Source organism: Urtica dioica, chromosome 1 (assembly GCF_054948205.1).
Source record: "Urtica dioica subsp. dioica isolate 48M chromosome 1, U.dioica_male_clone48M_v1_H2, whole genome shotgun sequence".
Classification (NCBI taxonomy): Eukaryota; Viridiplantae; Streptophyta; class Magnoliopsida; order Rosales; family Urticaceae; genus Urtica; species Urtica dioica.
In genome coordinates, this window is record NC_142756.1 from 33,671,124 (window position 1) to 33,743,212 (window position 72,089).

Consider the following 72,089-nt stretch of genomic DNA (forward strand, 5'->3'; position numbering starts at 1 on the left):
TGAAGAGTCCACGCGAGGAGTATCGGTCGACTCGCGGACTCGGAGCTCGACTCGAGGAATGAATTCATCTCGAGGAGACATGTGAAGAGTCGGCACGAGGAGTATCAGTCGACTCGTGGACTCGAACTCGACTCGAGGACTCACGTAGAGCCTGCACGAGGAATTTCGTGAAGAGTCGGCACATGGAGTATCAGTCGACTCGTGGACTCGAACTCGACTCGAGGACTCACGTAGAGCTTGCACGAGGAATTTCGTGAAGAGTCGGCGCAAGGAGTATCGATCGACTCGCGGACTCGGAGCTCGACTCGAGGAATGAATTCATCTCGAGGAGACATGTGAAGAGTCGTTACGAGGAGTATCAGTCGACTCGTGGAATCGAACTCGACTCGAGGACTCACTGTTGGAATCGATCTAGGGTTTAAGAAAAAGTTTAACGCTTCGTTAAGCGGCGGAATTTTAAAAATTTTCTTTTTAAGTAAAACTAGTTTTTACTAACCTAGACAAGAGCATATGCATGTAAATAAAAACTAATATGAGCTATAAAAGTTACTAACCTTTTTGATGCTTGAACGTTGATGAGCCTTTGGAAGGTTGGCAACGTTCGTCTCCCCTCGCAGCACGTCTCTCTTTTCTTTCCTCGGGAACTCGAGCAACCACGATAGTTTCTATCACTAAATCACTCGAAAAGAAGGAATTAGTGAGTGGGCACTTTTAAACACTACGACTTGAGAACGAGTCTCGAAGTCGCAGAGCTAAAGACTAGGTCGAGTGAGGACCTAGGTGCCAAGACAAGAGAAAACCGAAAATAAACTAGAGAGAGAGAGAAGAGGACTTCGGCCAAGTTCTAGAGAGAGAGTCTCTCAAATCTCTTAAACTTGGATGAATGAATTGTGAGAAGAATGAGGCTCCTATTTATAGGAGAGGTCTCACCTTCAATAAGGTAGTTTCCTCTTCTATAGAATATCACATATTCATGAGCAAAATAACCCTTATTTCCCATTCCTCTTAGGCGCCCTAGGCAGCCTTCTAGAAGGCTAGGATTTGTTTCCTTTTTTGTTCCTTGGCTTGCCTATTGCTCTCTTGGCCGAAATTCCCATGCTTGTGTGGGAAATTTGTTTCCTCTTTTTCTTTTGGCAAGTATCTAAATACATTTATGCACAAAATAAACTCTCTTTCCTTAGGTATGTTGGGCGCCCAACATGTCTCTAGAAGGAGCTTCTAGAAGCTTCTTCATTTATTCATGAGAACATGAAAAAGGCCCATTAAGAATTTTCAATGAAATTCTTATGAAATGAAATTAATTCACAAGGCCCAATGATCAAGTCATGGCCGAGTGAAACATGTCATAAAATGACCTTGTCAAAAAATTTATTGACATTCATTTCATCCTTTGTCTCAAAAGACAAAAATACCCTTTTAACTATTTTCGTTCTTGTTTTGGCTTAGCTTCCAGTTTAACTATTCCTATCGATGTGATTCGTGACAGTGACCTCATGGACCCAAATGAACAAAGCTTTAGCTAAACACTTGGACTCAAAAGTTCACAAACCTTTTCCAAGTTTAGCTTAATGCCAACTGACTCCACTAAAGAGCTGACACTGAAAATCTCTCGGTTCAAATGAATTTATTTTCTACTCAAGAATTCGACCTAATTATGATGAGCGGATCCACTGAATATTATCTATGTTTACCCTTCATGAATGTCATCAGCTAGTCGGGATTTACTAAATTACCATTTTACCCTTCTAGCTGTTATTTCCTCAACTCCTTTGTCGCTTGTGAATAAGTTAGAAACAATGTATTGACGAGGAGCTAACAAGTCACATTGTTTCATCCAAAAGAGTCAAGACTCAATTTGGACACTGGCCAGTTCATTTATTCACACTCCAAGGAACAAAGCATGAGGTGACATACATTGCATTTCAGCAATCTTGTACATGAATTCCATATCTATGAGAACTTCACAAAGTTACTCATGACAGACTCACAACTTAGTACTTCACCAATAGGCCTTGTTCGGAATCACATAGTGAGTCCGAACTTTGACTTTCTCAAATGAGAATACTAAGGTGTGAAATGGCATGTCTCATTTCAGGATTAAGGTAAGCATGATGCAATTCATACATAGTGACTTCGAGACATAAGAGGTTAAATGGTTTGTTCTTATCTTGTCTCTAGAAGTGCACTGGTCAATTCAGTACCTTCGGAAGATACCTAGAAGAACTATAGAGTTCCTAACTCTCAATGCCTCATAACCAGACATCATAGATTCTTCTAACAATCATACTGAGGTCAATAGTCCTTTGACCCTAAGATTGCGAATATATCGTTTTAAGCAAACTACGAAGAGTTTGTTCATGCAAATCTACATTTGTCTCTTCGTAAGTTGTTAAGTTTGTTTACGGACTAAAAGACTAAGGTTTTATCATAAAGCTTCAAACAAAGAAAGAATGAATGAACGTTTCAACTTTATTAATGAATAAGCAATTACAAGCAAGAGTCTTCGTAAGACTATATGACATCAAATGTACATAAATACACACTACTACTCTTCTTGTGGGCACCATTGACAACAAACTCCCACTTGACTCAAAGAAGATGTGAGTAGTCCTACATGCCTAATCCCTCTCGAAGTTGGTCGAAGACCATGTTCGCTAGGGCCTTGGTGAATGGATCTGCCAGAGATCTACTTCACCTCCACGTCTCCGCGTTGCGCGATCTCTCGAATCAAATGGTATTTCCTCTCAATATGTTTAGAGCGCTTATGGCCTCTAGGTTCCTTTGAGTTAGCGACAGCCCCACTATTATCACAATAAAGGGTCATGGGCTCGTCGACGTTTGGAACAACTTCCAAATACTTAAGGAATTTCTTAAGCCATACAGCCTCTTTGGATGCTTCACATGCAGCCACATATTCTGCATCCATTGTGGAGTCAGCAATGCAAGATTGCTTAATACTCCTCCACACGACAGCTCCACCATTAAGGATGAACACAGATCCCGAAGTGGATTTCCTGGAATCCTTATCCGCTTGAAAATCGGAGTCGGTATATCCCGTCATAGTCAGGTCAGTACCTGAGTATGTAAGCATCAAGTTCCTAGTTCTTCGAAGATACTTAAGAACATGCTTAACAGCAATCCATTGCTCGGGTCCAGGGTTGGATTGGAAACGACTAACTACGCCAACGGCGAAACATATATCAGGTCGGGTGCAAAGCATAGCATACATGAGGCTTCCTACGGCAGAGGCGTAAGGAATTTTCCTCATGTCTTCAATCTCTTGTGCAGTCTTGGGAGACTGGTCCTTAGAGAGTGAAACTCCATGCCTAAAGGGTGTTTGACCCCTCTTGCAGTCTTGCATCGAGAAGCGATCCATCACCTTATCAATATAAGATGCTTGAGAGAGCGACAGGGTCCGGTTTTTCCTATCTCGAAAGATTTGGATTCCCAGAATGTACGCGGCTTCTCCTAGATCCTTCATATCGAATTGCTTTGCTAGCCAGACCTTAACCTCAGATAACTTACCCACGTCATTACCAATGAGTAGTATATCATCGACATATAGTACCAGAAACACAACTTTGCCTTCGTGTATTAACTTGTAAACACAAGGCTCATCTATTGACTGTTCAAAGCCGAAGCTCTTTACAGTTTCATCGAATCTAATATTCCATGACCTAGATGCTTGCTTTAGTCCATAAATGGATTTAAGCAACTCACAAACCTTGGTCTCTTGACCTTTATCCACGAAACCGTCTGGTTGAGCCATGTAAATGCGCTCGTCAAGATTGCCATTCAGAAAGGCTGTCTTGACATCCATTTGCCAGATCTCATAGTCGAGAGCTGCAGCTATGGATAGGAGTATGCGGATGGATTTAAGCATCACGACTGGCGAGAAGGTTTCTTCATAGTCAATCCCTTCTTGTTGGGTATAACCCTTCGCCACAAGTCGTGCTTTGAACGTCTCAACGTTCCCATCAGGACCCCTTTTCTTCTTGTATATCCACTTACACCCTACGGGTTTAATCCCTTCAGGAAGGTCTACAAGTTTCCAGACTTTGTTGACATACATCGAGTGCATCTCAACTTTCATGGCGTCAAGCCAAAGGTTTGATTCAGAACAAGCCATTGCTTGGCTATAGGAAACAGGATCATCCATGTCAGAGACGGCTACAAGAGAGTCTCCATAAGACATGTACCTGTCAGGCTTTTGAGTAGCCCTCCCACTACGTCGAAGTACTACTTGACGAGATTCTGATGAGTTAGGTTGTGTTTCAGTTGGGGTAAGAACAGTTCTTACAGATGAGGTAGAAGCTTCCTCACCCAACTTTTCTTCAAGCACAATTTTGCTTCTAGGTTTCGCATCCTTCATAAAGTCCTCCTCAAGGAAACGAGCATTCGTGCTAACGAAAGTCTTATCGTCCTCGGGACTATAGAAAGTAAAACCTTTGGTTTCCTTCGGATATCCTACAAACAGGCACAATTCTGACCTACTAGCCAACTTGCTAGTCTTTTGCCTCAGCACGTGTGCAGGGCAACCCCAAATTCGGATGCGGCCAAGATTCACTTTACGGCCAGTCCATCGTTCATAAGGAGTACCAGGAACCGTTTTGGACGGAACTTGGTTCAGAATGTAGGCGGCTGTTTCGAGGGCATATCCCCAAAAGGAAAGCGGGAGTGATGAGCAACTCATCATCGATCTAACCATCTCCATAAGAGTTCGGTTTCTTCTCTCTGACACTCCGTTTTGTTGAGGTGTGCCAGGCGCGGTAAGCTGAGAAGCGATACCTTCTTCTTTAAGAAAGTCATCGAACTCTCCAGACATATACTCACCACCTCGATCAGATCGAAGGGTTTTGATCACTTTGCCAGTTTGCTTTTCCACTAAAGCCCTAAAGACCTTAAATACGTTAAAGGTCTCGGATTTGTGTTTAAGCAAATAGACAAACCCATATCTTGAGTAATCATCAGTGAAGGTAACGAAGTATTCGTATCCTCCACGTGCCTGTTGGTTGAGCGGACCACATTCATCAGAATGTATTAGTTCCAGCAACTCAGTGGCTCTTCGACCCTTATCGGAGAAAGGTCGCTTAGTCATTTTTCCTTCTATGCAGGATTCACAAGTAGGTAGTGAACCTATTGCAGAGGCTTGGAGTGGACCATCCCTCACAAGTCTCTTAATCCTATCTAGACTGATATGACCAAGTCTTAAGTGCCAGAGGTATGTTGATTTTGTTAGATCGGAGGATTCAGAAAGTTTGATCCTCTTTGGCTCCCTAATTAGATCGTTATCTATTTCGGTGTCTAAAAGAGAAGGTTGAGTGGGATAGATGTAAAAAAGACCATTCTTCATACATGCATCAGTGACGAAAGAATTAGAAGAAGAAATACGAATTCCATTCTTTATAAACTTTAAATAATAATCTTGCTCGAAAAGTTGAGCAACAGATACTAGGTTTTTCCCAAAGGAAGGAACATAATAAACATTATTCAAATTTAAAGTTCGATCTTCAAAAGATAGCGTCACGGATCCCACAGCCTTCGCAGACACCACGCTCTCATCACCCCACTTGAAGCAGAAGTCGCCATCCTCTAAGCTTTTGCTTTTCCTAAAACCAGTCAAGGAGCAGCAAATATGGTTAGTAGCAGCGGAGTCAATAATCCACGATGATACATTATCAGCTACTAAACAGGCTTCAGTAACAAGTACAATACCTTTAGCTTTGGTTTTGAGGTAGGCGGGACAGTTCCTACGCCAGTGACCAGGCTCGTTGCAGTGGTGGCACTTGTCTTTAGACTTGTCCACCTTCGGAGCCTTTGGCGCCTTCTTCTTCGTTTGAACCTTAGGTTGGTTCTTCTTCTCGGCGTTGCGAGGTCTCTTCTTAGATCCAGAGGTGGAGGCAGTAGCATGTACTTCTCCTTGAGCCCTCTTTTTCTTAGTGAGTGCCTCAGCGGTTTGAAGTTCCTTCATGAGCTCGGTAACAGTGTACTCCAGCTTGTTCATGGAATAGTTCAACTTGAAGGTATCAAAGGTTTCGGGGAGAGTTTCCAAGATCATATCTATTTTGGTCTCCCCATCAATCTCAGATCCAAGAATCTCCATCTCGTTGAGATAGCTAATGATCAGCATCATATGATCTCTAACGGGAGTTCCAGCCTTCATACGACAGTTCATGAATTGTCGGACCGCTTGTTGCCTAGCTTGACGTCCTTGCCCTCCAAACATCTCATGGAGATTGTAGAGCATATCGGTGGCAGTTTCATAATCACGATGTTGTTGTTGCAACACATTGTTCATCGATGCCAAAATATAGCATCTCGCAATCTCATCGGATCTAAGCCAGGCCGCCAGGACGTCTTTCTCCTCTTGCGTCGAATCATCATTCGTTTGAGGACAGGGGGTGGTGAGAACCCATTTGTGCTTGTCGACAGTAAGGACTATGTCGAGGTTACGTTTCCAGTCGACGTAATTGTCGCCTTCGAGTTTATTCGAGGAAAGAATTGTTGAGAGAGGGTTGAGAGACATATTGCCTATAACAGTTGAAACAAGTTTATGATTAGTCTTTGGTTTAGGATTTAAGTTTCATTAAGACTTTTGTAAAACCCAAAGGTGTTATAAACCAAACGATAGTTTACTCCCTCAAGAGAAGGCCGCAAAAAATCTCCATTTATAAGTAAATGACACATCATTAATGCTAAGCCAAGATGTCAGTACATCATTTTGACTAGCCACCTTGTAAATTGGTTTGATCACTCACATCCTTTCGCAGAGCCTTAAGGAAGGATACTAGGGATTGAGCCTAAGTGTGCAACCAACCACTTAGTCCAAAAGATCAGCTTTGAAAAACAATCCCCCAAGGGGAGGCCTTGCCATCATTGCATCATTCTCGGACGTAGCTCATTGAGCAATGATCGAAGCAACAACGCCTTGGAGTACTCACATTTAAGTGAGGGTCGCAAGAGCGGCTCTTAGTCCCACGTTATTGCATCTTTCATTAGTGTTGGGGATCGCGGGTTACAAACAACGAGTATAACCCTCCCACTTAGTTTTTGGAGATGGTTCATCGACTCTTTTAAGTTCGGAAACAGATTTCCTAGTTAGAGAGCGACAGAGCGGACAACTAGAAGAGAATCCTAGATCGACATGTTCAGAGCAGTATTAGTGCATAAAGGCACAAGGGACATACTCGATCTTTTCCTATTTTCTATTTCGGGAAAGTGCGTGAGGGAAGTGTGAACTTCAACTCACTCGAACACTTGAAAGTTTGAGATTACACATCTTTTTATTTTTCGGTTTTGTCTACAAAGAGACCTCCCACTCAAAATTTCAAGAGCATATAGATTTTGAACATATGTGATATAGATATAGTTTTGAAAACATTTTGAAAATTTATTTGATTTGGATGACAAAATATTTTCAAGTTTGAAAGTGAAAACGGTTTTTCAAAATTCAAACTAGTTTTGTAAAAATTCAATTTCAATTAATCTTTCAAAAAACAAAACTTTTAATCTTTACACATCATGTTTATAATCATATGAAAAAAATTTTTGCTCAAGAAAGTTTTCTCATTAGAGTTCTATAACTCATGGTAGTGGGGTTTGAAAATCCGGATTTCTAAAAAACTGGAGTTTCAGACAGCCGCGCACCTCGGAGTAAAATCGCCATAACTGGCGGCTCCGATGTCCTTTTCAGCCGAAACCGGTGGCATTGGACAGAGGACAGACAGAGCTTTAATTTGATTTAAGAATCATTAAATTTCGATTTCTGAGCAGAGAGTTATGCCGCTTTTAATGCGGGTTTACATTCCAGCTCGAAGAAAAAGAAATAAATTAAAGCTTTGTCCTTTTAGGTGCGAAAAAGAATCGAGTGTAACGGAACGTTTTATGAAGTTGTTTAAAGCTTTTATTTGTGTTTTATTAGCAGGGTAATAACATAAAAATAAAAGAAATAACAACATGCATAAAACGATTCAAGTAAATAAACGAAACTAGCAAGAAAATAAAACTAGTCACAAAAATTACTCGAAAATTCTCAAACCTTTAAAACACGTTTTTCAATATAAAAAATTAAAAACTTTTAGAACTGATTCTAATGTGTTTTAATATCATCCCAAACTCATAGAAAAACAACATGGTTTTTAATTTAAAGACAAGAGCATTAAATTAAAAAAAAATCTAAGATTACAATTCTAACTTGTCACAAAATTAGTAAACTTTCGAAAACGATTTTCAAGCTCATAATTTTAAAACATGCACATGCATTCCTTTGACCATAGCTCTGATACCATTTGTTGGAATCGATCTAGGGTTTAAGAAAAAGTTTAACGCTTCGTTAAGCGGCGGAATTTTAAAAATTTTCTTTTTAAGTAAAACTAGTTTTTACTAACCTAGACAAGAGCATATGCATGTAAATAAAAACTAATATGAGCTATAAAAGTTACTAACCTTTTTGATGCTTGAACGTTGATGAGCCTTTGGAAGGTTGGCAACGTTCGTCTCCCCTCGCAGCACGTCTCTCTTTTCTTTCCTCGGGAACTCGAGCAACCACGATAGTTTCTATCACTAAATCACTCGAAAAGAAGGAATTAGTGAGTGGGCACTTTTAAACACTACGACTTGAGAACGAGTCTCGAAGTCGCAGAGCTAAAGACTAGGTCGAGTGAGGACCTAGGTGCCAAGACAAGAGAAAACCGAAAATAAACTAGAGAGAGAGAGAAGAGGACTTCGGCCAAGTTCTAGAGAGAGAGTCTCTCAAATCTCTTAAACTTGGATGAATGAATTGTGAGAAGAATGAGGCTCCTATTTATAGGAGAGGTCTCACCTTCAATAAGGTAGTTTCCTCTTCTATAGAATATCACATATTCATGAGCAAAATAACCCTTATTTCCCATTCCTCTTAGGCGCCCTAGGCAGCCTTCTAGAAGGCTAGGATTTGTTTCCTTTTTTGTTCCTTGGCTTGCCTATTGCTCTCTTGGCCGAAATTCCCATGCTTGTGTGGGAAATTTGTTTCCTCTTTTTCTTTTGGCAAGTATCTAAATACATTTATGCACAAAATAAACTCTCTTTCCTTAGGTATGTTGGGCGCCCAACATGTCTCTAGAAGGAGCTTCTAGAAGCTTCTTCATTTATTCATGAGAACATGAAAAAGGCCCATTAAGAATTTTCAATGAAATTCTTATGAAATGAAATTAATTCACAAGGCCCAATGATCAAGTCATGGCCGAGTGAAACATGTCATAAAATGACCTTGTCAAAAAATTTATTGACATTCATTTCATCCTTTGTCTCAAAAGACAAAAATACCCTTTTAACTATTTTCGTTCTTGTTTTGGCTTAGCTTCCAGTTTAACTATTCCTATCGATGTGATTCGTGACAGTGACCTCATGGACCCAAATGAACAAAGCTTTAGCTAAACACTTGGACTCAAAAGTTCACAAACCTTTTCCAAGTTTAGCTTAATGCCAACTGACTCCACTAAAGAGCTGACACTGAAAATCTCTCGGTTCAAATGAATTTATTTTCTACTCAAGAATTCGACCTAATTATGATGAGCGGATCCACTGAATATTATCTATGTTTACCCTTCATGAATGTCATCAGCTAGTCGGGATTTACTAAATTACCATTTTACCCTTCTAGCTGTTATTTCCTCAACTCCTTTGTCGCTTGTGAATAAGTTAGAAACAATGTATTGACGAGGAGCTAACAAGTCACATTGTTTCATCCAAAAGAGTCAAGACTCAATTTGGACACTGGCCAGTTCATTTATTCACACTCCAAGGAACAAAGCATGAGGTGACATACATTGCATTTCAGCAATCTTGTACATGAATTCCATATCTATGAGAACTTCACAAAGTTACTCATGACAGACTCACAACTTAGTACTTCACCAATAGGCCTTGTTCGGAATCACATAGTGAGTCCGAACTTTGACTTTCTCAAATGAGAATACTAAGGTGTGAAATGGCATGTCTCATTTCAGGATTAAGGTAAGCATGATGCAATTCATACATAGTGACTTCGAGACATAAGAGGTTAAATGGTTTGTTCTTATCTTGTCTCTAGAAGTGCACTGGTCAATTCAGTACCTTCGGAAGATACCTAGAAGAACTATAGAGTTCCTAACTCTCAATGCCTCATAACCAGACATCATAGATTCTTCTAACAATCATACTGAGGTCAATAGTCCTTTGACCCTAAGATTGCGAATATATCGTTTTAAGCAAACTACGAAGAGTTTGTTCATGCAAATCTACATTTGTCTCTTCGTAAGTTGTTAAGTTTGTTTACGGACTAAAAGACTAAGGTTTTATCATAAAGCTTCAAACAAAGAAAGAATGAATGAACGTTTCAACTTTATTAATGAATAAGCAATTACAAGCAAGAGTCTTCGTAAGACTATATGACATCAAATGTACATAAATACACACTACTACTCTTCTTGTGGGCACCATTGACAACACTCACATAGAGCCTGCACGAGGAATTTCGTGAAGAGTCGGCGCGAGGAGTATCGGTCGACTCGCGGACTCGGAGCTCGACTCGAGGAATGAATTCATCTCGAGGAGACATGTGAAGAGTTGGCATGAGGAGTATCAGTCGACTCGTGGACTCGAACTCGACTCGAGGACTCACGTAGAGCCTGCACGAGGAATTTCGTGAAGAGTCGGCGCGAGGAGTATCGGTCGACTCGCGGACTCGGAGCTCGACTCGAGGAATGAATTCATCTCAAGGAGACATGTGAAGAGTCGGCACGAGGAGTATCAGTCGACTCGTGGACTCGAACTCGACTCGAGGACTCACGTAGAGCCTGCACGAGGAATTTCGTGAAGAGTCGGCGCGAGGAGTATCGGTCGACTCGCGGACTCGGAGCTCGACTCGAGGAATGAATTCATCTCAAGGAGACATGTGAAGAGTCGGCACGAGGAGTATCAGTCGACTCGTGGACTCGAACTCGACTCGAGGACTCACGTAGAGCCTGCACGAGGAATTTCGTGAAGAGTCGGCACATGGAGTATCAGTCGACTCGTGGACTCGAACTCGACTCGAGGACTCACGTAGAGCTTGCACGAGGAATTTCGTGAAGAGTCGGCGCGAGGAGTATCGATCGACTCGCGGACTCGGAGCTCGACTCGAGGAATGAATTCATCTCGAGGAGACATGTGAAGAGTCGTTACGAGGAGTATCAGTCGACTCGTGGAATCGAACTCGACTCGAGGACTCACATAGAGCCTGCACGAGGAATTTCGTGAAGAGTCGGCGCGAGGAGTATCGGTCGACTCGCGGACTCGGAGCTCGACTCGAGGAATGAATTCATCTCGAGGAGACATGTGAAGAGTTGGCATGAGGAGTATCAGTCGACTCGTGGACTCGAACTCGACTCGAGGAATCACGTAGAGCCTGCACGAGGAATTTCGTGAAGAGTCGGCGCGAGGAGTATCGGTCGACTCGCGGACTCGGAGCTCGACTCGAGGAATGAATTCATCTCAAGGAGACATGTGAAGAGTCGGCACGAGGAGTATCAGTCGACTCGTGGACTCGAACTCGACTCGAGGACTCACGTAGAGCCTGCACGAGGAATTTCGTGAAGAGTCGGCGCGAGGAGTATCGGTCGACTCGCGGACTCAGAGCTCGACTCGAGGAATGAATTCATCTCGAGGAGACATGTGAAGAGTCGGCACGAGGAGTATCAGTCGACTCGTGGACTCGAACTCGACTCGGGGACTCACGTAGAGCCTGCACGAGGAATTTCGTGAGGAATCGGCGCGAGGAGTATCGGTCGCCTCGCGGACTCGGAGCTCAACTCGAGGAATGAATTCATCTCGAGGAGACATGTGAAGAGTCGGCACGAGGAGTATCAGTCGACTCGTGGACTCGAACTCGACTCGAGGACTCACGTAGAGCCTGCACGAGGAATTTCGTGAAGAGTCGGCGCGAGGAGTATCGGTCGACTCGCGGACTCAGAGCTCGACTCGAGGAATGAATTCATCTCGAGGAGACATGTGAAGAGTTGGCACGAGCAGTATCAGTCGACTCATGGACTCGAACTCGACTCGAGGACTCACGTAGAGCCTGCACGAGGAATTTCGTGAAGAGTCCACGCGAGGAGTATCGGTCGACTCGCGGACTCGGAGCTCGACTCGAGGAATGAATTCATCTCGAGGAGACATGTGAAGAGTCGGCACGAGGAGTATCAGTCGACTCGTGGACTCGAACTCGACTCGAGGATTCACGTAGAGCCTGCACGAGGAATTTCGTGAAGAGTCGGCACATGGAGTATCAGTCGACTCGTGGACTCGAACTCGACTCGAGGACTCACGTAGAGCTTGCACGAGGAATTTCGTGAAGAGTCGGCGCGAGGAGTATCGATCGACTCGCGGACTCGGAGCTCGACTCGAGGAATGAATTCATCTCGAGGAGACATGTGAAGAGTCGTTACGAGGAGTATCAGTCGACTCGTGGAATCGAACTCGACTCGAGGACTCACGTAGAGCCTGCACGAGGAATTTCGTGAAGAGTCGGCGCGAGGAGTATCGGTCGACTCGCGGACTCGGAGCTCGACTCGAGGAATGAATTCATCTCAAGGAGACATGTGAAGAGTCGGCACGAGGAGTATCAGTCGACTCGGGGACTCGAACTCGACTCGAGGACTCACGTAGAGCCTGCACGAGGAATTTCGTGAAGAGTCGGCGCGAGGAGTATCGGTCGACTCGCGGACTCAGAGGTCGACTCGAGGAATGAATTCATCTCGAGGAGACATGTGAAGAGTCGGCACGAGGAGTATCAGTCGACTCGTGGACTCGAACTCGACTCGGGGACTCACGTAGAGCCTGCACGAGGAATTTCGTGAGGAGTCGGCGCGAGGAGTATCGGTCGACTCGCGGACTCGGAGCTCAACTCGAGGAATGAATTCATCTCGAGGAGACATGTGAAGAGTCGGCACGAGGAGTATCAGTCGACTCGTGGACTCGAACTCGACTCGAGGACTCACGTAGAGCGTGCACGAGGAATTTCGTGAAGAGTCGGCGCGAGGAGTATCGGTCGACTCGCGGACTCAGAGCTCGACTCGAGGAATGAATTCATCTCGAGGAGACATGTGACGAGTTGGCACGAGCAGTATCAGTCGACTCATGGACTCGAACTCGACTCGAGGACTCACGTAGAGCCTGCACGAGGAATTTCTTGAAGAGTCCACGCGAGGAGTATCGGTCAACTCGCGGACTCGGAGCTCGACTCGAGGAATGAATTCATCTCGAGGAGACATGTGAAGAGTCGGCACGAGGAGTATCAGTCGACTCGTGGACTCGAACTCGACTCGAGGACTCACGTAGAGCCTGCACGAGGAATTTCGTGAAGAGTCGGCACATGGAGTATCAGTCGACTAGTGGACTCGAACTCGACCCGAGGACTCACGTAGAGCCTGCACGAGGAATTTCGTGAAGAATCGGCGCGAGGAGTATCGGTCGACTCGCGGACTCGGAGTTCGACTCGAGGAATGAATTCATCTCGAGGAGACATGTGAAGAGTTGGCACGAGGAGTATCAGTCAACTCGTGGACTCGAACTCGACTCGAGGACTCACGTAGAGCCTGCACGAGGAATTTCGTGAAGAGTCGGCTCGAGGAGTATCGGTCGACTCGCAGACTCGGAGCTCGACTCGAGGAATGAATTCATCTCGAGGAGACATGTGAAGAGTTGGCACGAGGAGTATCAGTCGACTCGTGGACTCGAACTCGACTCGAGGACTCACGTAGAGCCTGCACGAGGAATTTCGTGAAGAGTCGGCGCGAGGAGTATCGGTCGACTCGCGGACTCGGAGCTCAACTCGAGGAATGAATTCATCTCGAGGAGACATGTGAAGAGTCGGCACGAGGAGTATCAGTCGACTCGTGGACTCGAACTCGACTCGAGGACTCACGTAGAGCGTGCACGAGGAATTTCGTGAAGAGTCGGCGCGAGGAGTATCGGTCGACTCGCGGACTCAGAGCTCGACTCGAGGAATGAATTCATCTCGAGGAGACATGTGACGAGTTGGCACGAGCAGTATCAGTCGACTCATGGACTCGAACTCGACTCGAGGACTCACGTAGAGCCTGCACGAGGAATTTCGTGAAGAGTCCACGCGAGGAGTATCGGTCGACTCGCGGACTCGGAGCTCGACTCGAGGAATGAATTCATCTCGAGGAGACATGTGAAGAGTCGGCACGAGGAGTATCAGTCGACTCGTGGACTCGAACTCGACTCGAGGACTCACGTAGAGCCTGCACGAGGAATTTCGTGAAGAGTCGGCGCGAGGAGTATCGGTCGACTCGCGGACTCGAAGCTCGACTCGAGGAATGAATTCATCTCAAGGAGACATGTGAAGAGTCGGCACGAGGAGTATCAGTTGACTCGTGGACTCGAACTCGACTCGAAGACTCACGTAGAGCCTGCACGAGGAATTTCGTGAAGAGTCGGCGCGAGGAGTATCGGTCGACTCGCGGACTCGGAGCTCGACTCGAGGAATGAATTCATCTCGAGGAGACATGTGAACAGTTGGCACGAGGAGTATCAGTCGATTCGTGGACTCGAACTCGACTCGAGGACTCACGTAGAGCCTGCACGAGGAATTTCGTGAAGAGTCGGCGCGAGGAGTATCGGTCGACTCACGGACTCGGAGCTCGACTCGAGGAATGAATTCATCTTGAGGAGACATGTGAAGAGTTAACGCAAGGAGTATCAGTCGACTCGTGGACTCGAACTCGACTCGAGGACTCACGTAGAGATTGCACGAGGAATTTCGTGAAGAGTCGGCGCGAGGAGTATCGATCGACTCGCGGACTCGGAGCTCGACTCCAGGAATGAATTCATCTCGAGGAGACATGTGAAGAGTCGTTACGAGGAGTATCAGTCGACTCGTGGAATCGAACTCGACTCGAGGACTCACGTAGAGCCTGCACGAGGAATTTCGTGAAGAGTCGGCGCGAGGAGTATCGGTCGACTCGCGGACTCGGAGCTCGACTCGAGGAATGAATTCATCTCAAGGAGACATGTGAAGAGTCGGCACGAGGAGTATCAGTCGACTCGGGGACTCGAACTCGACTCGAGGACTCACGTAGAGCCTGCACGAGGAATTTCGTGAAGAGTCGGCGCGAGGAGTATCGGTCGACTCGCGGACTCAGAGCTCGACTCGAGGAATGAATTCATCTCGAGGAGACATGTGAAGAGTCGGCACGAGGAGTATCAGTCGACTCGTGGACTCGAACTCGACTCGGGGACTCACGTAGAGCCTGCACGAGGAATTTCGTGAGGAGTCGGCGCGAGGAGTATCGGTCGACTCGCGGACTCGGAGCTCAACTCGAGGAATGAATTCATCTCGAGGAGACATGTGAAGAGTCGGCACGAGGAGTATCAGTCGACTCGTGGACTCGAACTCGACTCGAGGACTCAAGTAGAGCGTGCACGAGGAATTTCGTGAAGAGTCGGCGCGAGGAGTATCGGTCGACTCGCGGACTCAGAGCTCGACTCGAGGAATGAATTCATCTCGAGGAGACATGTGACGAGTTGGCACGAGCAGTATCAGTCGACTCATGGACTCGAACTCGACTCGAAGACTCACGTAGAGCCTGCACGAGGAATTTCGTGAAGAGTCCACGCGAGGAGTATCGGTCGACTCGCGGACTCGGAGCTCGACTCGAGGAATGAATTCATCTCGAGGAGACATGTGAAGAGTCGGCACGAGGAGTATCAGTCGACTCGTGGACTCGAACTCGACTCGAGGACTCACGTAGAGCCTGCACGAGGAATTTCGTGAAGAGTCGGCACATGGAGTATCAGTCGACTAGTGGACTCGAACTCGACCCGAGGACTCACGTAGAGCCTGCACGAGGAATTTCGTGAAGAATCGGCGCGAGGAGTATCGGTCGACTCGCGGACTCGGAGTTCGACTCGAGGAATGAATTCATCTCGAGGAGACATGTGAAGAGTTGGCACGAGGAGTATCAGTCAACTCGTGGACTCGAACTCGACTCGAGGACTCACGTAGAGCCTGCACGAGGAATTTCGTGAAGAGTCGGCTCGAGGAGTATCGGTCGACTCGCAGACTCGGAGCTCGACTCGAGGAATGAATTCATCTCGAGGAGACATGTGAAGAGTTGGCACGAGGAGTATCAGTCGACTCGTGGACTCGAACTCGACTCGAGGACTCACGTAGAGCCTGCACGAGGAATTTCGTGAAGAGTCGGCGCGAGGAGTATCGGTCGACTCGCGGACTCGGAGCTCGACTCGAGGAATGAATTCATCTCGAGGAGACATGTGCAGAGTTAACACAAGGAGTATCAGTCGACTCGTGGACTCGAACTCGACCCGAGGACTCACGTAGAGCTTGCACGAGGAATTTCGTGAAGAGTCGGCGCGAGGAGTATCGGTCGACTCGCGGACTCGGAGCTCGACTCGAGGAATGAATTCATCTCGAGGAGACATGTGAAGAGCCGTTACGAGGAGTATCAGTCGACTCGTGGAATCGAACTCGACTCGAGGACTCACGTAGAGCCTGCACGAGGAATTTCGTGAAGAGTCGGCGCGAGGAGTATCGGTCGACTCGCGGACTCGGAGCTCGACTCGAGGAATGAATTCATCTCGAGGAGACATGTGAAGAGTTGGCACGAGGAGTATCAGTCGACTCGTGGACTCGAACTCGACTCGAGGACTCACGTAGAGCCTGCACGAGGAATTTCGTGAAGAGTCGGCGCGAGGAGTATCGGTCGACTCGCGGACTCGAAGCTCGACTCGAGGAATGAATTCATCTCAAGGAGACATGTGAAGAGTCGGCACGAGGAGTATCAGTTGACTCGTGGACTCGAACTCGACTCGAAGACTCACGTAGAGCCTGCACGAGGAATTTCGTGAAGAGTCGGCGCGAGGAGTATCGGTCGACTCGCGGACTCGGAGCTCGACTCGAGGAATGAATTCATCTCGAGGAGACATGTGAACAGTTGGCACGAGGAGTATCAGTCGATTCGTGGACTCGAACTCGACTCGAGGACTCACGTAGAGCCTGCACGAGGAATTTCGTGAAGAGTCGGCGCGAGGAGTATCGGTCGACTCACGGACTCGGAGCTCGACTCGAGGAATGAATTCATCTCGAGGAGACATGTGAAGAGTTAACGCAAGGAGTATCAGTCGACTCGTGGACTCGAACTCGACTCGAGGACTCACGTAGAGCTTGCACGAGGAATTTCGTGAAGAGTCGGCGCGAGGAGTATCGATCGACTCGCGGACTCGGAGCTCGACTCCAGGAATGAATTCATCTCGAGGAGACATGTGAAGAGTCGTTACGAGGAGTATCAGTCGACTCGTGGAATCGAACTCGACTCGAGGACTCACGTAGAGCCTGCACGAGGAATTTCGTGAAGAGTCGGCGCGAGGAGTATCGGTCGACTCGCGGACTCGGAGCTCGACTCGAGGAATGAATTCATCTCAAGGAGACATGTGAAGAGTCGGCACGAGGAGTATCAGTCGACTCGGGGACTCGAACTCGACTCGAGGACTCACGTAGAGCCTGCACGAGGAATTTCGTGAAGAGTCGGCGCGAGGAGTATCGGTCGACTCGCGGACTCAGAGCTCGACTCGAGGAATGAATTCATCTCGAGGAGACATGTGAAGAGTCGGCACGAGGAGTATCAGTCGACTCGTGGACTCGAACTCGACTCGGGGACTCACGTAGAGCCTGCACGAGGAATTTCGTGAGGAGTCGGCGCGAGGAGTATCGGTCGACTCGCGGACTCGGAGCTCAACTCGAGGAATGAATTCATCTCGAGGAGACATGTGAAGAGTCGGCACGAGGAGTATCAGTCGACTCGTGGACTCGAACTCGACTCGAGGACTCACGTAGAGCGTGCACGAGGAATTTCGTGAAGAGTCGGCGCGAGGAGTATCGGTCGACTCGCGGACTCAGAGCTCGACTCGAGGAATGAATTCATCTCGAGGAGACATGTGACGAGTTGGCACGAGCAGTATCAGTCGACTCATGGACTCGAACTCGACTCGAGGACTCACGTAGAGCCTGCACGAGGAATTTCGTGAAGAGTCCACGCGAGGAGTATCGGTCGACTCGCGGACTCGGAGCTCGACTCGAGGAATGAATTCATCTCGAGGAGACATGTGAAGAGTCGGCACGAGGAGTATCAGTCGACTCGTGGACTCGAACTCGACTCGAGGACTCACGTAGAGCCTGCACGAGGAATTTCGTGAAGAGTCGGCACATGGAGTATCAGTCGACTAGTGGACTCGAACTCGACCCGAGGACTCACGTAGAGCCTGCACGAGGAATTTCGTGAAGAATCGGCGCGAGGAGTATCGGTCGACTCGCGGACTCGGAGTTCGACTCGAGGAATGAATTCATCTCGAGGAGACATGTGAAGAGTTGGCACGAGGAGTATCAGTCAACTCGTGGACTCGAACTCGACTCGAGGACTCACGTAGAGCCTGCACGAGGAATTTCGTGAAGAGTCGGCTCGAGGAGTATCGGTCGACTCGCAGACTCGGAGCTCGACTCGAGGAATGAATTCATCTCGAGGAGACATGTGAAGAGTTGGCACGAGGAGTATCAGTCGACTCGTGGACTCGAACTCGACTCGAGGACTCACGTAGAGCCTGCACGAGGAATTTCGTGAAGAGTCGGCGCGAGGAGTATCGGTCGACTCGCGGACTCGGAGCTCGACTCGAGGAATGAATTCATCTCGAGGAGACATGTGCAGAGTTAACACAAGGAGTATCAGTCGACTCGTGGACTCGAACTCGACCCGAGGACTCCCGTAGAGCTTGCACGAGGAATTTCGTGAAGAGTCGGCGCGAGGAGTATCGGTCGACTCGCGGACTCGGAGCTCGACTCGAGGAATGAATTCATCTCGAGGAGACATGTGAAGAGCCGTTACGAGGAGTATCAGTCGACTCGTGGAATCGAACTCGACTCGAGGACTCACGTAGAGCCTGCACGAGGAATTTCGTGAAGAGTCGGCGCGAGGAGTATCGGTCGACTCGCGGACTCGGAGCTCGACTCGAGGAATGAATTCATCTCGAGGAGACATGTGAAGAGTTGGCACGAGGAGTATCAGTCGACTCGTGGACTCGAACTCGACTCGAGGACTCACGTAGAGCCTGCACGAGGAATTTCGTGAAGAGTCGGCGCGAGGAGTATCGGTCGACTCGCGGACTCGAAGCTCGACTCGAGGAATGAATTCATCTCAAGGAGACATGTGAAGAGTCGGCACGAGGAGTATCAGTCGACTCGTGGACTCGAACTCGACTCGAAGACTCACGTAGAGCCTGCACGAGGAATTTCGTGAAGAGTCGGCGCGAGGAGTATCGGTCGACTCGCGGACTCGGAGCTCGACTCGAGGAATGAATTCATCTCGAGGAGACATGTGAACAGTTGGCACGAGGAGTATCAGTCGATTCGTGGACTCGAACTCGACTCGAGGACTCACGTAGAGCCTGCACGAGGAATTTCGTGAAGAGTCGGCGCGAGGAGTATCGGTCGACTCACGGACTCGGAGCTCGACTCGAGGAATGAATTCATCTCGAGGAGACATGTGAAGAGTTAACGCAAGGAGTATCAGTCGACTCGTGGACTCGAACTCGACTCGAGGACTCACGTAGAGCTTGCACGAGGAATTTCGTGAAGAGTCGGCGCGAGGAGTATCGATCGACTCGCGGACTCGGAGCTCGACTCCAGGAATGAATTCATCTCGAGGAGACATGTGAAGAGTCGTTACGAGGAGTATCAGTCGACTCGTGGAATCGAACTCGACTCGAGGACTCACGTAGAGCCTGCACGAGGAATTTCGTGAAGAGTCGGCGCGAGGAGTATCGGTCGACTCGCGGACTCGGAGCTCGACTCGAGGAATGAATTCATCTCGAGGAGACATGTGAAGAGTTGGCATGAGGAGTATCAGTCGACTCGTGGACTCGAACTCGACTCGAGGACTCACGTAGAGCCTGCACGAGGAATTTCATGAAGAGTCGGCGCGAGGAGTATCGGTCGACTCGCGGACTCGGAGCTCGACTCGAGGAATGAATTCATCTCAAGGAGACATGTGAAGAGTCGGCACAAGGAGTATCAGTCGACTCGTGGACTCGAACTCGACTCGAGGACTCACGTAGAGCCTGCACGAGGAATTTCGTGAAGAGTCGGCGCGAGGAGTATCGGTCGACTCGCGGACTCAGAGCTCGACTCGAGGAATGAATTCATCTCGAGGAGACATGTGAAGAGTCGGCACGAGGAGTATCAGTCGACTCGTGGACTCGAACTCGACTCGAGGACTCACGTAGAGCCTGCACGAGGAATTTCGTGAAGAGTCGGCGCGAGGAGTACCGGTCGACTCGCGGACTCGGAGCTCGACTCGAGGAATGAATTCATCTCAAGGAGACATGTGAAGAGTCGGCACGAGGAGTATCAGTCGACTCGTGGACTCGAACTCGACTCGAGGACTCACGTAGAGCGTGCACGAGGAATTTCGTGAAGAGTCGGCGCGAGGAGTATCGGTCGAGTCGCGGACTCAGAGCTCGACTCGAGGAATGAATTCATCTCGAGGAGACATGTGAAGAGTCGGCACGAGGAGTATCAGTCGACTCGTGGACTCGAACTCGACTCGAGGACTCACGTAGAGCGTGCACGAGGAATTTCGTGAAGAGTCGGCGCGAGGAGTATCGGTCGACTCGCGGACTCAGAGCTCGACTCGAGGAATGAATTCATCTCGAGGAGACATGTGAAGAGTTGGCACGAGTAGTATCTGTCGACTCATGGACTCGAACTCGACTCGAGGACTCACGTAGAGCCTGCACGAGGAATTTCGTGAAGAGTCCACGCGAGGAGTATCGGTCGACTCGCGGACTCGGAGCTCGACTCGAGGAATGAATTCATCTCGAGGAGACATGTGTAGAGTCGGCACGAGGATTATCAGTCGACTCGTGGACTCGAACTCGACTCGAGGACTCACGTAGAGTCTGCACGAGGAATTTCGTGAAGAATCGGCGCGAGGAGTATCGGTCGACTCGCGGACTCGGAGCTCGACTCGAGGAATGAATTCATCTCGAGGAGACATGTGAAGAGTTGGCACGAGGAGTATCAGTCGACTCGTGGACTCGAACTCGACTCGAGGACTCACGTAGAGCCTGCACGAGGAACTTCGTGAAGAGTCGGCGCGAGGAGTATCGGTCGACTCGCGGACTCGGAGCTCGACTCGAGGAATGAATTCATCTCGAGGAGACATGTGAAGAGTTGGCACGAGGAGTATCAGTCGACTCGTGGACTCGAACTCGACTCGAGGACTCACGTAGAGCCTGCACGAGGAACTTCGTGAAGAGTCGGCGCGAGGAGTATCGGTCGACTCGCGGACTCGGAGCTCGACTCGAGGAATGAATTCATCTCGAGGAGACATGTGAAGAGTTGGCACGAGGAGTATCAGTCGACTCGTGGACTCGAACTCGACTCGAGGACTCACGTAGAGCCTGCACGAGGAATTTCGTGAAGAGTCGGCTCGAGGAGTATCGGTCGACTCGCGGACTCGGAGCTCGACTCGCGGACTCGGAGCTCGACTCGAGGAATGAATTCATCTCGAGGAGACATGTGAAGAGTCGGCACGAGGAGTATCAGTCGACTCGTGGACTCGAACTCGACTCGAGGACTCATGTAGAGCCTGCACGAGGAATTTCGTGAAGAGTCGGCGCGAGGAGTATCGGTCGACTCGCGGACTCGGAGCTCGACTCGAGGAATGAATTCATCTCGAGGAGACATGTGAAGAGTCGTTACGAGGAGTATCAGTCGACTCGTGGAATCGAACTCGACTCGAGGACTCACGTAGAGCCTGCACGAGGAATTTCGTGAAGAGTCGGCGCGAGGAGTATCGGTCGACTCGCGGATTCGGAGCTCGACTCGAGGAATGAATTCATCTCGAGGAGACATGTGAAGAGTTGGCACGAGGAGTATCAGTCGACTCGTGGACTCGAACTCGACTCGAGGACTCACGTAGAGGCTGCACGAGGAATTTCGTGAAGAGTCGGCGCGAGGAGTATCGGTCGACTCGCGGACTCGGAGCTCGACTCGAGGAATGAATTCATCTCAAGGAGACATGTGAAGAGTTGGCACGAGGAGTATCAGTCGACTCGTGGACTCGAACTCGACTCGAAGACTCACGTAGAGCCTGCACGAGGAATTTCGTGAAGAGTCGGCGCGAGGAGTATCGGTCGACTCACGGACTCAGAGCTCGACTCGAGGAATGAATTCATCTCGAGGAGACATGTGAAGAGTCGGCACGAGGAGTATCAGTCGACTCGTGGACTCGAACTCGACTCGAGGACTCACGTAGAGCCTGCACGAGGAATTTCGTGAAGAGTCGGCTCGAGGAGTATCGGTCGACTCGCGGACTCGGAGCTCGACTCGCGGACTCGGAGCTCGACTCGAGGAATGAATTCATCTCGAGGAGACATGTGAAGAGTCGGCACGAGGAGTATCAGTCGACTCGTGGACTCGAACTCGACTCGAGGACTCATGTAGAGCCTGCACGAGGAATTTCGTGAAGAGTCGGCGCGAGGAGTATCGGTCGACTCGCGGACTCGGAGCTCGACTCGAGGAATGAATTCATCTCGAGGAGACATGTGAAGAGTCGTTACGAGGAGTATCAGTCGACTCGTGGAATCGAACTCGACTCGAGGACTCACGTAGAGCCTGCACGAGGAATTTCGTGAAGAGTCGGCGCGAGGAGTATCGGTCGACTCGCGGATTCGGAGCTCGACTCGAGGAATGAATTCATCTCGAGGAGACATGTGAAGAGTTGGCACGAGGAGTATCAGTCGACTCGTGGACTCGAACTCGACTCGAGGACTCACGTAGAGGCTGCACGAGGAATTTCGTGAAGAGTCGGCGCGAGGAGTATCGGTCGACTCGCGGACTCGGAGCTCGACTCGAGGAATGAATTCATCTCAAGGAGACATGTGAAGAGTTGGCACGAGGAGTATCAGTCGACTCGTGGACTCGAACTCGACTCGAAGACTCACGTAGAGCCTGCACGAGGAATTTCGTGAAGAGTCGGCGCGAGGAGTATCGGTCGACTCACGGACTCAGAGCTCGACTCGAGGAATGAATTCATCTCGAGGAGACATGTGAAGAGTCGGCACGAGCAGTATCAGTCGACTCGTGGACTCGAACTCGACTCGAGGACTCACGTAGAGCCTGCACGAGGAATTTCGTGAAGAGTCGACACATGGAGTATCAGTCGACTAGTGGACTCGAACTCGACTCGAGGACTCACGTAGAGCCTGGACGAGGAACTTCGTGAAGAGTCGGCGCGAGGAGTATCGGTCGACTCGCGGACTCGGAGCTCGACTCGAGGAATGAATTCATCTCGAGGAGACATGTGAAGAGTTGGCACGAGGAGTATCAGTCGACTCGTGGACTCGAACTCGACCCGAGGACTCACGTAGAGCCTGCACGAGGAATTTCGTGAAGAATCGGTGCGAGGAGTATCGGTCGACTCGCGGACTCGGAGCTCGACTCGAGGAATGAATTCATCTCGAGGAGACATGTGAAGAGTTGGCACGAGGAGTATCAGTCGACTCGTGGACTCGAACTCGACTCGAGGACTCACGTAGAGCCTGCACGAGGAATTTCGTGAAGAGTCGGCTCGAGGAGTATCGGTCGACTCGCGGACTCGGAGCTCGACTCGAGGAATGAATTCATCTCGAGGAGACATGTGAAGAGTTGGCACGAGGAGTATCAGTCGACTCGTGGACTCGAACTCGACTCGAGGACTCACGTAAAGCCTGCACGAGGAATGTCGTGAAGAGTCGGCTCGAGGAGTATCGGTCGACTCGCGGACTCGGAGCTCGACTCGCGGACTCGGAGCTCGACTCGAGGAATGAATTCATCTCGAGGAGACATGTGAAGAGTCGGCACGAGGAGTATCAGTCGACTCGAGGACTCGAACTCGACCCGAGGACTCACGTAGAGCCTGCACGAGGAATTTCGTGAAGAATCGGTGCGAGGAGTATCGGTCGACTCGCGGACTCGGAGCTCGACTCGAGGAATGAATTCATCTCGAGGAGACATGTGAAGAGTTGGCACGAGGAGTATCAGTCGACTCGTGGACTCGAACTCGACCCGAGGACTCACGTAGAGCCTGCACGAGGAATTTCGTGAAGAGTCGGCGCGAGGAGTATCGGTCGACTCGCGGACTCGGAGCTCGACTCGAGGAATGAATTCATCTCAAGGAGACATGTGAAGAGTCGGCACGAGGAGTATCAGTCGACTCGTGGACTCGAACTCGACTCGAAGACTCACGTAGAGCCTGCACGAGGAATTTCGTGAAGAGTCGGCGCGAGGAGTATCGGTCGACTCACGGACTCAGAGCTCAACTCGAGGAATGAATTCATCTTGAGGAGACATTTGAAGAGTCGGCACGAGGAGTATCAGTCGACTCGTGGACTCGAACTCGACTCGAGGACTCACGTAGAGCCTGCACAAGGAATTTCGTGAAGAGTCGGCGCGAGGAGTATCGGTCGACTCGCGGACTCGGAGCTCAACTCGAGGAATGAATTCATCTCGAGGAGACATGTGAAGAGTCGGCACGAGGAGTATCAGTCGACTCGTGGACTCGAACTCGACTCGAGGACTCACGTAGAGCCTGCACGAGGAATTTCGTGAAGAGTCGGCACATGGAGTATCAGTCGACTAGTGGACTCGAACTCGACTCGAGGACTGACGTAGAGCCTGGACGAGGAACTTCGTGAAGAGTCGGCGCGAGGAGTATCGGTCGACTCGCGGACTCGGAGCTCGACTCGAGGAATGAATTCATCTCGAGGAGACATGTGAAGAGTTGGCACGAGGAGTATCAGTCGACTCGTGGACTCGAACTCGACCCGAGGACTCACGTAGAGCCTGCACGAGGAATTTCGTGAAGAATCGGTGCGAGGAGTATCGGTCGACTCGCGGACTCGGAGCTCGACTCGAGGAATGAATTCATCTCGAGGAGACATGTGAAGAGTTGGCACGAGGAGTATCAGTCGACTCGTGGACTCGAACTCGACTCGAGGACTCACGTAGAGCCTGCACGAGGAATTTCGTGAAGAGTCGGCTCGAGGAGTATCGGTCGACTCGCGGACTCGGAGCTCGACTCGGGGAATGAATTCATCTCGAGGAGACATGTGAAGAGTTGGCACGAGGAGTATCAGTCGAGTCGTGGACTCGAACTCGACTCGAGGACTCACGTAAAGCCTGCACGAGGAATTTCGTGAAGAGTCGGCTCGAGGAGTATTGGTCGACTCGCGGACTCGGAGCTCGACTCGCGGACTCGGAGCTCGACTCGAGGAATGAATTCATCTCGAGGATGTTGGAATCGATCTAGGGTTTGAGAAAAAGTTTAACGCTTCGTTAAGCGGCGGAATTTTAAAAATTTTCTTTTTAAGTAAAACTAGTTTTTACTAACCTAGACAAGAGCATGTGCATGTAAATAAAAACTAATATGAGCTATAAAAGTTACTAACCTTTCTTGAAGCTTGAACCTTGTAGAAGCTTTTGGAAAGTCGCAACGCTCGTCTCCCCTCGCAGCACGTCTCTCTTTCTTTCCTCGGCACCTCGAGCAACCACGAAAGTTTCTATCACTAAATCACTCGAAAAGAAGGAATCAGTGAGTGGGCACTTTTAAACACTACGACTTAAGAACGAGTCTCGAAGTCGCAGAGCTAAACACTAGGTCGAGTGAGGACCTAGGTGCCAAGACAAGAGAAAACCGAAAATAAACTAGAGAGAGAGAGAAGAGGACTTCGGCCAAGTTCTAGAGAGAGAGTCTCTCAAATCTCTTAAACTTGGATGAATGAATTGTGAGGAAATGAGGCTCCTATTTATAGGAGAGGTCTCACCTTCAATAAGGTAGTTTCCTCTTCTATAGAATATCAAATATTCATGAGCAATTTCCTCTTTTTTCCCTTTGAGATACTCGGCCAAGCTAGGGCTTCTAGAAGCCTTGATTTGTTTCCTATTTTGTTCAAGGCTTGCCTTTTCTCTCAACATGGCCGATTCTTTATGCATCCCATATGCAAAATTTTTTTCCTCTTTTTCTTTTGGCAAGTATCTAAATACATTTATGCACAAAATAAACTCTTTCTCTTGGGTATTATGGGCGCCCAACTCTCATCTAGAAGGAGCTTCTAGAAGCTTCTTCATTTGTTCATGACAACATGAGAAAAGCCCATTAAGAATTTTCAATAAAATTCTTATGAAATGAAATTAATTCACAAGGCCCAATAATCAAGTTATGGCCGAGTGACATTAAGTCATCAAACGAACTTGTCAAAAAATTTATTGACATTCATTTCATCCTTTGTCTCAAAAGACAAAAATACCCTTTTAACTATTTTCGTTCTTGTTTTGACTTAGCTTCCAGTTTAACTATTCCTATCGATGTGATTCGTGACAGTGACCTCATGGACCCAAATGAACAAAGCTTTAGCTAAACACTTGGACTCAAAAGTTCACAATCCTTTTCCAAGTTTAGATTAATGCCAACTGACTCCACTAAAGAGCTGACACTGAAAATCTCTCGGTTCAAATGAATTTATTTTCTACTCAAGAATTCGACCTAATTATGATGAGCGGATCCACTGAATATTATCTATGTTTACCCTTCATGAATGTCATCAGCTAGTCGGGATTTACTAAATTACCATTTTACCCTTCTAGCTGTTATTTCCTCAACTCCTTTGTCGCTTGTGAATAAGTTAGAAACAATGTATTGACGAGGAGCTAACAAGTCACATTGTTTCATCCAAAAGAGTCAGGACTCAATTTGGACACTGGCCAGTTCATTTATTCACACTCCAAGGAACAAAGCATGAGGTGACATACATTGCATTTCAGCAATCTTGTACATGAATTCCATATCTATGAGAACTTCACAAAGTTACTCATGACAGACTCACAACTTAGTACTTCACCAATAGGCCTTGTTCGGAATCACATAGTGAGTCCGAACTTTGACTTTCTCAAATGAGAATACTAAGGTGTGAAATGGCATGTCTCATTTCAGGATTAAGGTAAGCATGATGCAATTCATACATAGTGACTTCGAGACATAAGAGGTTAAATGGTTTGTTCTTATATTGTCTCTAGAAGTGCACTGGTCAATTCAGTATCTTCGGAAGATACCTAGAAGAACTATTGAGTCCCAAACTCTCAATGCCTCATAACCAGACATCATAGATTCTTCTAACAATCATACTGAGGTCAATAGTCCTTTGACCCTAAGATTGCGAATATATCGTTTTAAGCAAACTACGAAGAGTTTGTTCATGCAAATCTACATTTGTCTCTTCGTAAGTTGTTAAGTTTGTTTATGGACTAAAAGACTAAGGTTTTATCATAAAGCTTCAGACAAGGAAGATTGAATGAACGTTTCAACTTTTTATTAATGAATAAGCAATTACAAGCAAGAGTCTTCGTAAGACTATATTACATCAAATGTACACAAATAGACACTACTACTCTACTTGTGGGCACCATTGACAACAAACTCCCACTTGACTCAAAGAAGATGTGAGTAGTCCTACATGCCTAATCCCTCTCGAAGTTGGTCGAAGACCATGTTCGCTAGGGCCTTGGTGAATGGATCTGCCAGAGATACTCGAACTCGACTCGAGGACTCACGTAGAGCCTGCACGAGGAATTTCGTGAAGAGTCGGCACGAGGAGTATCAGTCGACTAGTGGACTCGAACTCGACTCGAGGACTCACGTAGAGCCTGCACGAGGAATTTCGTGAAGAGTCGGCGCGAGGAGTATCGGTCGACTCGCGGACTCGGAGCTCGACTCGAGGAATGAATTCATCTCGATGAGACATGTGAGAGTTGGCACGAGGAGTATCAGTCGACTCATGGACTCGAACTCGACTCGAGGACTCACGTAGAGCCTGCACGAGGAATTTTGTGAAGAGTCGGCGCGAGGAGTATCGGTCGACTCGCGGACTCGGAGCTCAACTCGAGGAATGAATTCATCTCGAGGAGACATGTGAAGAGTTGGAACGAGGAGTATCAGTCGACTCGTGGACTCGAACTCGACTCGAGGACTCACGTAGAGCCTGCACGAGGAATTTCGTGAAGAGTCGGCTCGAGGAGTATCGGTCGACTCGCGGAATCGGATCTCGACTCGAGGAATGAATTCATCTCGATTAGACATGTGAAGAGTCGTTACGAGGAGTATCAGTCGACTCGTGGACTCGAACTCGACTCGAGGACTCACGTAGAGCATGCACGAGAAATTTCGTGAAGAGTCGGCGCGAGGAGTATCGGTCGACTCGCGGACTCCGAGCTCGACTTGAGGAATGAATTTATCTCGAGGAGACATGTGAAGAGTCGGCACGAGGAGTATCAGTCGACTCGTGGACTCGAACTCGACTCGAGGACACACGTAGAGCCTGCACGAGGAATTTCGTGAAGAGTCGGCGCGAGGAGTATCGGTCGACTCACGGACTCGGAGCTCGACTCGAGGAATGAATTCATCTCGAGGAGACATATGAAGAGTTGGCATGAGGAGTATCAGTCGACTCGTGGACTCGAACTCGACTCGAGGACTCACGTAGAGCCTGCACGAGGAATTTCGTGAAGAGTCGGCGCGAGGAGTATCGGTCGACTCGCGGACTCGGAGCTCGACTCGAGGAATGAATTCATCTCGAGGAGACATGTGAAGAGTTAACACAAGGAGTATCAGTCGACTCGTGGACTCGAACTCGACTCGAGGACTCACGTAGAGCTTCCACGAGGAATTTCGTGAAGAGTCGGCGCGAGGAGTATCGGTCGACTCGCGGACTCGGATCTCGACTCGAGGAATGAATTCATCTCGAGGAGACATGTGAAGAGTCGTTACGAGGAGTATCAGTCGACTCGTGGAATCGAACTCGACTCGAGGACTCACGTAGAGCCTGCACGAGGAATTTCGTGAAGAGTCGGCGCGAGGAGTATCGGTCGACTCGCGGACTCGGAGCTCGACTCGAGGAATGAATTCATCTCGAGGAGACATGTGAAGAGTTGACACGAGGAGTATCAGTCGACTCGTGGACTCGAACTCGACTCGAGGACTCACGTAGAGCCTGCACGAGGAATTTCGTGAAGAGTCGGCACGAGGAGTATCAGTCGACTAGTGGACTCGAACTCGACTCGAGGACTCACGTAGAGCCTGCACGAGGAATTTCGTGAAGAGTCGGCGCGAGGAGTATCGGTCGACTCGCGGACTCGGAGCTCGACTCGAGGAATGAATTCATCTCGATGCGACATGTGAAGAGTTGGCACGAGGAGTATCAGTCGACTCATGGACTCGAACTCGACTCGAGGACTCACGTAGAGCCTGCACGAGGAATTTTGTGAAGAGTCGGCGCGAGGAGTATCGGTCGACTCGCGGACTCGGAGCTCAACTCGAGGAATGAATTCATCTCGAGGAGACATGTGAAGAGTTGGAACGAGGAGTATCAGTCGACTCGTGGACTCGAACTCGACTCGAGGACTCACGTAGAGCCTGCACGAGGAATTTCGTGAAGAGTCGGCTCGAGGAGTATCGGTCGACTCGCGGAATCGGATCTCGACTCGAGGAATGAATTCATCTCGATTAGACATGTGAAGAGTCGTTACGAGGAGTATCAGTCGACTCGTGGACTCGAACTCGACTCGAGGACTCACGTAGAGCATGCACGAGAAATTTCGTGAAGAGTCGGCGCGAGGAGTATCGGTCGACTCGCGGACTCCGAGCTCGACTCGAGGAATGAATTTATCTCGAGGAGACATGTGAAGAGTCGGCACGAGGAGTATCAGTCGACTCGTGGACTCGAACTCGACTCGAGGACTCACGTAGAGCCTGCACGAGGAATTTCGTGAAGAGTCGGCGCGAGGAGTATCGGTCGACTCACGGACTCGGAGCTCGACTCGAGGAATGAATTCATCTCGAGGAGACATGTGAAGAGTTGGCATGAGGAGTATCAGTCGACTCGTGGACTCGAACTCGACTCGAGGACTCACGTAGAGCCTGCACGAGGAATTTCGTGAAGAGTCGGCGCGAGGAGTATCGGTCGACTCGCGGACCCGGAGCTCGACTCGAGGAATGAATTCATCTCGAGGAGACATGTGAAGAGTTAACACAAGGAGTATCAGTCGACTCGTGGACTCGAACTCGACTCGAGGACTCACGTAGAGCTTGCACGAGGAATTTCGTGAAGAGTCGGCGCGAGGAGTATCGGTCGACTCGCGGACTCGGATCTCGACTCGAGGAATGAATTCATCTCGAGGAGACATGTGAAGAGTCGTTACGAGGAGTATCAGTCGACTCGTGGAATCGAACTCGACTCGAGGACTCACGTAGAGCCTGCACGAGGAATTTCGTGAAGAGTCGGCGCGAGGAGTATCGGTCGACTCGCGGACTCGGAGCTCGACTCGAGGAATGAATTCATCTCGAGGAGACATGTGAAGAGTTGACACGAGGAGTATCAGTCGACTCGTGGACTCGAACTCGACTCGAGGACTCACGTAGAGCCTGCACGAGGAATTTCGTGAAGAGTCGGCACGAGGAGTATCAGTCGACTAGTGGACTCGAACTCGACTCGAGGACTCACGTAGAGCCTGCACGAGGAATTTCGTGAAGAGTCGGCGCGAGGAGTATCGGTCGACTCGCGGACTCGGAGCTCGACTCGAGGAATGAATTCATCTCGATGAGACATGTGAAGAGTTGGCACGAGGAGTATCAGTCGACTCATGGACTCGAACTCGACTCGAGGACTCACGTAGAGCCTGCACGAGGAATTTTGTGAAGAGTCGGCGCGAGGAGTATCGGTCGACTCGCGGACTCGGAGCTCAACTCGAGGAATGAATTCATCTCGAGGAGACATGTGAAGAGTTGGAACGAGGAGTATCAGTCGACTCGTGGACTCGAACTCGACTCGAGGACTCACGTAGAGCCTGCATGAGGAATTTCGTGAAGAGTCGGCTCGAGGAGTATCGGTCGACTCGCGGAATCGGATCTCGACTCGAGGAATGAATTCGTCTCGATGAGACATGTGAAGAGTTGGCACGAGGAGTATCAGTCGACTCATGGACTCGAACTCGACTCGAGGACTCACGTAGAGCCTGCACGAGGAATTTCGTGAAGAGTCGGCGCGAGGAGTATCGGTCGACTCACGGACTCGGAGCTCGACTCGAGGAATGAATTCATCTCGAGGAGACATATGAAGAGTTGGCATGAGGAGTATCAGTCGACTCGTGGACTCGAACTCGACTCGAGGACTCACGTAGAGCCTGCACGAGGAATTTCGTGAAGAGTCGGCGCGAGGAGTATCGGTCGACTCGCGGACTCGGAGCTCGACTCGAGGAATGAATTCATCTCGAGGAGACATGTGAAGAGTTAACACAAGGAGTATCAGTCGACTCGTGGACTCGAACTCGACTCGAGGACTCACGTAGAGCTTCCACGAGGAATTTCGTGAAGAGTCGGCGCGAGGAGTATCGGTCGACTCGCGGACTCGGATCTCGACTCGAGGAATGAATTCATCTCGAGGAGACATGTGAAGAGTCGTTACGAGGAGTATCAGTCGACTCGTGGAATCGAACTCGACTCGAGGACTCACGTAGAGCCTGCACGAGGAATTTCGTGAAGAGTCGGCGCGAGGAGTATCGGTCGACTCGCGGACTCGGAGCTCGACTCGAGGAATGAATTCATCTCGAGGAGACATGTGAAGAGTTGACACGAGGAGTATCAGTCGACTCGTGGACTCGAACTCGACTCGAGGACTCACGTAGAGCCTGCACGAGGAATTTCGTGAAGAGTCGGCACGAGGAGTATCAGTCGACTAGTGGACTCGAACTCGACTCGAGGACTCACGTAGAGCCTGCACGAGGAATTTCGTGAAGAGTCGGCGCGAGGAGTATCGGTCGACTCGCGGACTCGGAGCTCGACTCGAGGAATGAATTCATCTCGATGCGACATGTGAAGAGTTGGCACGAGGAGTATCAGTCGACTCATGGACTCGAACTCGACTCGAGGACTCACGTAGAGCCTGCACGAGGAATTTCGTGAAGAGTCGGCGCGAGGAGTATCGGTCGACTCACGGACTCGGAGCTCGACTCGAGGAATGAATTCATCTCGAGGAGACATATGAAGAGTTGGCATGAGGAGTATCAGTCGACTCGTGGACTCGAACTCGACTCGAGGACTCACGTAGAGCCTGCACGAGGAATTTCGTGAAGAGTCGGCGCGAGGAGTATCGGTCGACTCGCGGACTCGGAGCTCGACTCGAGGAATGAATTCATCTCGAGGAGACATGTGAAGAGTTAACACAAGGAGTATCAGTCGACTCGTGGACTCGAACTCGACTCGAGGACTCACGTAGAGCTTCCACGAGGAATTTCGTGAAGAGTCGGCGCGAGGAGTATCGGTCGACTCGCGGACTCGGATCTCGACTCGAGGAATGAATTCATCTCGAGGAGACATGTGAAGAGTCGTTACGAGGAGTATCAGTCGACTCGTGGAATCGAACTCGACTCGAGGACTCACGTAGAGCCTGCACGAGGAATTTCGTGAAGAGTCGGCGCGAGGAGTATCGGTCGACTCGCGGACTCGGAGCTCGACTCGAGGAATGAATTCATCTCGAGGAGACATGTGAAGAGTTGACACGAGGAGTATCAGTCGACTCGTGGACTCGAACTCGACTCGAGGACTCACGTAGAGCCTGCACGAGGAATTTCGTGAAGAGTCGGCACGAGGAGTATCAGTCGACTAGTGGACTCGAACTCGACTCGAGGACTCACGTAGAGCCTGCACGAGGAATTTCGTGAAGAGTCGGCGCGAGGAGTATCGGTCGACTCGCGGACTCGGAGCTCGACTCGAGGAATGAATTCATCTCGATGCGACATGTGAAGAGTTGGCACGAGGAGTATCAGTCGACTCATGGACTCGAACTCGACTCGAGGACTCACGTAGAGCCTGCACGAGGAATTTTGTGAAGAGTCGGCGCGAGGAGTATCGGTCGACTCGCGGACTCGGAGCTCAACTCGAGGAATGAATTCATCTCGAGGAGACATGTGAAGAGTTGGAACGAGGAGTATCAGTCGACTCGTGGACTCGAACTCGACTCGAGGACTCACGTAGAGCCTGCACGAGGAATTTCGTGAAGAGTCGGCTCGAGGAGTATCGGTCGACTCGCGGAATCGGATCTCGACTCGAGGAATGAATTCATCTCGATTAGACATGTGAAGAGTCGTTACGAGGAGTATCAGTCGACTCGTGGACTCGAACTCGACTCGAGGACTCACGTAGAGCATGCACGAGAAATTTCGTGAAGAGTCGGCGCGAGGAGTATCGGTCGACTCGCGGACTCCGAGCTCGACTCGAGGAATGAATTTATCTCGAGGAGACATGTGAAGAGTCGGCACGAGGAGTATCAGTCGACTCGTGGACTCGAACTCGACTCGAGGACTCACGTAGAGCCTGCACGAGGAATTTCGTGAAGAGTCGGCGCGAGGAGTATCGGTCGACTCACGGACTCGGAGCTCGACTCGAGGAATGAATTCATCTCGAGGAGACATGTGAAGAGTTGGCATGAGGAGTATCAGTCGACTCGTGGACTCGAACTCGACTCGAGGACTCACGTAGAGCCTGCACGAGGAATTTCGTGAAGAGTCGGCGCGAGGAGTATCGGTCGACTCGCGGACTCGGAGCTCGACTCGAGGAATGAATTCATCTCGAGGAGACATGTGAAGAGTTAACACAAGGAGTATCAGTCGACTCGTGGACTCGAACTCGACTCGAGGACTCACGTAGAGCTTGCACGAGGAATTTCGTGAAGAGTCGGCGCGAGGAGTATCGGTCGACTCGCGGACTCGGATCTCGACTCGAGGAATGAATTCATCTCGAGGAGACATGTGAAGAGTCGTTACGAGGAGTATCAGTCGACTCGTGGAATCGAACTCGACTCGAGGACTCACGTAGAGCCTGCACGAGGAATTTCGTGAAGAGTCGGCGCGAGGAGTATCGGTCGACTCGCGGACTCGGAGCTCGACTCGAGGAATGAATTCATCTCGAGGAGACATGTGAAGAGTTGACACGAGGAGTATCAGTCGACTCGTGGACTCGAACTCGACTCGAGGACTCACGTAGAGCCTGCACGAGGAATTTCGTGAAGAGTCGGCACGAGGAGTATCAGTCGACTAGTGGACTCGAACTCGACTCGAGGACTCACGTAGAGCCTGCACGAGGAATTTCGTGAAGAGTCGGCGCGAGGAGTATCGGTCGACTCGCGGACTCGGAGCTCGACTCGAGGAATGAATTCATCTCGATGAGACATGTGAAGAGTTGGCACGAGGAGTATCAGTCGACTCATGGACTCGAACTCGACTCGAGGACTCACGTAGAGCCTGCACGAGGAATTTTGTGAAGAGTCGGCGCGAGGAGTATCGGTCGACTCGCGGACTCGGAGCTCAACTCGAGGAATGAATTCATCTCGAGGAGACATGTGAAGAGTTGGAACGAGGAGTATCAGTCGACTCGTGGACTCGAACTCGACTCGAGGACTCACGTAGAGCCTGCACGAGGAATTTCGTGAAGAGTCGGCTCGAGGAGTATCGGTCGACTCGCGGAATCGGATCTCGACTCGAGGAATGAATTCGTCTCGATGAGACATGTGAAGAGTTGGCACGAGGAGTATCAGTCGACTCATGGACTCGAACTAGACTCGAGGACTCACGTAGAGCCTGCACGAGGAATTTCGTGAAGAGTCGGCGCGAGGAGTATCGGTCGACTCGCGGACTCGGAGCTCGACTCGAGGAATGAATTCATCTCGAGGAGACATGTGAAGAGTTGGCATGAGGAGTATCAGTCGACTCGTGGACTCGAACTCGACTCGAGGACTCACGTAGAGCCTGCACGAGGAATTTCGTGAAGAGTCGGCTCGAGGAGTATCGGTCGACTCGCGGACTCGGAGCTCGACTCGAGGAATGAATTCATCTCGATGAGACATGTGAAGAGTTGGCACGAGGAGTATCAGTCGACTCATGGACTCGAAGTCGACTCGAGGACTCACGTAGAGCCTGCACGAGGAATTTTGTGAAGTGTCGGCGCGAGGAGTATCGGTCGACTCGCGGACTCGGAGCTCAACTCGAGGAATGAATTCATCTCGAGGAGACATGTGAAGAGTTGGAACGAGGAGTATCAGTCGACTCGTGGACTCGAACTCGACTCGAGGACTCACGTAGAGCCTGCACGAGGAATTTCGTGAAGAGTCGGCTCGAGGAGTATCGGTCGACTCGCGGAATCGGATCTCGACTCGAGGAATGAATTCATCTCGATTAGACATGTGAAGAGTCGTTACGAGGAGTATCTGTCGACTCGTGGACTCGAACTCGACTCGAGGACTCACGTAGAGCCTGCACGAGAAATTTCGTGAAGAGTCGGCGCGAGGAGTATCGGTGGACTCGCGGACTCCGAGCTCGACTCGAGGAATGAATTTATCTCGAGGAGACATGTGAAGAGTCGGCACGAGGAGTATCAGTCGACTCGTGGACTCGAACTCGACTCGAGGACTCACGTAGAGCCTGCACGAGGAATTTCGTGAAGAGTCGGCGCGAGGAGTATCGGTCGACTCACGGACTCAGAGCTCGACTCGAGGAATGAATTCATCTCGAGGAGACATGTGAAGAGTTGGCATGAGGTGTATCAGTCGACTCGTGGACTCGAACTCGACTCGAGGACTCACGTAGAGCCTGCACGAGGAATTTCGTGAAGAGTCGGCGCGAGGAGTATCGGTCGACTCGCGGACTCGGAGCTCGACTCGAGGAATGAATTCATCTCGAGGAGACATGTGAAGAGTTAACACAAGGAGTATCAGTCGACTCGTGGACTCGAACTCGACTCGAGGACTCACGTAGAGCTTGCACGAGGAATTTCGTGAAGAGTCGGCGCGAGGAGTATCGGTCGACTCGCGGACTCGGATCTCGACTCGAGGAATGAATTCATCTCGAGGAGACATGTGAAGAGTCGTTACGAGGAGTATCAATCGACTCGTGGAATAGAACTCGACTCGAGGACTCACGTAGAGCCTGCACGAGGAATTTCGTGAAGAGTCGGCGCGAGGAGTATCGGTCGACTCGCGGACTCGGAGCTCGACTCGAGGAATGAATTCATCTCGAGGAGACATGTGAAGAGTTGACACGAGGACTATCAGTCGACTCGTGGACTCGAACTCGACTCGAGGACTCACGTAGAGCCTGCACGAGGAATTTCGTGAAGAGTCGGCACGAGGAGTATCAGTCGACTAGTGGACTCGAACTCGACTCGAGGACTCACGTAGAGCCTGCACGAGGAATTTCGTGAAGAGTCGGCTCGAGGAGTATCGGTCGACTCGCGGAATCGGATCTCGACTCGAGGAATGAATTCATCTCGATTAGACATGTGAAGAGTCGTTACGAGGAGTATCAGTCGACTCGTGGACTCGAACTCGACTCGAGGACTCACGTAGAGCATGCACGAGAAATTTCGTGAAGAGTCGGCGCGAGGAGTATCGGTCGACTCGCGGACTCCGAGCTCGACTCGAGGAATGAATTTATCTCGAGGAGACATGTGAAGAGTTGGCATGAGGAGTATCAGTCGACTCGTGGACTCGAACTCGACTCGAGGACTCACGTAGAGCCTGCACGAGGAATTTCGTGAAGAGTCGGCGCGAGGAGTATCGGTCGACTCACGGACTCGGAGCTCGACTCGAGGAATGAATTCATCTCGAGGAGACATGTGAAGAGTTGGCATGAGGTGTATCAGTCGACTCGTGGACTCGAACTCGACTCGAGGACTCACGTAGAGCCTGCACGAGGAATTTCGTGAAGAGTCGGCGCGAGGAGTATCGGTCGACTCGCGGACTCGGAGCTCGACTCGAGGAATGAATTCATCTCGAGGAGACATGTGAAGAGTTAACACAAGGAGTATCAGTCGACTCGTGGACTCGAACTCGACTCGAGGACTCACGTAGAGCTTGCACGAGGAATTTCGTGAAGAGTCGGCGCGAGGAGTATCGGTCGACTCGCGGACTCGGATCTCGACTCGAGGAATGAATTCATCTCGAGGAGACATGTGAAGAGTCGTTACGAGGAGTATCAATCGACTCGTGGAATAGAACTCGACTCGAGGACTCACGTAGAGCCTGCACGAGGAATTTCGTGAAGAGTCGGCGCGAGGAGTATCGGTCGACTCGCGGACTCGGAGCTCGACTCGAGGAATGAATTCATCTCGAGGAGACATGTGAAGAGTTGACACGAGGACTATCAGTCGACTCGTGGACTCGAACTCGACTCGAGGACTCACGTAGAGCCTGCACGAGGAATTTCGTGAAGAGTCGTTACGAGGAGTATCAGTCGACTAGTGGACTCGAACTCGACTCGAGGACTCACGTAGAGCTTGCACGAGGAATTTCGTGAAGAGTCGGCTCGAGGAGTATCGGTCGACTCGCGGAATCGGATCTCGACTCGAGGAATGAATTCATCTCGATTAGACATGTGAAGAGTCGTTACGAGGAGTATCAGTCGACTCGTGGACTCGAACTCGACTCGAGGACTCACGTAGAGCATGCACGAGAAATTTCGTGAAGAGTCGGCGCGAGGAGTATCGGTCGACTCGCGGACTCCGAGCTCGACTCGAGGAATGAATTTATCTCGAGGAGACATGTGAAGAGTCGGCACGAGGAGTATCAGTCGACTCGTGGACTCGAACTCGACTCGAGGACTCACGTAGAGCCTGCACGAGGAATTTCGTGAAGAGTCGGCGCGAGGAGTATCGGTCGACTCACGGACTCGGAGCTCGACTCGAGGAATGAATTCATCTCGAGGAGACATGTGAAGAGTTGGCATGAGGAGTATCAGTCGACTCGTGGACTCGAACTCGACTCGAGGACTCACGTAGAGCCTGCACGAGGAATTTCGTGAAGAGTCGGCGCGAGGAGTATCGGTCGACTCGCGGACTCGGAGCTCGACTCGAGGAATGAATTCATCTCGAGGAGACATGTGAAGAGTTAACACAAGGAGTATCAGTCGACTCGTGGACTCGAACTCGACTCGAGGACTCACGTAGAGCTTGCACGAGGAATTTCGTGAAGAGTCGGCGCGAGGAGTATCGGTCGACTCGCGGACTCGGATCTCGACTCGAGGAATGAATTCATCTCGAGGAGACATGTGAAGAGTCGTTACGAGGAGTATCAGTCGACTCGTGGAATCGAACTCGACTCGAGGACTCACGTAGAGCCTGCACGAGGAATTTCGTGAAGAGTCGGCGCGAGGAGTATCGGTCGACTCGCGGACTCGGAGCTCGACTCGAGGAATGAATTCATCTCGAGGAGACATGTGAAGAGTTGACACGAGGAGTATCAGTCGACTCGTGGACTCGAACTCGACTCGAGGACTCACGTAGAGCCTGCACGAGGAATTTCGTGAAGAGTCGGCACGAGGAGTATCAGTCGACTAGTGGACTCGAACTCGACTCGAGGACTCACGTAGAGCCTGCACGAGGAATTTCGTGAAGAGTCGGCGCGAGGAGTATCGGTCGACTCGCGGACTCGGAGCTCGACTCGAGGAATGAATTCATCTCGATGAGACATGTGAAGAGTTGGCACGAGGAGTATCAGTCGACTCATGGACTCGAACTCGACTCGAGGACTCACGTAGAGCCTGCACGAGGAATTTTGTGAAGAGTCGGCGCGAGGAGTATCGGTCGACTCGCGGACTCGGAGCTCAACTCGAGGAATGAATTCATCTCGAGGAGACATGTGAAGAGTTGGAACGAGGAGTATCAGTCGACTCGTGGACTCGAACTCGACTCGAGGACTCACGTAGAGCCTGCACGAGGAATTTCGTGAAGAGTCGGCTCGAGGAGTATCGGTCGACTCGCGGAATCGGATCTCGACTCGAGGAATGAATTCGTCTCGATGAGACATGTGAAGAGTTGGCACGAGGAGTATCAGTCGACTCATGGACTCGAACTAGACTCGAGGACTCACGTAGAGCCTGCACGAGGAATTTCGTGAAGAGTCGGCGCGAGGAGTATCGGTCGACTCGCGGACTCGGAGCTCGACTCGAGGAATGAATTCATCTCGAGGAGACATGTGAAGAGTTGGCATGAGGAGTATCAGTCGACTCGTGGACTCGAACTCGACTCGAGGACTCACGTAGAGCCTGCACGAGGAATTTCGTGAAGAGTCGGCTCGAGGAGTATCGGTCGACTCGCGGACTCGGAGCTCGACTCGAGGAATGAATTCATCTCGATGAGACATGTGAAGAGTTGGCACGAGGAGTATCAGTCGACTCATGGACTCGAAGTCGACTCGAGGACTCACGTAGAGCCTGCACGAGGAATTTTGTGAAGTGTCGGCGCGAGGAGTATCGGTCGACTCGCGGACTCGGAGCTCAACTCGAGGAATGAATTCATCTCGAGGAGACATGTGAAGAGTTGGAACGAGGAGTATCAGTCGACTCGTGGACTCGAACTCGACTCGAGGACTCACGTAGAGCCTGCACGAGGAATTTCGTGAAGAGTCGGCTCGAGGAGTATCGGTCGACTCGCGGAATCGGATCTCGACTCGAGGAATGAATTCATCTCGATTAGACATGTGAAGAGTCGTTACGAGGAGTATCTGTCGACTCGTGGACTCGAACTCGACTCGAGGACTCACGTAGAGCCTGCACGAGAAATTTCGTGAAGAGTCGGCGCGAGGAGTATCGGTGGACTCGCGGACTCCGAGCTCGACTCGAGGAATGAATTTATCTCGAGGAGACATGTGAAGAGTCGGCACGAGGAGTATCAGTCGACTCGTGGACTCGAACTCGACTCGAGGACTCACGTAGAGCCTGCACGAGGAATTTCGTGAAGAGTCGGCGCGAGGAGTATCGGTCGACTCACGGACTCAGAGCTCGACTCGAGGAATGAATTCATCTCGAGGAGACATGTGAAGAGTTGGCATGAGGTGTATCAGTCGACTCGTGGACTCGAACTCGACTCGAGGACTCACGTAGAGCCTGCACGAGGAATTTCGTGAAGAGTCGGCGCGAGGAGTATCGGTCGACTCGCGGACTCGGAGCTCGACTCGAGGAATGAATTCATCTCGAGGAGACATGTGAAGAGTTAACACAAGGAGTATCAGTCGACTCGTGGACTCGAACTCGACTCGAGGACTCACGTAGAGCTTGCACGAGGAATTTCGTGAAGAGTCGGCGCGAGGAGTATCGGTCGACTCGCGGACTCGGATCTCGACTCGAGGAATGAATTCATCTCGAGGAGACATGTGAAGAGTCGTTACGAGGAGTATCAATCGACTCGTGGAATAGAACTCGACTCGAGGACTCACGTAGAGCCTGCACGAGGAATTTCGTGAAGAGTCGGCGCGAGGAGTATCGGTCGACTCGCGGACTCGGAGCTCGACTCGAGGAATGAATTCATCTCGAGGAGACATGTGAAGAGTTGACACGAGGACTATCAGTCGACTCGTGGACTCGAACTCGACTCGAGGACTCACGTAGAGCCTGCACGAGGAATTTCGTGAAGAGTCGGCACGAGGAGTATCAGTCGACTAGTGGACTCGAACTCGACTCGAGGACTCACGTAGAGCCTGCACGAGGAATTTCGTGAAGAGTCGGCTCGAGGAGTATCGGTCGACTCGCGGAATCGGATCTCGACTCGAGGAATGAATTCATCTCGATTAGACATGTGAAGAGTCGTTACGAGGAGTATCAGTCGACTCGTGGACTCGAACTCGACTCGAGGACTCACGTAGAGCATGCACGAGAAATTTCGTGAAGAGTCGGCGCGAGGAGTATCGGTCGACTCGCGGACTCCGAGCTCGACTCGAGGAATGAATTTATCTCGAGGAGACATGTGAAGAGTCGGCACGAGGAGTATCAGTCGACTCGTGGACTCGAACTCGACTCGAGGACTCACGTAGAGCCTGCACGAGGAATTTCGTGAAGAGTCGGCGCGAGGAGTATCGGTCGACTCACGGACTCGGAGCTCGACTCGAGGAATGAATTCATCTCGAGGAGACATGTGAAGAGTTGGCATGAGGAGTATCAGTCGACTCGTGGACTCGAACTCGACTCGAGGACTCACGTAGAGCCTGCACGAGGAATTTCGTGAAGAGTCGGCGCGAGGAGTATCGGTCGACTCGCGGACTCGGAGCTCGACTCGAGGAATGAATTCATCTCGAGGAGACATGTGAAGAGTTAACACAAGGAGTATCAGTCGACTCGTGGACTCGAACTCGACTCGAGGACTCACGTAGAGCTTGCACGAGGAATTTCGTGAAGAGTCGGCGCGAGGAGTATCGGTCGACTCGCGGACTCGGATCTCGACTCGAGGAATGAATTCATCTCGAGGAGACATGTGAAGAGTCGTTACGAGGAGTATCAGTCGACTCGTGGAATCGAACTCGACTCGAGGACTCACGTAGAGCCTGCACGAGGAATTTCGTGAAGAGTCGGCGCGAGGAGTATCGGTCGACTCGCGGACTCGGAGCTCGACTCGAGGAATGAATTCATCTCGAGGAGACATGTGAAGAGTTGACACGAGGAGTATCAGTCGACTCGTGGACTCGAACTCGACTCGAGGACTCACGTAGAGCCTGCACGAGGAATTTCGTGAAGAGTCGGCACGAGGAGTATCAGTCGACTAGTGGACTCGAACTCGACTCGAGGACTCACGTAGAGCCTGCACGAGGAATTTCGTGAAGAGTCGGCGCGAGGAGTATCGGTCGACTCGCGGACTCGGAGCTCGACTCGAGGAATGAATTCATCTCGATGAGACATGTGAAGAGTTGGCACGAGGAGTATCAGTCGACTCATGGACTCGAACTCGACTCGAGGACTCACGTAGAGCCTGCACGAGGAATTTTGTGAAGAGTCGGCGCGAGGAGTATCGGTCGACTCGCGGACTCGGAGCTCAACTCGAGGAATGAATTCATCTCGAGGAGACATGTGAAGAGTTGGAACGAGGAGTATCAGTCGACTCGTGGACTCGAATTCGACTCGAGGACTCACGTAGAGCCTGCACGAGGAATTTCGTGAAGAGTCGGCTCGAGGAGTATCGGTCGACTCGCGGAATCGGATCTCGACTCGAGGAATGAATTCGTCTCGATGAGACATGTGAAGAGTTGGCACGAGGAGTATCAGTCGACTCATGGACTCGAACTAGACTCGAGGACTCACGTAGAGCCTGCACGAGGAATTTCGTGAAGAGTCGGCGCGAGGAGTATCGGTCGACTCGCGGACTCGGAGCTCGACTCGAGGAATGAATTCATCTCGAGGAGACATGTGAAGAGTTGGCATGAGGAGTATCAGTCGACTCGTGGACTCGAACTCGACTCGAGGACTCACGTAGAGCCTGCACGAGGAATTTCGTGAAGAGTCGGCTCGAGGAGTATCGGTCGACTCGCGGACTCGGAGCTCGACTCGAGGAATGAATTCATCTCGATGAGACATGTGAAGAGTTGGCACGAGGAGTATCAGTCGACTCATGGACTCGAAGTCGACTCGAGGACTCACGTAGAGCCTGCACGAGGAATTTTGTGAAGAGTCGGCGCGAGGAGTATCGGTCGACTCGCGGACTCGGAGCTCAACTCGAGGAATGAATTCATCTCGAGGAGACATGTGAAGAGTTGGAACGAGGAGTATCAGTCGACTCGTGGACTCGAACTCGACTCGAGGACTCACGTAGAGCCTGCACGAGGAATTTCGTGAAGAGTCGGCTCGAGGAGTATCGGTCGACTCGCGGAATCGGATCTCGACTCGAGGAATGAATTCATCTCGATTAGACATGTGAAGAGTCGTTACGAGGAGTATCTGTCGACTCGTGGACTCGAACTCGACTCGAGGACTCACGTAGAGCCTGCACGAGAAATTTCGTGAAGAGTCGGCGCGAGGAGTATCGGTGGACTCGCGGACTCCGAGCTCGACTCGAGGAATGAATTTATCTCGAGGAGACATGTGAAGAGTCGGCACGAGGAGTATCAGTCGACTCGTGGACTCGAACTCGACTCGAGGACTCACGTAGAGCCTGCACGAGGAATTTCGTGAAGAGTCGGCGCGAGGAGTATCGGTCGACTCACGGACTCAGAGCTCGACTCGAGGAATGAATTCATCTCGAGGAGACATGTGAAGAGTTGGCATGAGGTGTATCAGTCGACTCGTGGACTCGAACTCGACTCGAGGACTCACGTAGAGCCTGCACGAGGAATTTCGTGAAGAGTCGGCGCGAGGAGTATCGGTCGACTCGCGGACTCGGAGCTCGACTCGAGGAATGAATTCATCTCGAGGAGACATGTGAAGAGTTAACACAAGGAGTATCAGTCGACTCGTGGACTCGAACTCGACTCGAGGACTCACGTAGAGCTTGCACGAGGAATTTCGTGAAGAGTCGGCGCGAGGAGTATCGGTCGACTCGCGGACTCGGATCTCGACTCGAGGAATGAATTCATCTCGAGGAGACATGTGAAGAGTCGTTACGAGGAGTATCAGTCGACTCGTGGAATCGAACTCGACTCGAGGACTCACGTAGAGCCTGCACGAGGAATTTCGTGAAGAGTCGGCGCGAGGAGTATCGGTCGACTCGCGGACTCGGAGCTCGACTCGAGGAATGAATTCATCTCGAGGAGACATGTGAAGAGTTGACACGAGGAGTATCAGTCGACTCGTGGACTCGAACTCGACTCGAGGACTCACGTAGAGCCTGCACGAGGAATTTCGTGAAGAGTCGGCACGAGGAGTATCAGTCGACTAGTGGACTCGAACTCGACTCGAGGACTCACGTAGAGCCTGCACGAGGAATTTCGTGAAGAGTCGGCGCGAGGAGTATCGGTCGACTCGCGGACTCGGAGCTCGACTCGAGGAATGAATTCATCTCGATGAGACATGTGAAGAGTTGGCACGAGGAGTATCAGTCGACTCATGGACTCGAACTCGACTCGAGGACTCACGTAGAGCCTGCACGAGGAATTTTGTGAAGAGTCGGCGCGAGGAGTATCGGTCGACTCGCGGACTCGGAGCTCAACTCGAGGAATGAATTCATCTCGAGGAGACATGTGAAGAGTTGGAACGAGGAGTATCAGTCGACTCGTGGACTCGAACTCGACTCGAGGACTCACGTAGAGCCTGCACGAGGAATTTCGTGAAGAGTCGGCTCGAGGAGTATCGGTCGACTCCCGGAATCGGATCTCGACTCGAGGAATGAATTCGTCTCGATGAGACATGTGAAGAGTTGGCACGAGGAGTATCAGTCGACTCATGGACTCGAACTAGACTCGAGGACTCACGTAGAGCCTGCACGAGGAATTTCGTGAAGAGTCGGCGCGAGGAGTATCGGTCGACTCGCGGACTCGGAGCTCGACTCGAGGAATGAATTCATCTCGAGGAGACATGTGAAGAGTTGGCATGAGGAGTATCAGTCGACTCGTGGACTCGAACTCGACTCGAGGACTCACGTAGAGCCTGCACGAGGAATTTCGTGAAGAGTCGGCTCGAGGAGTATCGGTCGACTCGCGGACTCGGAGCTCGACTCGAGGAATGAATTCATCTCGATGAGACATGTGAAGAGTTGGCACGAGGAGTATCAGTCGACTCATGGACTCGAAGTCGACTCGAGGACTCACGTAGAGCCTGCACGAGGAATTTTGTGAAGAGTCGGCGCGAGGAGTATCGGTCGACTCGCGGACTCGGAGCTCAACTCGAGGAATGAATTCATCTCGAGGAGACATGTGAAGAGTTGGAACGAGGAGTATCAGTCGACTCGTGGACTCGAACTCGACTCGAGGACTCACGTAGAGCCTGCACGAGGAATTTCGTGAAGAGTCGGCTCGAGGAGTATCGGTCGACTCGCGGAATCGGATCTCGACTCGAGGAATGAATTCATCTCGATTAGACATGTGAAGAGTCGTTACGAGGAGTATCTGTCGACTCGTGGACTCGAACTCGACTCGAGGACTCACGTAGAGCCTGCACGAGAAATTTCGTGAAGAGTCGGCGCGAGGAGTATCGGTGGACTCGCGGACTCCGAGCTCGACTCGAGGAATGAATTTATCTCGAGGAGACATGTGAAGAGTCGGCACGAGGAGTATCAGTCGACTCGTGGACTCGAACTCGACTCGAGGACTCACGTAGAGCCTGCACGAGGAATTTCGTGAAGAGTCGGCGCGAGGAGTATCGGTCGACTCACGGACTCAGAGCTCGACTCGAGGAATGAATTCATCTCGAGGAGACATGTGAAGAGTTGGCATGAGGTGTATCAGTCGACTCGTGGACTCGAACTCGACTCGAGGACTCACGTAGAGCCTGCACGAGGAATTTCGTGAAGAGTCGGCGCGAGGAGTATCGGTCGACTCGCGGACTCGGAGCTCGACTCGAGGAATGAATTCATCTCGAGGAGACATGTGAAGAGTTAACACAAGGAGTATCAGTCGACTCGTGGACTCGAACTCGACTCGAGGACTCACGTAGAGCTTGCACGAGGAATTTCGTGAAGAGTCGGCGCGAGGAGTATCGGTCGACTCGCGGACTCGGATCTCGACTCGAGGAATGAATTCATCTCGAGGAGACATGTGAAGAGTCGTTACGAGGAGTATCAATCGACTCGTGGAATAGAACTCGACTCGAGGACTCACGTAGAGCCTGCACGAGGAATTTCGTGAAGAGTCGGCGCGAGGAGTATCGGTCGACTCGCGGACTCGGAGCTCGACTCGAGGAATGAATTCATCTCGAGGAGACATGTGAAGAGTTGACACGAGGACTATCAGTCGACTCGTGGACTCGAACTCGACTCGAGGACTCACGTAGAGCCTGCACGAGGAATTTCGTGAAGAGTCGGCACGAGGAGTATCAGTCGACTAGTGGACTCGAACTCGACTCGAGGACTCACGTAGAGCCTGCACGAGGAATTTCGTGAAGAGTCGGCGCGAGGAGTATCGGTCGACTCGCGGACTCGGAGCTCGACTCGAGGAATGAATTCATCTCGATGAGACATGTGAAGAGTTGGCACGAGGAGTATCAGTCGACTCATGGACTCGAACTCGACTCGAGGACTCACGTAGAGCCTGCACGAGGAATTTTGTGAAGAGTCGGCGCGAGGAGTATCGGTCGACTCGCGGACTCGGAGCTCAACTCGAGGAATGAATTCATCTCGAGGAGACATGTGAAGAGTTGGAACGAGGAGTATCAGTCGACTCGTGGACTCGAACTCGACTCGAGGACTCACGTAGAGCCTGCACGAGGAATTTCGTGAAGAGTCGGCTCGAGGAGTATCGGTCGACTCGCGGAATCGGATCTCGACTCGAGGAATGAATTCATCTCGATTAGACATGTGAAGAGTCGTTACGAGGAGTATCAGTCGACTCGTGGACTCGAACTCGACTCGAGGACTCACGTAGAGCATGCACGAGAAATTTCGTGAAGAGTCGGCGCGAGGAGTATCGGTCGACTCGCGGACTCCGAGCTCGACTCGAGGAATGAATTTATCTCGAGGAGACATGTGAAGAGTCGGCACGAGGAGTATCAGTCGACTCGTGGACTCGAACTCGACTCGAGGACTCACGTAGAGCCTGCACGAGGAATTTCGTGAAGAGTCGGCGCGAGGAGTGTCGGTCGACTCACGGACTCGGAGCTCGACTCGAGGAATGAATTCATCTCGAGGAGACATGTGAAGAGTTGGCATGAGGAGTATCAGTCGACTCGTGGACTCGAACTCGACTCGAGGACTCACGTAGAGCCTGCACGAGGAATTTCGTGAAGAGTCGGCGCGAGGAGTATCGGTCGACTCGCGGACTCGGAGCTCGACTCGAGGAATGAATTCATCTCGAGGAGACATGTGAAGAGTTAACACAAGGAGTATCAGTCGACTCGTGGACTCGAACTCGACTCGAGGACTCACGTAGAGCTTGCACGAGGAATTTCGTGAAGAGTCGGCGCGAGGAGTATCGGTCGACTCGCGGACTCGGATCTCGACTCGAGGAATGAATTCATCTCGAGGAGACATGTGAAGAGTCGTTACGAGGAGTATCAATCGACTCGTGGAATAGAACTCGACTCGAGGACTCACGTAGAGCCTGCACGAGGAATTTCGTGAAGAGTCGGCGCGAGGAGTATCGGTCGACTCGCGGACTCGGAGCTCGACTCGAGGAATGAATTCATCTCGAGGAGACATGTGAAGAGTTGACACGAGGACTATCAGTCGACTCGTGGACTCGAACTCGACTCGAGGACTCACGTAGAGCCTGCACGAGGAATTTCGTGAAGAGTCGGCACGAGGAGTATCAGTCGACTAGTGGACTCGAACTCGACTCGAGGACTCACGTAGAGCCTGCACGAGGAATTTCGTGAAGAGTCGGCGCGAGGAGTATCGGTCGACTCGCGGACTCGGAGCTCGACTCGAGGAATGAATTCATCTCGATGAGACATGTGAAGAGTTGGCACGAGGAGTATCAGTCGACTCATGGACTCGAACTCGACTCGAGGACTCACGTAGAGCCTGCACGAGGAATTTTGTGAAGAGTCGGCGCGAGGAGTATCGGTCGACTCGCGGACTCGGAGCTCAACTCGAGGAATGAATTCATCTCGAGGAGACATGTGAAGAGTTGGAACGAGGAGTATCAGTCGACTCGTGGACTCGAACTCGACTCGAGGACTCACGTAGAGCCTGCACGAGGAATTTCGTGAAGAGTCGGCTCGAGGAGTATCGGTCGACTCGCGGAATCGGATCTCGACTCGAGGAATGAATTCATCTCGATTAGACATGTGAAGAGTCGTTACGAGGAGTATCAGTCGACTCGTGGACTCGAACTCGACTCGAGGACTCACGTAGAGCATGCACGAGAAATTTCGTGAAGAGTCGGCGCGAGGAGTATCGGTCGACTCACGGACTCCGAGCTCGACTCGAGGAATGAATTTATCTCGAGGAGACATGTGAAGAGTCGGCACGAGGAGTATCAGTCGACTCGTGGACTCGAACTCGACTCGAGGACTCACGTAGAGCCTGCACGAGGAATTTCGTGAAGAGTCGGCGCGAGGAGTGTCGGTCGACTCACGGACTCGGAGCTCGACTCGAGGAATGAATTCATCTCGAGGAGACATGTGAAGAGTTGGCATGAGGAGTATCAGTCGACTCGTGGACTCGAACTCGACTCGAGGACTCACGTAGAGCCTGCACGAGGAATTTCGTGAAGAGTCGGCGCGAGGAGTATCGGTCGACTCGCGGACTCGGAGCTCGACTCGAGGAATGAATTCATCTCGAGGAGACATGTGAAGAGTTAACACAAGGAGTATCAGTCGACTCGTGGACTCGAACTCGACTCGAGGACTCACGTAGAGCTTGCACGAGGAATTTCGTGAAGAGTCGGCGCGAGGAGTATCGGTCGACTCGCGGACTCGGATCTCGACTCGAGGAATGAATTCATCTCGAGGAGACATGTGAAGAGTCGTTACGAGGAGTATCAATCGACTCGTGGAACAGAACTCGACTCGAGGACTCACGTAGAGCCTGCACGAGGAATTTCGTGAAGAGTCGGCGCGAGGAGTATCGGTCGACTCGCGGACTCGGAGCTCGACTCGAGGAATGAATTCATCTCGAGGAGACATGTGAAGAGTTGACACGAGGACTATCAGTCGACTCGTGGACTCGAACTCGACTCGAGGACTCACGTAGAGCCTGCACGAGGAATTTCGTGAAGAGTCGACACGAGGAGTATCAGTCGACTAGTGGACTCGAACTCGACTCGAGGACTCACGTAGAGCCTGCACGAGGAATTTCGTGAAGAGTCGGCGCGAGGAGTATCGGTCGACTCGCGGACTCGGAGCTCGACTCGAGGAATAATTCATCTCGATGAGACATGTGAAGAGTTGGCACGAGGAGTATCAGTCGACTCATGGACTCGAACTCGACTCGAGGACTCACGTAGAGCCTGCACGAGGAATTTTGTGAAGAGTCGGCGCGAGGAGTATCGGTCGACTCGCGGACTCGGAGCTCAACTCGAGGAATGAATTCATCTCGAGGAGACATGTGAAGAGTTGGAACGAGGAGTATCAGTCGACTCGTGGACTCGAACTCGACTCGAGGACTCACGTAGAGCCTGCACGAGGAATTTCGTGAAGAGTCGGCTCGAGGAGTATCGGTCGACTCGCGGAATCGGATCTCGACTCGAGGAATGAATTCATCTCGATTAGACATGTGAAGAGTCGTTACGAGGAGTATCAGTCGACTCGTGGACTCGAACTCGACTCGAGGACTCACGTAGAGCATGCACGAGAAATTTCGTGAAGAGTCGGCGCGAGGAGTATCGGTCGACTCGCGGACTCCGAGCTCGACTCGAGGAATGAATTTATCTCGAGGAGACATGTGAAGAGTCGGCACGAGGAGTATCAGTCGACTCGTGGACTCGAACTCGACTCGAGGACTCACGTAGAGCCTGCACGAGGAATTTCGTGAAGAGTCGGCGCGAGGAGTATCGGTCGACTCACGGACTCGGAGCTCGACTCGAGGAATGAATTCATCTCGAGGAGACATGTGAAGAGTGAACACAAGGAGTATCAGTCGACTCGTGGACTCGAACTCGACTCGAGGACTCACGTAGAGCCTGCACGAGGAATTTCGTGAAGAGTCGGCGCGAGGAGTATCGGTCGACTCGCGGACTCGGAGCTCGACTCGAGGAATGAATTCATCTCGAGGAGACATGTGAAGAGTTAACACAAGGAGTATCAGTCGACTCGTGGACTCGAACTCGACTCGAGGACTCACGTAGAGCTTGCACGAGGAATTTCGTGAAGAGTCGGCGCGAGGAGTATCGGTCGACTCGCGGACTCGGATCTAGACTCGAGGAATGAATTCATCTCGAGGAGACATGTGAAGAGTCGTTACGAGGAGTATCAATCGACTCGTGGAATAGAACTCGACTCGAGGACTCACGTAGAGCCTGCACGAGGAATTTCGTGAAGAGTCGGCGCGAGGAGTATCGGTCGACTCGCGGACTCGGAGCTCGACTCGAGGAATGAATTCATCTCGAGGAGACATGTGAAGAGTTGACACGAGGACTATCAGTCGACTCGTGGACTCGAACTCGACTCGAGGACTCACGTAGAGCCTGCACGAGGAATTTGGTGAAGAGTCGGCACGAGGAGTATCAGTCGACTAGTGGACTCGAACTCGACTCGAGGACTCACGTAGAGCCTGCACGAGGAATTTCGTGAAGAGTCGGCGCGAGGAGTATCGGTCGACTCGCGGACTCGGAGCTCGACTCGAGGAATGAATTCATCTCGATGAGACATGTGAAGAGTTGGCACGAGGAGTATCAGTCGACTCATGGACTCGAACTCGACTCGAGGACTCACGTAGAGCCTGCACGAGGAATTTTGTGAAGAGTCGGCGCGAGGAGTATCGGTCGACTCGCGGACTCGGAGCTCAACTCGAGGAATGAATTCATCTCGAGGAGACATGTGAAGAGTTGGAACGAGGAGTATCAGTCGACTCGTGGACTCGAACTCGACTCGAGGACTCACGTAGAGCCTGCACGAGGAATTTCGTGAAGAGTCGGCTCGAGGAGTATCGGTCGACTCGCGGAATCGGATCTCGACTCGAGGAATGAATTCATCTCGATTAGACATGTGAAGAGTCGTTACGAGGAGTATCAGTCGACTCGTGGACTCGAACTCGACTCGAGGACTCACGTAGAGCATGCACGAGAAATTTCGTGAAGAGTCGGCGCGAGGAGTATAGGTCGACTCGCGGACTCCGAGCTCGACTCGAGGAATGAATTTATCTCGAGGAGACATGTGAAGAGTCGGCACGAGGAGTATCAGTCGACTCGTGGACTCGAACTCGACTCGAGGACTCACGTAGAGCCTGCACGAGGAATTTCGTGAAGAGTCGGCGCGAGGAGTATCGGTCGACTCACGGACTCGGAGCTCGACTCGAGGAATGAATTCATCTCGAGGAGACATGTGAAGAGTGAACACAAGGAGTATCAGTCGACTCGTGGACTCGAACTCGACTCGAGGACTCACGTAGAGCCTGCACGAGGAATTTCGTGAAGAGTCGGCGCGAGGAGTATCGGTCGACTCGCGGACTCGGAGCTCGACTCGAGGAATGAATTCATCTCGAGGAGACATGTGAAGAGTTAACACAAGGAGTATCAGTCGACTCGTGGACTCGAACTCGACTCGAGGACTCACGTAGAGCTTGCACGAAGAATTTCGTGAAGAGTCGGCGCGAGGAGTATCGGTCGACTCGCGGACTCGGATCTCGACTCGAGGAATGAATTCATCTCGAGGAGACATGTGAAGAGTCGTTACGAGGAGTATCAGTCGACTCGTGGAATCGAACTCGACTCGAGGACTCACGTAGAGCCTGCAGGAGGAATTTCGTGAAGAGTCGGCGCGAGGAGTATCGGTCGACTCGCGGACTCCGAGCTCGACTCGAGGAATGAATTCATCTCGAGGAGACATGTGAAGAGTTGACACGAGGAGTATCAGTCGACTCGTGGACTCGAACTCGACTCGAGGACTCACGTAGAGCCTGCACGAGGAATTTCGTGAAGAGTCGGCACGAGGAGTATCAGTCGACTAGTGGACTCGAACTCGACTCGAGGACTCACGTAGAGCCTGCACGAGGAATTTCGTGAAGAGTCGGCGCGAGGAGTATCGGTCGACTCACGGACTCAGAGCTCGACTCGAGGAATGAATTCATCTCGATGAGACATGTGAAGAGTTGGCACGAGAAGTATCAGTCGACTCATGGACTCGAACTCGACTCGAGGACTCACGTAGAGCCTGCACGAGGAATTTTGTGAAGAGTCGGCGCGAGGAGTATCGGTCGACTCGCGGACTCGGAGCTCAACTCGAGGAATGAATTCATCTCGAGGAGACATGTGAAGAGTTGGAACGAGGAATATCAGTCGACTCGTGGACTCGAACTCGACTCGAGGACTCACGTAGAGCCTGCACGAGGAATTTCGTGAAGAGTCGGCTCGAGGAGTATCGGTCGACTCGCGGAATCGGATCTCGACTCGAGGAATGAATTCATCTCGATTAGACATGTGAAGAGTCGTTACGAGGAGTATCAGTCGACTCGTGGACTCGAACTCGACTCGAGGACTCACGTAGAGCATGCACGAGAAATTTCGTGAAGAGTCGGCGCGAGGAGTATCGGTCGACTCGCGGACTCCGAGCTCGACTCGAGGAATGAATTTATCTCGAGGAGACATGTGAAGAGTCGGCACGAGGAGTATCAGTCGACTCGTGGACTCGAACTCGACTCGAGGACTCACGTAGAGCCTGCACGAGGAATTTCGTGAAGAGTCGGCGCGAGGAGTATCGGTCGACTCGCGGACTCGGAGCTCGACTCGAGGAATGAATTCATCTCGAGGAGACATGTGAAGAGTTAACACAAGGAGTATCAGTCGACTCGTGGACTCGAACTCGACTCGAGGACTCACGTAGAGCTTGCACGAGGAATTTCGTGAAGAGTCGGCGCGAGGAGTATCGGTCGACTCGCGGACTTGGAGCTCGACTCGAGGAATGAATTCATCTCGAGGAGACATGTGAAGAGTCCTTACGAGGAGTATCAGTCGACTCGTGGACTCGAACTCGACTCGAGGACTCACGTAGAGCCTGGACGAGGAATTTCGTGAAGAGTTGGCGCGAGGAGTATCGGTCGACTCGGGGACTCGGAGCTCGACTCGAGGAATGAATTCATCTCGAGGAGACATGTGAAGAGTTGGCATGAGGAGTATCAGTCGACTCGTGGACTCGAACTCGACTCGAGGACTCACGTAGAGCCTGCACGAGGAATTTCGTGAAGAGTCGGCACGAGGAGTATCAGTGGACTAGTGGACTCGAACTCGACTCGAGGACTCACGTAGAGCCTGCACGAGGAATTTCGTGAAGAGTCGGCGCGAGGAGTATCGGTCGACTCGCGGACTCGGAGCTCGACTCGAGGAATGAATTCATCTCGATGAGACATGTGAAGAGTTGGCAGGAGGAGTATCAGTCGACTCATGGACTCGAACTCGACTCGAGGACTCACGTAGAGCCTGCACGAGGAATTTCGTGAAGAGTCGGCGCGAGGAGTATCGGTCGACTCGCGGACTCGGAGCTCGACTCGAGGAATGAATTCATCTCGAGGAGACATGTGAAGAGTTGGAATGAGGAGTATCAGTCGACTCGTGGACTCGAACTCGACTCGAGGACTCACGTAGAGCGTGCACGAGGAATTTCGTGAAGAGTCGGCGCGAGGAGTATCGGTCGACTCGCGGACTCGGAGATCGACTCGAGGAATGAATTCATCTCGAGGAGACATGTGAAGAGTTGGCACGAGGAGTATCAGTCGACTAATGGAGTCGAACTCGACTCGAGGACTCACGTAGGGCCTGCACGAGAAATTTCGTGAAGAGTCGGCGCGAGGAGTATCGGTCGACTCGCGGACTCGGAGCTCGACTCGAGGAATGAATTTATCTCGAGGAGACATGTGAAGAGTCGGCACGAGGAGTATATGTCGACTCGTTGACTCGAACTCGACTCGAGGACTCACGTAGAGCCTGCACGAGGAATTTCGTGAAGAGTCGGCGCGAGGAGTATCGGTCGACTCGCGGACTCGGAGCTCGACTCGAGGAATGAATTCATCTCGAGGAGACATGTGACGAGTTGGCACGAGGAGTATCAGTCGACTCGTGGACTCGAACTCGACTCGAGGACTCGCGTAGAGCCTGCAGGAGGAATTTCGTGAAGAGTCGGCGCGAGGAGTATCGGTCGACTCGCGGACTCGGAGCTCGACTCGAGGAATGAATTCATCTCGATGAGACATGTGAAGAGTTGGCACGAGAAGTATCAGTCGACTCATGGACTCGAACTCGACTCGATGACTCACGTAGAGCCTGCACGAGGAATTTCGTGAAGAGTCGGCGCGAGGAGTATCGGTCGACTCGCGGACTCGGAGCTCGACTCGAGGAATGAATTCATCTCGATGAGACATGTGAAGAGTTGGCACGAGAAGTATCAGTCGACTCATGGACTCGAACTCGACTCGAGGACTCACGTAGAGCCTGCACGAGGAATTTTGTGAAGAGTCGGCGCGAGGAGTATCGGTCGACTCGCGGACTCGGAGCTCAACTCGAGGAATGAATTCATCTCGAGGAGACATGTGAAGAGTTGGAACGAGGAGTATCAGTCGACTCGTGGACTCGAACTCGACTCGAGGACTCACGTAGAGCCTGCACGAGGAATTTCGTGAAGAGTCGGCTCGAGGAGTATCGGTCGACTCGCGGAATCGGATCTCGACTCGAGGAATGAATTCATCTCGATTAGACATGTGAAGAGTCGTTACGAGGAGTATCAGTCGACTCGTGGACTCGAACTCGACTCGAGGACTCACGTAGAGCCTGCACGAGAAATTTCGTGAAGAGTCGGCGCGAGGAGTATCGGTCGACTCGCGGACTCCAAGCTCGACTCGAGGAATGAATTTATCTCGAGGAGACATGTGAAGAGTCGGCACGAGGAGTATCAGTCGACTCGTGGACTCGAACTCGACTCGAGGACTCACGTAGAGCCTGCACGAGGAATTTCGTGAAGAGTCGGCGCGAGGAGTATCGGTCGACTCACGGACTCGGAGCTCGACTCGAGGAATGAATTCATCTCGAGGAGACATGTGAAGAGTGAACACAAGGAGTATCAGTCGACTCGTGGACTCGAACTCGACTCGAGGACTCACGTAGAGATTGCACGAGGAATTTCGTGAAGAGTCGGCGCGAGGAGTATCGGTCGACTCGCGGACTTGGAGCTCGACTCGAGGAATGAATTCATCTCGAGGAGACATGTGAAGAGTCGTTACGAGGAGTATCAGTCGACTCGTGGACTCGAACTCGACTCGAGGACTCACGTAGAGCCTGGACGAGGAATTTCGTGAAGAGTTGGCGCGAGGAGTATCGGTCGACTCGGGGACTCGGAGCTCGACTCGAGGAATGAATTCATCTCGAGGAGACATGTGAAGAGTTGGCATGAGGAGTATCAGTCGACTCGTGGACTCGAACTCGACTCGAGGACTCACGTAGAGCCTGCACGAGGAATTTCGTGAAGAGTCGGCGCGAGGAGTATCGGTCGACTCGCGGACTCGGAGCTCGACTCGAGGAATGAATTCATCTCGAGGAGACATGTGAAGAGTCGGCACGAGGAGTATCAGTCGACTCGTGGACTCGAACTCGACTCGAGGACTCACGTAGAGCCTGCACGAGGAATTTCGTGAAGAGTCCGCGCGAGGAGTATCGGTCGACTCGCGGACTCGGAGCTCGACTCGAGGAATGAATTCATCTCGAGGAGACATGTGAAGAGTCGGCTCGAGGAGTATCAGTCGACTCGTGGACTCGAACTCGACTCGAGGACTCACGTAGAGCCTGCACGAGGAATTTCGTGAAGAGTCGGCACGAGGAGTATCAGTGGACTAGTGGACTCGAACTCGACTCGAGGAGTCACGTAGAGCCTGCACAAGGAATTTCGTGAAGAGTCGGCGCGAGGAGTATCGGTCGACTCGCGGACTCGGAGCTCGACTTGAAGAATGAATTCATCTCGATGAGACATGTGAAGAGTTGGCAGGAGGAGTATCAGTCGACTCATGGACTCGAACTCGACTCGAGGACTCACGTAGAGCCTGCACGAGGAATTTCGTGAAGAGTCGGCGCAAGGAGTATCGGTCGACTCGCGGACTCGGAGCTCGACTCGAGGAATGAATTCATCTCGAGGAGACATGTGAAGAGTTGGAATGAGGAGTATCAGTCGACTCGTGGACTCGAACTCGACTCGAGGACTCACGTAGAGCGTGCACGAGGAATTTCGTGAAGAGTCGGCGCGAGGAGTATCGGTCGACTCGCGGACTCGGAGATCGACTCGAGGAATGAATTCATCTCGAGGAGACATGTGAAGAGTTGGCACGAGGAGTATCAGTCGACTAATGGAGTCGAACTCGACTCGAGGACTCACGTAGGGCCTGCACGAGAAATTTCGTGAAGAGTCGGCGCGAGGAGTATCGGTCGACTCGCGGACTCGGAGCTCGACTCGAGAATGAATTTATCTTGAGGAGACATGTGAAGAGTCGGCACGAGGAGTATATGTCGACTCGTTGACTCGAACTCGACTCGAGGACTCACGTAGAGCCTGCACGAGGAATTTCGTGAAGAGTCGGCGCGAGGAGTATCGGTCGACTCGCGGACTCGGAGCTCGACTCGAGGAATGAATTCATCTCGAGGAGACATGTGACGAGTTGGCACGAGGAGTATCAGTCGACTCGTGGACTCGAACTCGACTCGAGGACTCGCGTAGAGCCTGCAGGAGGAATTTCGTGAAGAGTCGGCGCGAGGAGTATCGGTCAACTCGCGGACTCGGAGTTCGACTCAAGGAATGAATTCATCTCAAGGAGATATGTGAAGAGTCGGCACGAGGAGTATCAGTCGACTCGTGGACTCGAACTCGACTCGAGGACTCACGTAGAGCTTGCACGAGGAATTTCGTGAAGAGTCGGCGCGAGGAGTATCGGTCGACTCGCGGACTCGGATCTCGACTCGAGGAATGAATTCATCTCGATTAGACATGTGAAGAGTCGTTACGAGGAGTATCAGTCGACTCGTGGAATCGAACTCGACTCGAGGACTCACGTAGAGCCTGCACGAGGAATTTCGTGAAGAGTCGGCGCGAGGAGTATCGGTCGACTCGCGGACTCGGAGCTCGACTCGAGGAATGAATTCATCTCGAGGAGACATGTGAAGAGTTGGCACGAGGAGTATCAGTCGACTCGTGGACTCGAACTCGACTCGAGGACTCGCGTAGAGCCTGCAGGAGGAATTTCGTGAAGAGTCGGCGCGAGGAGTATCGGTCAACTCGCGGACTCGGAGTTCGACTCAAGGAATGAATTCATCTCAAGGAGATGTGTGAAGAGTCGGCACGAGGAGTATCAGTCGACTCGTGGACTCGAACTCGACTCGAGGACTCACGTAGAGCCTGCACGAGGAATTTCGTGAAGAGTCCGCGCGAGGAGTATCGGTCGACTCGCGGACTCGGAGCTCGACTCGAGGAATGAATTCATCTCGAGGAGACATGTGAAGAGTTGGCACGAGGAGTATCAGTCGACTCGTGGACTCGAACTCGACTCGAGGACTCACGTAGAGCCTGCAGGAGGAATTTCGTGAAGAGTCGGCGCGAGGAGTATCGGTCAACTCGCGGACTCGGAGTTCGACTCGAGGAATGAATTCATCTCGAGGAGACATGTGAAGAGTCGGCACGAGGAGTATCAGTCGACTCGTGGACTCGAACTCGACTCGAGGACTCACGTAGAGCCTGCACGAGGAATTTCGTGAAGAGTTGGCACGAGGAGTATCAGTCGACTAGTGGACTCGAACTCGACTCGAGGACTCACGTAGAGCCTGCACGAGGAATTTCGTGAAGAGTCGGCGCGAGGAGTATCGGTCGACTCGCGGACTCGGAGCTCGACTCGAGGAATGAATTCATCTCGATGAGACATGTGAAGAGTTGGCACGAGGAGTATCAGTCGACTCATGGACTCGAACTCGACTCGAGGACTCACGTAGAGCCTGCACGAGGAATTTTGTGAAGAGTCGGCGCGAGGAGTATCGGTCGACTCGCGGACTCGGAGCTCAACTCGAGGAATGAATTCATCTCGAGGAGACATGTGAAGAGTTGGAACGAGGAGTATCAGTCGACTCGTGGACTCGAACTCGACTCGAGGACTCACGTAGAGCCTGCACGAGGAATTTCGTGAAGAGTCCGCGCGAGGAGTATCGGTCGACTCGCGGACTCGGAGCTCGACTCGAGGAATGAATTCATCTCGAGGAGACATGTGAAGAGTTGGCACGAGGAGTATCAGTCGACTCATGGACTCGAACTCGACTCGAGGACTCACGTAGAGCCTGCACGAGGAATTTCGTGAAGAGTCGACGCGAGGAGTATCACTCGACTCGCGGACTCGGAGCTCGACTCGAGGAATGAATTCATCTCGAGGAGACATGTGAAGAGTTGGCACGAGGAGTATCAGTCGACTCGTGGACTCGAACTCGACTCGAGGACTCACGCAGAGCCTGCAGGAGGAATTTCGTGAAGAGTCGGCGCGAGGAGTATCGGTCAACTCGCGGACTCGGAGTTCGACTCAAGGAATGAATTCATCTCAAGGAGATATGTGAAGAGTCGGCACGAGGAGTATCAGTCGACTCGTGGACTCGAACTCGACTCTAGGACTCACGTAGAGCCTGCACGAGGAATTTCGTGAAGAGTCCGCGCGAGGAGTATCGGTCGTCTCGCGGACTCGGAGCTCGACTCGAGGAATGAATTCATCTCGAGGAGACATGTGAAGAGTCGGCACGAGGAGTATCAGTCGACTCGTGGACTCGAACTCGACTCGAGGACTCACGTAGAGCCTGCACGAGGAATTTCGTGAAGAGTCGGCACGAGGAGTATCAGTCGACTAGTGGACTCGAACTCGACTCGAGGACTCACGTAGAGCGTGCACGAGGAATTTCGTGAAGAGTCGGCGCGAGGAGTATCGGTCGACTCGCGGACTCGGAGATCGACTCGAGGAATGAATTCATCTCGAGGAGACATGTGAAGAGTTGGCACGAGGAGTATCAGTCGACTAATGGAGTCGAACTCGACTCGAGGACTCACGTAGGGCCTGCACGAGAAATTTCGTGAAGAGTCGGCGCGAGGAGTATCGGTCGACTCGCGGACTCGGAGCTCGACTCGAGAATGAATTTATCTTGAGGAGACATGTGAAGAGTCGGCACGAGGAGTATATGTCGACTCGTTGACTCGAACTCGACTCGAGGACTCACGTAGAGCCTGCACGAGGAATTTCGTGAAGAGTCGGCGCGAGGAGTATCGGTCGACTCGCGGACTCGGAGCTCGACTCGAGGAATGAATTCATCTCGAGGAGACATGTGACGAGTTGGCACGAGGAGTATCAGTCGACTCGTGGACTCGAACTCGACTCGAGGACTCGCGTAGAGCCTGCAGGAGGAATTTCGTGAAGAGTCGGCGCGAGGAGTATCGGTCAACTCGCGGACTCGGAGTTCGACTCAAGGAATGAATTCATCTCAAGGAGATATGTGAAGAGTCGGCACGAGGAGTATCAGTCGACTCGTGGACTCGAACTCGACTCGAGGACTCACGTAGAGCTTGCACGAGGAATTTCGTGAAGAGTCGGCGCGAGGAGTATCGGTCGACTCGCGGACTCGGATCTCGACTCGAGGAATGAATTCATCTCGATTAGACATGTGAAGAGTCGTTACGAGGAGTATCAGTCGACTCGTGGAATCGAACTCGACTCGAGGACTCACGTAGAGCCTGCACGAGGAATTTCGTGAAGAGTCGGCGCGAGGAGTATCGGTCGACTCGCGGACTCGGAGCTCGACTCGAGGAATGAATTCATCTCGAGGAGACATGTGAAGAGTTGGCACGAGGAGTATCAGTCGACTCGTGGACTCGAACTCGACTCGAGGACTCGCGTAGAGCCTGCAGGAGGAATTTCGTGAAGAGTCGGCGCGAGGAGTATCGGTCAACTCGCGGACTCGGAGTTCGACTCAAGGAATGAATTCATCTCAAGGAGATGTGTGAAGAGTCGGCACGAGGAGTATCAGTCGACTCGTGGACTCGAACTCGACTCGAGGACTCACGTAGAGCCTGCACGAGGAATTTCGTGAAGAGTCCGCGCGAGGAGTATCGGTCGACTCGCGGACTCGGAGCTCGACTCGAGGAATGAATTCATCTCGAGGAGACATGTGAAGAGTTGGCACGAGGAGTATCAGTCGACTCGTGGACTCGAACTCGACTCGAGGACTCACGTAGAGCCTGCAGGAGGAATTTCGTGAAGAGTCGGCGCGAGGAGTATCGGTCAACTCGCGGACTCGGAGTTCGACTCGAGGAATGAATTCATCTCGAGGAGACATGTGAAGAGTCGGCACGAGGAGTATCAGTCGACTCGTGGACTCGAACTCGACTCGAGGACTCACGTAGAGCCTGCACGAGGAATTTCGTGAAGAGTTGGCACGAGGAGTATCAGTCGACTAGTGGACTCGAACTCGACTCGAGGACTCACGTAGAGCCTGCACGAGGAATTTCGTGAAGAGTCGGCGCGAGGAGTATCGGTCGACTCGCGGACTCGGAGCTCGACTCGAGGAATGAATTCATCTCGATGAGACATGTGAAGAGTTGGCACGAGGAGTATCAGTCGACTCATGGACTCGAACTCGACTCGAGGACTCACGTAGAGCCTGCACGAGGAATTTTGTGAAGAGTCGGCGCGAGGAGTATCGGTCGACTCGCGGACTCGGAGCTCAACTCGAGGAATGAATTCATCTCGAGGAGACATGTGAAGAGTTGGAACGAGGAGTATCAGTCGACTCGTGGACTCGAACTCGACTCGAGGACTCACGTAGAGCCTGCACGAGGAATTTCGTGAAGAGTCCGCGCGAGGAGTATCGGTCGACTCGCGGACTCGGAGCTCGACTCGAGGAATGAATTCATCTCGAGGAGACATGTGAAGAGTTGGCACGAGGAGTATCAGTCGACTCATGGACTCGAACTCGACTCGAGGACTCACGTAGAGCCTGCACGAGGAATTTCGTGAAGAGTCGACGCGAGGAGTATCACTCGACTCGCGGACTCGGAGCTCGACTCGAGGAATGAATTCATCTCGAGGAGACATGTGAAGAGTTGGCACGAGGAGTATCAGTCGACTCGTGGACTCGAACTCGACTCGAGGACTCACGCAGAGCCTGCAGGAGGAATTTCGTGAAGAGTCGGCGCGAGGAGTATCGGTCAACTCGCGGACTCGGAGTTCGACTCAAGGAATGAATTCATCTCAAGGAGATATGTGAAGAGTCGGCACGAGGAGTATCAGTCGACTCGTGGACTCGAACTCGACTCTAGGACTCACGTAGAGCCTGCACGAGGAATTTCGTGAAGAGTCCGCGCGAGGAGTATCGGTCGTCTCGCGGACTCGGAGCTCGACTCGAGGAATGAATTCATCTCGAGGAGACATGTGAAGAGTCGGCACGAGGAGTATCAGTCGACTCGTGGACTCGAACTCGACTCGAGGACTCACGTAGAGCCTGCACGAGGAATTTCGTGAAGAGTCGGCACGAGGAGTATCAGTCGACTAGTGGACTCGAACTCGACTCGAGGACTCACGTAGAGCCTGCACGAGGAATTTCGTGAAGAGTCGGCGCGAGGAGTATCGGTCGACTCGCGGACTCGGAGCTCGACTCGAGGAATGAATTCATCTCGATGAGACATGTGAAGAGTTGGCACGAGGAGTATCAGTCGACTCATGGACTCGAACTCGACTCGAGGACTCACGTAGAGCCTGCACGAGGAATTTTGTGAAGAGTCGGCGCGAGGAGTATCGGTCGACTCGCGGACTCGGAGCTCAACTCGAGGAATGAATTCATCTCGAGGAGACATGTGAAGAGTTGGAACGAGGAGTATCAGTCGACTCGTGGACTCGAACTCGACTCGAGGACTCACGTAGAGCCTGCACGAGGAATTTCGTGAAGAGTCCGCGCGAGGAGTATCGGTCGACTCGCGGACTCGGAGCTCGACTCGAGGAATGAATTCATCTCGAGGAGACATGTGAAGAGTTGGCACGAGGAGTATCATTCGACTCATGGACTGGAACTCGACTCGAGGACTCACGTAGAGCCTGCACGAGAAATTTCGTGAAGAGTCGGCGCGAGGAGTATCGGTCGACTCGCGGACTCGGAGCTCGACTCGAGGAATGAATTTATCTCGAGGAGACATGTGAAGAGTCGGCACGAGGAGTATCAGTCGACTCGTGGACTCGAACTCGACTCGAGGACTCACGTAGAGCCTGCACGAGGAATTTCGTGAAGAGTCGGCGCGAGGAGTATCGGTCGACTCGCGGACTCGGAGCTCGACTCGAGGAATGAATTCATCTCGAGGAGACATGTGAAGAGTTAACACAAGGAGTATCAGTCGACTCGTGGACTCGAACTCGACTCGAGGACTCACGTAGAGCTTGCACGAGGAATTTCGTGAAGAGTCGGCGCGAGGAGTATCGGTCGACTCGCGGACTCGGATCGTGACTCGAGGAATGAATTCATCTCGATTAGACATGTGAAGAGTCGTTACGAGGAGTATCAGTCGACTCGTGGAATCGAACTCGACTCGAGGACTCACGTAGAGCCTGCACGAGAAATTTCGTGAAGAGTCGGCGCGAGGAGTATCGGTCGACTCGCGGACTCGGAGCTCGACTCGAGGAATGAATTCATCTCGAGGAGACATGTGAAGAGTTGGCACGAGGAGTATCAGTCGACTCGTGGACTCGAACTAGACTCGAGGACTCACGTAGAGCCTGCAGGAGGAATTTCGTGAAGAGTCGGCGCGAGGAGTATCGGTCAACTCGCGGACTCGGAGTTCGACTCGAGGAATGAATTCATCTCAAGGAGATATGTGAAGAGTCGGCACAAGGAGTATCAGTCGACTCGTAGACTCGAACTCGACTCGAGGACTCACGTAGAGCGTGCACGAGGAATTTCGTGAAGAGTCGGCGCGAGGAGTATCGGTCGACTCGCGGACTCGGAGATCGACTCGAGGAATGAATTCATCTCGAGGAGACATGTGAAGAGTTGGCACGAGGAGTATCAGTCGACTAATGGAGTCGAACTCGACTCGAGGACTCACGTAGAGCCTGCACGAGAAATTTCGTGAAGAGTCGGCGCGAGGAGTATCGGTCGACTCGCGGACTCGGAGCTCGACTCGAGGAATGAATTTATCTCGAGGAGACATGTGAAGAGTCGGCACGAGGAGTATCAGTCGACTCGTGGACTCGAACTCGACTCGAGGACTCACGTAGAGCCTGCACGAGGAATTTCGTGAAGAGTCGGCGCGAGGAGTATCGGTCGACTCGCGGACTCGGAGCTCGACTGGAGGAATGAATTCATCTCGAGGAGACATGTGAAGAGTTAACACAAGGAGTATCAGTCGACTCGTGGACTCGAACACGACTCGAGGACTCACGTAGAGCTTGCACGAGGAATTTCGTGAAGAGTCGGCGCGAGGAGTATCGGTCGACTCGCGGACTCGGAGATCGACTCGAGGAATGAATTCATCTCGAGGAGACATGTGAATAGTTGGCACGAGGAGTATCAGTCGACTCGTGGACTCGAACTCGACTCGAGGACTCACGTAGAGCCTGCAGGAGGAATTTCGTGAAGAGTCGGCGCGAGGAGTATCGGTCAACTCGCGGACTCGGAGTTCGACTCAAGGAATGAATTCATCTCAAGGAGATATGTGAAGAGTCGGCACGAGGAGTATCAGTCGACTCGTGGACTCGAACTCGACTCGAGGACTCACGTAGAGCCTGCACGAGGAATTTCGTGAAGAGTCCGCGCGAGGAGTATCGGTCGTCTCGCGGACTCGGAGCTCGACTCGAGGAATGAATTCATCTCGAGGAGACATGTGAAGAGTCGGCACGAGGAGTATCAGTCAACTCGTGGACTCGAACTCGACTCGAGGACTCACGTAGAGCCTGCACGAGGAATTTCGTGAAGAGTCGGCACGAGGAGTATCAGTCGACTAGTGGACTCGAACTCGACTCGAGGACTCACGTAGAGCCTGCACGAGGAATTTTGTGAAGAGTCGGCGCGAGGAGTATCGGTCGACTCGCGGACTCGGATCTCGACTCGAGGAATGAATTCATCTCGATTAGACATGTGAAGAGTCGTTACGAGGAGTATCAGTCGACTCGTGGAATCGAACTCGACTCGAGGACTCACGTAGAGCCTGCACGAGGAATTTCGTGAAGAGTCGGCGCGAGGAGTATCGGTCGACTCGCGGACTCGGAGCTCGACTCGAGGAATGAATTCATCTCGAGGAGACATGTGAAGAGTTGGCACGAGGAGTATCAGTCGACTCGTGGACTCGAACTAGACTCGAGGACTCACGTAGAGCCTGCAGGAGGAATTTCGTGAAGAGTCGGCGCGAGGAGTATCGGTCGACTCGCGGACTCGGAGTTCGACTCGAGGAATGAATTCATCTCGAGGAGATATGTGAAGAGTCGGCACAAGGAGTATCAGTCGACTCGTGGACTCGAACTCGACTCGAGGACTCACGTAGAGCGTGCACGAGGAATTTCGTGAATAGTCGGCGCGAGGAGTATCGGTCGTCTCGCGGACTCGGAGCTCGACTCAAGGAATGAATTCATCTCGAGGAGACATGTGAAGAGTCGGCACGAGGAGTATCAGTCAACTCGTGGACTCGAACTCGACTCGAGGACTCACGTAGAGCCTGCACGAGGAATTTCGTGAAGAGTCGGCACGAGGAGTATCAGTCGACTAGTGGACTCGAACTCGACTCGAGGACTCACGTAGAGCCTGCACGAGGAATTTCGTGAAGAGTCGGCACGAGGAGTATCAGTCGACTCGTGGACTCGAACTCGACTCGAGGACTCACGTAGAGCTTGCACGAGGAATTTCGTGAAGAGTCGGCGCGAGGAGTATCGGTCGACTCGCGGACTCGGATCTCGACTCGAGGAATGAATTCATCTCGATTAGACATGTGAAGAGTCGTTACGAGGAGTATCAGTCGACTCGTGGAATCGAACTCGACTCGAGGACTCACGTAGAGCCTGCACGAGGAATTTCGTGAAGAGTCGGCGCGAGGAGTATCGGTCGACTCGCGGACTCGGAGTTCGACTCGAGGAATGAATTCATCTCAAGGAGATATGTGAAGAGTCGGCACAAGGAGTATCAGTCGACTCGTGGACTCGAACTCGACTCGAGGACTCACGTAGAGCGTGCACGAGGAATTTCGTGAAGAGTCGGCGCGAGGAGTATCGGTTGACTCGCGGACTCGGAGATCGACTCGAGGAATGAATTCATCTCGAGGAGACATGTGAAGAGTTGGCACGAGGAGTATCAGTCGACTAATGGAGTCGAACTCGACTCGAGGACTCACGTAGAGCTTGCACGAGGAATTTCGTGAAGAGTCGGCGCGAGGAGTATCGGTCGAGTCGCGGACTCGGAGCTCGACTCGAGGAATGAATTCATCTCGAGGAGACATGTGAAGAGTTAGCACGAGGAGTATCAGTCGACTCGTGGACTCGAACTCGACTCGAGGACTCACGTAGAGCCTGCACGAGGAATTTCGTGAAGAGTCGGCACGAGGAGTATCAGTCGACTAGTGGACTCGAACTCGACTCGAGGACTCACGTAGAGCCTGCACGAGGAATTTCGTGAAGAGTCGGCACGAGGAGTATCAGTCGACTCGTGGACTCGAACTCGACTCGAGGACTCACGTAGAGCTTGCACGAGGAATTTCGTGAAGAGTCGGCGCGAGGAGTATCGGTCGACTCGCGGACTCGGATCTCGACTCGAGGAATGAATTCATCTCGATTAGACATGTGAAGAGTCGTTACGAGGAGTATCATTCGACTCGTGGACTCGAACTCGACTCGAGGACTCACGTAGAGCGTGCACGAGTAATTTCGTGAAGAGTCGGCGCGAGGAGTATCGGTCGTCTCGCGGACTCGGAGCTCGACTCGAGGAATGAATTCATCTCGAGGAGACATGTGAAGAGTCGGCACGAGGAGTATCAGTCAACTCGTGGACTCGAACTCGACTCGAGGACTCACGTAGAGCCTGCACGAGGAATTTCGTGAAGAGTCGGCGCGAGGAGTATCGGTCGACTCGCGGACTCGGAGTTCGACTCGAGGAATGAATTCATCTCAAGGAGATATGTGAAGAGTCGGCACAAGGAGTATCAGTCGACTCGTGGACTCGAACTCGACTCGAGGACTCACGTAGAGCGTGCACGAGGAATTTCGTGAAGAGTCGGCGCGAGGAGTATCGGTTGACTCGCGGACTCGGAGATCGACTCGAGGAATGAATTCATCTCGAGGAGACATGTGAAGAGTTGGCACGAGGAGTATCAGTCGACTAATGGAGTCGAACTCGACTCGAGGACTCACGTAGAGCTTGCACGAGGAATTTCGTGAAGAGTCGGCGCGAGGAGTATCGGTCGAGTCGCGGACTCGGAGCTCGACTCGAGGAATGAATTCATCTCGAGGAGACATGTGAAGAGTTAGCACGAGGAGTATCAGTCGACTCGTGGACTCGAACTCGACTCGAGGACTCACGTAGAGCCTGCACGAGGAATTTCGTGAAGAGTCGGCACGAGGAGTATCAGTCGACTAGTGGACTCGAACTCGACTCGAGGACTCACGTAGAGCCTGCACGAGGAATTTCGTGAAGAGTCGGCACGAGGAGTATCAGTCGACTCGTGGACTCGAACTCGACTCGAGGACTCACGTAGAGCTTGCACGAGGAATTTCGTGAAGAGTCGGCGCGAGGAGTATCGGTCGACTCGCGGACTCGGATCTCGACTCGAGGAATGAATTCATCTCGATTAGACATGTGAAGAGTCGTTACGAGGAGTATCATTCGACTCGTGGACTCGAACTCGACTCGAGGACTCACGTAGAGCGTGCACGAGTAATTTCGTGAAGAGTCGGCGCGAGGAGTATCGGTCGTCTCGCGGACTCGGAGCTCGACTCGAGGAATGAATTCATCTCGAGGAGACATGTGAAGAGTCGGCACGAGGAGTATCAGTCAACTCGTGGACTCGAACTCGACTCGAGGACTCACGTAGAGCCTGCACGAGGAATTTCGTGAAGAGTCGGCACGAGGAGTATCAGTCGACTAGTGGACTCGAACTCGACTCGAGGACTCACGTAGAGCCTGCACGAGGAATTTCGTGAAGAGTCGGCACGAGGAGTATCAGTCGACTCGTGGACTCGAACTCGACTCGAGGACTCACGTAGAGCTTGCACGAGGAATTTCGTGAAGAGTCGGCGCGAGGAGTATCGGTCGACTCGCGGACTCGGATCTCGACTCGAGGAATGAATTCATCTCGATTAGACATGTGAAGAGTCGTTACGAGGAGTATCAGTCGACTCGTGGACTCGAACTCGACTCGAGGACTCACGTAGAGCTTGCACGAGGAATTTCGTGAAGAGTCGGCGCGAGGAGTATCGGTCGACTCGCGGACTCGGATCTCAACTCGAGGAATGAATTCATCTCGAGGAGATATGTGAAGAGTCGGCACAAGGAGTATCAGTCGACTCGTGGACTCGAACTCGACTCGAGGACTCACGTAGAGCGTGCACGAGGAATTTCGTAAAGAGTCGGCGCGAGGAGTATCGGTCGTCTCGCGGACTCGGAGCTCGACTCGAGGAATGAATTCATCTCGAGGAGACATGTGAAGAGTCGGCACGAGGAGTATCAGTCAACTCGTGGACTCGAACTCGACTCGAGGACTCACGTAGAGCCTGCACGAGGAATTTCGTGAAGAGTCGGCACGAGGAGTATCAGTCGACTAGTGGACTCGAACTCGACTCGAGGACTCACGTAGAGCCTGCACGAGGAATTTCGTGAAGAGTCGGCACGAGGAGTATCAGTCGACTCGTGGACTCGAACTCGACTCGAGGACTCACGTAGAGCTTGCACGAGGAATTTCGTGAAGAGTCGGCGCGAGGAGTATCGGTCGACTCGCGGACTCGGAGCTCGACTCGAGGAATGAATTTATCTCGAGGAGACATGTGAAGAGTCGGCACGAGGAGTATCAGTCGACTCGTGGACTCGAACTCGGCTCGAGGACTCACGTAGAGCCTGTACGAGGAATTTCGTGAAGAGTCGGCGCGAGGAGTATCGGTCGACTCGCGGACTCGGAGCTCGACTCGAGGAATGAATTCATCTCGAGGAGACATGTGAAGAGTTAACACAAGGAGTATCAGTCGACTCGTGGACTCGAACTCGACTCGAGGACTCACGTAGAGCTTGCACGAGGAATTTCGTGAAGAGTCGGCGCGAGGAGTATCGGTCGACTCGCGGACTCGGATCTCGACTCGAGGAATGAACTCATCTCGATTAGACATGTGAAGAGTCGTTACGAGGAGTATCAGTCGACTCGTGGAATCGAACTCGACTCGAGGACTCACGTAGAGCCTGCACGAGGAATTTCGTGAAGAGTCGGCGCGAGGAGTATCGGTCGACTCGCGGACTCGGAGCTCGACTCGAGGAATGAATTCATCTCGAGGAGACATGTGAAGAGTTGGCACGAGGAGTATCAGTCGACTCGTGGACTCGAACTCGACTCGAGGACTCACGTAGAGCCTGCACGAGGAATTTTGTGAAGAGTCGGCGCGAGGAGTATCGGTCGACTCGCGGACTCGGAGCTCAACTCGAGGAATGAATTCATCTCGAGGAGACATGTGAAGAGTTGGAACGAGGAGTATCAGTCGACTCGTGGACTAGAACTCGACTCGAGGACTCACGTAGAGCCTGCACGAGGAATTTCGTGAAGAGTCGGCACGAGGAGTATCAGTCGACTAGTGGACTCGAACTCGACTCGAGGACTCACGTAGAGCCTGCACGAGGAATTTCGTGAAGAGTCGGCACGAGGAGTATCAGTCGACTCGTGGACTCGAACTCGACTCGAGGACTCACGTAGAGCTTGCACGAGGAATTTCGTGAAGAGTCGGCGCGAGGAGTATCGGTCGACTCGCGGACTCGGAGCTCGACTCGAGGAATGAATTTATCTCGAGGAGACATGTGAAGAGTCGGCACGAGGAGTATCAGTCGACTCGTGGACTCGAACTCGACTCGAGGACTCACGTAGAGCCTGCACGAGGAATTTCGTGAAGAGTCGGCGCGAGGAGTATTGGTCGACTCGCGGACTCGGAGCTCGACTCGAGGAATGAATTCATCTCGAGGAGACATGTGAAGAGTTGGCACGAGGAGTATCATTCGACTCATGGACTCGAACTCGACTCGAGGACTCACGTAGAGCCTGCACGAGAAATTTCGTGAAGAGTCGGCGTGAGGAGTATCGGTCGACTCGCGGACTCGGAGCTCGACTCGAGGAATGAATTTATCTCGAGGAGACATGTGAAGAGTCGGCACGAGGAGTATCAGTCGACTCGTGGACTCGAACTCGACTCGAGGACTCACGTAGAGCCTGCACGAGGAATTTCGTGAAGAGTCGGCGCGAGGAGTATCGGTCGTCTCGCGGACTCGGAGCTCGACTCGAGGAATGAATTCATCTCGAGGAGACATGTGAAGAGTTAACACAAGGAGTATCAGTCGACTCGTGGACTCGAACTCGACTCGAGGACTCACGTAGAGCCTGCACGAGGAATTTCGTGAAGAGTCGGCACGAGGAGTATCAGTCGACTAGTGGACTCGAACTCGACTCGAGGACTCACGTAGAGCCTGCACGAGGAATTTCGTGAAGAGTCGGCGCGAGGAGTATCGGTCGACTCGCGGACTCGGAGCTCGACTCGAGGAATGAATTCATCTCGAGGAGACATGTGAAGAGTTGGCACGAGGAGTATCAGTCGACTCATGGACTCGAACTCGACTCGAGGACTCACGTAGAGCCTGCACGAGGAATTTCGTGAAGAGTCGGCACGAGGAGTATCAGTCGACTCGTGGACTCGAACTCGACTCGAGGACTCACGTAGAGCTTGCACGAGGAATTTCGTGAAGAGTCGGCGCGAGGAGTATCGGTCGACTCGCGGACTCGGATCTCGACTCGAGGAATGAATTCATCTCGATTAGACATGTGAAGAGTCGTTACGAGGAGTATCAGTCGACTCGTGGAATCGAACTCGACTCGAGGACTCACGTAGAGCCTGCACGAGGAATTTCGTGAAGAGTCGGCGCGAGGAGTATCGGTCGACTCGCGGACTCGGAGCTCGACTCGAGGAATGAATTCATCTCGAGGAGACATGTGAAGAGTTGGCACGAGGAGTATCAGTCGACTAATGGAGTCGAACTCGACTCGAGGACTCACGTAGAGCTTGCACGAGGAATTTCGTGAAGAGTCGGCGCGAGGAGTATCGGTCGAGTCGCGGACTCGGAGCTCGACTCGAGGAATGAATTCATCTCGAGGAGACATGTGAAGAGTTAGCACGAGGAGTATCAGTCGACTCGTGGACTCGAACTCGACTCGAGGACTCACGTAGAGCCTGCACGAGGAATTTCGTGAAGAGTCGGCACGAGGAGTATCAGTCGACTAGTGGACTCGAACTCGACTCGAGGACTCACGTAGAGCCTGCACGAGGAATTTCGTGAAGAGTCGGCACGAGGAGTATCAGTCGACTCGTGGACTCGAACTCGACTCGAGGACTCATGTAGAGCTTGCACGAGGAATTTCGTGAAGAGTCGGCGCGAGGAGTATCGGTCGACTCGCGGACTCGGATCTCGACTCGAGGAATGAATTCATCTCGATTAGACATGTGAAGAGTCGTTACGAGGAGTATCATTCGACTCGTGGACTCGAACTCGACTCGAGGACTCACGTAGAGCGTGCACGAGTAATTTCGTGAAGAGTCGGCGCGAGGAGTATCGGTCGTCTCGCGGACTCGGAGCTCGACTCGAGGAATGAATTCATCTCGAGGAGACATGTGAAGAGTCGGCACGAGGAGTATCAGTCAACTCGTGGACTCGAACTCGACTCGAGGACTCACGTAGAGCCTGCACGAGGAATTTCGTGAAGAGTCGGCACGAGGAGTATCAGTCGACTAGTGGACTCGAACTCGACTCGAGGACTCACGTAGAGCCTGCACGAGGAATTTCGTGAAGAGTCGGCACGAGGAGTATCAGTCGACTCGTGGACTCGAACTCGACTCGAGGACTCACGTAGAGCTTGCACGAGGAATTTCGTGAAGAGTCGGCGCGAGGAGTATCGATCGACTCGCGGACTCGGATCTCGACTCGAGGAATGAATTCATCTCGATTAGACATGTGAAGAGTCGTTACGAGGAGTATCAGTCGACTCGTGGACTCGAACTCGACTCGAGGACTCACGTAGAGCTTGCACGAGGAATTTCGTGAAGAGTCGGCGCGAGGAGTATCGGTCGACTCGCGGACTCGGATCTCAACTCGAGGAATGAATTCATCTCGAGGAGATATGTGAAGAGTCGGCACAAGGAGTATCAGTCGACTCGTGGACTCGAACTCGACTCGAGGACTCACGTAGAGCGTGCACGAGGAATTTCGTAAAGAGTCGGCGCGAGGAGTATCGGTCGTCTCGCGGACTCGGAGCTCGACTCGAGGAATGAATTCATCTCGAGGAGACATGTGAAGAGTCGGCACGAGGAGTATCAGTCAACTCGTGGACTCGAACTCGACTCGAGGACTCACGTAGAGCCTGCACGAGGAATTTCGTGAAGAGTCGGCACGAGGAGTATCAGTCGACTAGTGGACTCGAACTCGACTCGAGGACTCACGTAGAGCCTGCACGAGGAATTTCGTGAAGAGTCGGCACGAGGAGTATCAGTCGACTCGTGGACTCGAACTCGACTCGAGGACTCACGTAGAGCTTGCACGAGGAATTTCGTGAAGAGTCGGCGCGAGGAGTATCGGTCGACTCGCGGACTCGGAGCTCGACTCGAGGAATGAATTTATCTCGAGGAGACATGTGAAGAGTCGGCACGAGGAGTATCAGTCGACTCGTGGACTCGAACTCGGCTCGAGGACTCACGTAGAGCCTGTACGAGGAATTTCGTGAAGAGTCGGCGCGAGGAGTATCGGTCGACTCGCGGACTCGGAGCTCGACTCGAGGAATGAATTCATCTCGAGGAGACATGTGAAGAGTTAACACAAGGAGTATCAGTCGACTCGTGGACTCGAACTCGACTCGAGGACTCACGTAGAGCTTGCACGAGGAATTTCGTGAAGAGTCGGCGCGAGGAGTATCGGTCGACTCGCGGACTCGGATCTCGACTCGAGGAATGAACTCATCTCGATTAGACATGTGAAGAGTCGTTACGAGGAGTATCAGTCGACTCGTGGAATCGAACTCGACTCGAGGACTCACGTAGAGCCTGCACGAGGAATTTCGTGAAGAGTCGGCGCGAGGAGTATCGGTCGACTCGCGGACTCGGAGCTCGACTCGAGGAATGAATTCATCTCGAGGAGACATGTGAAGAGTTGGCACGAGGAGTATCAGTCGACTCGTG